The 72,089-nt window shown below is 46.0% G+C and overlaps 1 long non-coding RNA gene and 1 other non-coding gene across 2 annotated transcripts; both read left to right on the forward strand.

Annotated features, from left to right (window-relative positions):
* Positions 1–3,815: 3,815 nt before the first annotated feature.
* On the forward strand, positions 3,816–27,100 carry LOC138438027 (uncharacterized). Its single transcript, XR_011256251.1, has 2 exons — positions 3,816–4,245; positions 27,040–27,100. It is a non-coding gene; the product is annotated as an uncharacterized lncRNA (long non-coding RNA).
* A 2,069-nt stretch (positions 27,101–29,169) lies between these two features.
* Positions 29,170–29,241, forward strand: TRNAC-ACA (transfer RNA cysteine (anticodon ACA)). The gene has a single exon. It is a non-coding gene; the product is annotated as a tRNA-Cys (tRNA).
* Positions 29,242–72,089: the final 42,848 nt, after the last annotated feature.

Here is a 72,089-nt window from a genome sequence, read left to right on the forward strand (position 1 = left end):
TGGTATGATGGAAGATGATGGGGGAGAGGGGTTTTCAAGATGGAATATCAGAGCTCCCCTGCTGGCTCAGAGTGGCGGAGAGTCTGCCTGCCAATGCAGAAGATAAGGGTTCGATCCCTGATTCAGGAAGATCCCATGCGGCATGAAGCAACTAAGCCCATGCTCCACAGCTCTTGAGCCAGCACTCTAGAGCCCACACAGTGCACCTAGAACCCGGTTCCACAAGAAGAGGAGCCACCAAAACAAGACGCCTGTGCCCTGCAATGAAGAGTAGTCCCCACTCACTGCAACCAGAGAAAAGCCTGCTCAGCAATGAAGATCCAGCCAAAACCAAATAAATTCATTAAATTAAAAAGATGGAACATTAGCTTTGAATGCTACCGAGAGGATGAAGGATGCAACCACAGGGCCAGAGGTGGGGCAGGGGGTAGGTAATGAGGTCCTTGGAGACCTTGATTTTGCAAGAGCAAAATCCCCTAGGAGTCTTGTCAAACTTTGAATTCTGATTCTTCAGGTTCAAAGTAGTACCTGAGATTCCACATTTCTAACAAGCTCCCAGGGGATGCTGATGCTGCTGGTCCATGGACCACACTTTGAGTAGCAAGACCCTAGGGCAGTAGTTTTCACATTTGGCTGCATAGTAGCAACACCTGGGGAGCTTGACCAGCATGGAGCACCCCTGGGACTAATAAAATCATAATCTCCAGGGATAAGGTCAAGGCACTGGGATGTTTTAAAGTTCCACAGGTGATTCGAATGTGTAGCTGGGGTCAAGGACGGTTACCAAGAAGTTCAGAGCAAAAGCCAATGGTTGTAGATAGCTCTTCCTGTTGAATTCTTACCTGTACATTATTATTATATTTATATTATGTATATTTATTATTAGCATTATCATTATTTAATACTATCATTCTTAGTTACTATTTATTGCAATGTATTGTTTCTCATCATTATTGTTGTTATTTTTAAAATAGGAAATGCTAATGTTTATTGAAGGATTGCCCTGTACCACACTGTGCTATATGGTTTGCCCATGTTACCACAAATGAAGAGGTTCAGAGGTTAAGAATCTTTCCCATGATGACGCAGCTAATACATGGTGGAGACAATTTGCAATCTCAGATCTCTCTGAATCCAAGTTTTTATCCATTATTCCATAAATCTATGTTTCTCAAATGTTCTTCATGATAAAGATGATCTGAGACACATTAAAATACATATTCCTAGGACCTTCTGCCAGAGAATTTGATTTGGTAGCTCTGAATTGGGACTCAGGTCTCTCTATTTTGATCCCAAGGAGATTTTTATTGCAAGGCAAACTTGAGAAACACTGCTATAATCACTAGTGATAGCATCGTGGCATATTATTTTATTGTTGATAATTATTCATTCCTTTCCTGTAGGAAGATTATAAACCCTGCCCTTGCCCTGCCTCCTGGTAAGTGGGTAGTGTTCTCAGCACAAGGGCCACGCTCAAAGGAGTGAATTTCTCTGACCATTGGAAAGTGACGTGACACCCAAATGTGTAGCACAAGCCTTGAACACAGCTACATAGTTCAGCTTGCTCTCTTGCCCTTTGCCCTCTGCCATGAGAATGACATATCCCAGGGAGGGGCTGATCCTCCTGCCTGGGTTGCAGAACAAGAAGACACAAGGGGCAGGGCTAACCTTCAATCCTTCTTTTGAGAGATAAAGATTTGTTGTTGAAAGCCTTTGAGATTGGAGAGGGGGTTGTTTGTTACTCAGCACAGCTGACTAATACAATATTTATTTATAATGTTACATAATAGTGACATTTATTGAGTACATTTTTCTGTGTGAAGCACTATATATATATGATCTCTATTCCAGTCAAAAATAAACTGCAAGCTTAGGAATTATTATCTCCTTTTCAAATATGAGGAAACTGAAGCTCAAAGAGGTAAGGTGACTGCCTAAAGTCAGAATGCCAGTAGCTTCGCCACTGTCTGATTCCAAACTCTTCTCCCCACAACTGAACTTTCTTGCCCCTTCCCATCCTCTCTCTTTCACACCTCTCCCCTCAGCTTTCTGCCAGCATTGGTTCCAAGTGCAACCTGTTGGTAGAAGCAGACATATGCAATACCTAATTCACTTTAATTAAAATATATTTTAGTGGATTTTTTTTCTTGGGACATAACTCATTTTGATGGGAACCCATTGGATTTTAATGGGAAACCTATTAGAGGAACATATTGTGATCCTTAATGAAGCTGGGCTGTGTGGAGAAGCACCTACAGGTAATTAGAAGCCCTCCAGGCCTTTGGGGAATAAGGTGAAATGAACTTCGGTTTGTTTAAGACAATTAGTGCAGACAATGATCTGGGAACGAATTAAATGGTCCTTGATTAGGAGCAGCTGTGCAGGTGGCGTCTTCAGGAAAATGGGACATGCAAGTGGGGCTTTTAAGAAAGAGTGATTATTAGTGCTTATCTGTTTATATTGGCAGCCAGCACTTCCGCCAGGCTGTCGGTTTGATCAAGTGGCTCCCTCTCCCACCTGCCTTTCCAGCTGCCCTCCCTCACTGATATACGCTCCTGCAGGATCTGCCAGGTGCCTGCCTCCAGTGGCAGAGGAGTGTGTCCACACTGGCAGCGCTGGGAGCCTCTACACTCCCACCGGGAGATGCTTCCATACCGATGGGCACTTTTGCCCAGATTGGATTGGGAACCTCTGTGTTCTCAATAATCACTATTTCTATGCTAGTTAGAATGAGTACTGCTACGCTTACATGCAGCCTTCTCAGGTAGCGTTAATGGTAAAGAGCCGGCCTGCCAATGCAGGAGACAGGAGAGACATGGGTTGGATCCCTGGGTTGGGAAGATTCCCTGAGGGAGGGCAGGGCCACCCACCCCAGTATTCTTGCCTGGAGAATCCCATGGACAGAGGAGCCTGGCAGGCTACAGTCCATAGGGTTGCAAAGAGTTGGACACGACTAAAGTGACTCAGCAACATGCATGCTTAATTTTATATCTGAAGCTCTAAGAACCACTGGACTCTTAAACGGAGGATTTGACACTGATGAACCTGTCTGCAGGAATAGAGACTCAGACAAAGAGAGTGGACTTGTGGACACAGAGTGGAAGAGGAGAGGGTGGGATGAAGTGAGAGAACAGCATTGACATATATGCGCTGCTGCTGCTGCTGCTAAGTCACTTCAGTCGTGTCTGACTCTGTGTGACCCCATAGACGGCAGCCCACCAGGCTCCCCCGTCCCTGGGATTCTCCAGACAAGAACACTGGAGTGGGTTGCCACTGCCTTCTCCAATACATGAACGTGAAAAGGGAAAGTGAAGTCGCTTAGTCGTAGCCAACTCTTAGTGACCTCATGGACTGCAGCCCACCAGGCTCCTCCGTCCATGGGATTTTCCAGGCATGAGTACTGCAGTGGGGTGCCATCACCTTCTCCGCATATATGCGCGATCATGTGTAAAACCGACAGCTAGCGGGAAGCTGCTGCATAGCACAGGAAGCTCAGTTTGTTGCTCTGTGATGACCTAGAGGACTGGGATGGCAGGGAGGCTTGAGAGAAAAGGGATATTGTGTACAGATAGCTGATTCACACTGTTGTACAGCAGCAACTAACCCAACATTGTAAAGGAACTGTGTGCGTGTGCGCCAAGTTGCTTCAGTCATGTCCAACTCTTTGCAATCCGATGGACTGTAGCCCACCAGGCTCCTCTGTCCATGAGATTCTCCAGGTGAGAATACTGGAGTGGGTTGCCATGCCCTCTTCCAGGGGATCTTCCCAGCCCAGGGATCCAACCCATGTCTCTTATGTCTCCTGGCACTGGCAGGCCAGTTCTTTACCACTAGCGCCACCTGTGAAGTCCAAGGCAACTACACTCCAATTTTGCAAATGATAGTAAAAAATAAAGAAAAGGCATCATCCCTGGGTCTAGAATGGGCTCATCCCTGCTGGAACACTGGACTAAGTCACATTGGGAGGAATAATAAATAGTGCACTGACTGTGCCAGGAACTTCCACATTGTAGAAATGAGCATGTTTCTCGTTTGCCTTGAATGAGAGCTTCTGCACATGCAGGAAAGAATGAGAAGGCTGCCTGGAAGAAGAGACATCTAAATTGAGTCCTGGCAGGAGTCAGCAAGAAGGCGCTTCTGTATTGGCGAGGATAGCGTGCACAGCTGTGGATGTTTCTACCCTGATCAGAACAGAAGCATCTGAAGTGGTTGAACTGGGAATGATTCTCATGAGAGAAAGAACGGGTGAGTCTGTACTAGAGGGGAAGGGTGCGTCTCACAAGCAGAGAGGTGTGCTTCTACACTGATATGAATAGGAATCCTTAGGTTTGGTAGAATCGATGGACATGTCTGTACTAGCAAAGATGGGCACTTCTAGACTGGCAGGGGTACACTCCTAGAAAAGAAAAAACTTTTGCACTGAGGGGGAAGGGAATGTCTTCATTGGTGAGAATGAATGCTTCTTCATTGGTAAGAACGAAATGTTAGGAAATGCTGACATTTCCTAACTCTTGACCAGTAAAAGCTGAGTGATTCCACTGACTTCCTCAGTTCCAGACCATTTCCTGAGCTTACAGTGTCTCAGTTCACAGCACAGAGCTACTCTGCCCAGGGATGGAGGAGGTGACCACACTGTGGATGGCACAGGACAGGAGAGAAAGCAGGACCGCGAGGTGTCTGCCTGCCCAGGTGTGAACTAAGCCCAGGAAGAGCCCCCATCCTGGGAGACACTCAGAGTACATTCCAAGCAAACTTACTGATATTCAGTGTGAGTAAGATGGGAGAGAGTGGCAGCCAGGACCCCCCACCAACACTGAGCGGCCCCAAGCCCCTTCCCCAGTCCCCTCACAGCTCTAACTTCTGGCAGGGCCTGTGGTGAGATCCCCCATGCAACCCTGACACGGGGCTGTAGCTAAAACATTGGTCTGGCAGTTTTCCCTCTTTAAGTTGAAGTGTGATGTTGGCAGGCAGTGAGCTGTGGTGGCAGGCTGCCAGAGGGAGCATGTGTTGGAAATCCTTGTTCCACGTTGCAGCAATCTGGGGCTCCCCCACCCACAAACTGCTCCAGAGCCAGCCAGCCGTGGGGGCCAGAGCCTCCCACTGATGCAGACCAGCCACCGACATTAGGGGATGGTGAGGCAGAAAGGCTTAGAGAAGCCAAGGAGAAAGATGTAAATAGAATCAGAACTGGAGTCAGAGAAAAGCAAAGAGACAGGACCATTGCCAGAGACAGAGACACAAAGAGAGACAGAGAGACCCCAGGACCAAGAGTTCCAAGGAAGACGGAGAAGCTGGAACTTAAGAAAAGAAGCATGAGAGACTGGATTAAAGTGACAGCCTGGGCCCAGTCCTAGCTCCTCAAATCTGTAGTCATAACAGAAAAAAATATATGTGTTAATGTAAATGTATTCTATTGTGACAGTTGTATAAATCAAGAAAGAAAGTCCTCAGTGGACCAGAAACTTTGTGGAATTCCTGAAAGATGGAAAGTAGGTAGGCTTGGATGGACAGAGGAGCCCATATCCCAAAATACATAAGGAGAGCGTCACTGTGCAAGGACTCAGGGTGGCTCCAGGAATGCTCCCAGCTCGGGGTCAACAGGATCAGGGGGCACCTAGAGAGCACGGGGGCCCTGGGGCAATCATGAGACTGGGCAGTCGAGAAGCTGCATTTAGAGCAGCCAGGCTGACCCATCTCTGCCCAGCTGCCCTCCACCACTCCCCTTGTGCTGAGGAGCTGATGTCAAGGGAATCTACCCACAAACCAGCATAGGGAGTGAACATGTTTGGGTCTGAGAGTGAAGAATGTGCTCTGAGGAATCCAGTGATACCCAACTTCTATCACACACCATTGGCAGAACTCCTTCACAAGGATGATCAGAGGCAAGACCTTGTGGTTGAAATCATCCTTCAGAAACAGGCAAAAAAGGGATTCTGAAAGCAAAGGTGAGCAGAAAACCAAGAACACCCAAGCATTTGAGGAAAATCAACACTGTGCAAGAGAGACATAAAACTTGACAAAGAGAAGACATAAGACTAAAGCGAATATAACGTAAGAGAGACAGCACACAAAAAAGAAGTCTTTAAAGTAGTGTGATTACCATCCCTAGGGAGATTGGAGAAGATAACATATCCATAAATTGAGAACAGGCTGTTACTAAAATGAGTCACTAAGAGATCTTGAAATTTTAAAATAATTGTTCAAATTTAAAACTCAGTAGGTTGGCTGAATAGTAGAATGAATATAGCCAAAGAGAAACTGGAATAAATGTAAAGATATGCAGCTCCCATGCCACTTCTAGGTATATGCTCAGAGAAACTCTTCTGTTTGTGTGTAAGGAAACATGTATAAGAGTGTTCATTGCAAAACTGTTTGTAATAACAAAAAATTGGAAACAGCCTATAATCCAACAGATTGGATAAACACATTGTGGTTTGGTCACATTATAGAATCCTATACAACAGACAAAATGAATCATCTAGAGCTACACGTATCCAAAGGGATAAATTTCAAAAATATAATGCTGAGTGAAACAAAAAAGGCTATGCAGAATGATAAATTGGTATAATGCCTACTATATATAGTTAAAGCATGAAAATAATAGATATACTTTTGATGCACTCACTATAACATGGATGATTATACTCCAATAAAATTTACATGAAAAACATATATAAAAAGTACATATTCAAAATATATAAAGAACTCTTGTGATGTGATAAACAACACAGAACAAATGGGCAAAAGATCTGAACAGAAATTCCATGAAAGCATATATATGAACAGAAATAGTTACACGAAAAAACGCTCAGCTTCACTAGTCATTAGAGAAATACAAATTAAAATAATTATGAGGTACCATTACATACTAAAGTTAAAAAGACTGGCAATACCAAGTGTTGGCAAGGATATAGAGCAACTGGAATTCTCATAGATTTCTGGCAGGAGTGCAAAATGGCAGAGTCATTTCGGAGAACAGTACGTTAGAGTTAAAGTTAAACACACACAACGCATAACACAGCAATTCAACTTCCAGTTATTTACTCGAAAGAAATTAAAGCATATGTCCACACAAAGATCTATACATAAATGTTCATAGTTTTATTACACAGAAGAGACTCAGACTTGAAGTAATCTAAATGTTTATCAACTGGGGAACAGATAAATGAATTATTGTATAGCCACACTTGGAAATACTATCCAGCTATAAAAAGTACTAAAACATGAAGTAATGCATGCAAAAACATGACTGAGCCTCAAAAATATTATAAGTAAAAGAGACCAAACTTAAAAGACCATACACTATACAATGACATTTATTTGAAATTATTGAAAAGGCAAAGCTATGATGACAAAAAGCAATTGTCTAGGGCCAGGGTCAGAGCAGAGGATCAACTGCAAAGGGGCACAATGATACCCTTCTGAGTGATGGAGTTATTTTATATATTGATTGCGATGTGGTTACACAATTTTACGCAAATGCTAAAATTTATGAAATAGCACCCTTAAATGAATTATGTAGTATAGAAACACTTCTGTACAAGGTAGTTTTGAGGTTATAAAGACCAAATTTGATATAATTGTTATCCCTGAAGTAAGAAGGAAAGGAATGGAATTGGTAAGAGAATAAAAAGAGCTTCAATTATATTGGTAATGTTTTATTTCTTAAAAATAAAAATATGAAGAAAATAAGGAAAATGGTAATAGTTGACAAAACTGGGTGATGTGTGCCAGTATGTTTTTGTATTATTAATTATTTATACTTTGGTATATCATTGAAATATTTCAAAATTTATTTTGAAAGAACAAATTAGTGGATTTCCTGGTGGTTTAGTGGTTAAGATTCACATTTTTACTGCTAAGATCCAGGTTCAATCCTTTGTTGGGGAACTGAGATCCTGGAAAATGTGTGGTGTGGCCAAAAAAAGAATAGAGAAAGAAAGAACAAATTAGTGAGTTAAAAATAAGCTAAAGGATTTTCTCAACTGTTGGGTAAAATGACTGAGATGACGAGAATGGAAAAAAAAAAACAGTTAAATAACAAAGAGATTAGATATGGAAGTTTCAACATTCATCTAGTGTTTAGTAGGTGTTCCAAAAGCAGAAAGATGGAGCAAAGAAGATAATTAATCAGTGAGAACATTTCCGTTGAAGAAAGGCAAGAGTCTTCAGTTTTAAAGGATCAATCAAGTGCTAAACATATAAATGGAAGGAGCGAGAGTCACCCCTTGGACACATTGTGGTAAAATATCAGGGAGAAAGGTCTTAAAAGATAAAGTTAGAGAGAGAGAGAGAGAGAGAGAACTTCTTATTCTCAGAGGAGTAAGAATCAGGTTGGCAAACAATTTCTCTTTGAAAGACAATGGAATTCTCCAGATTTCTGGAGAAAATTGTTTTGATCCCAAGATCCTATACCCAACCCAACTAACCTTCAAGAGAGAGCAAAATGAAAACTTTGGGATAGACTCTCTGAAAAAATTATTATACACAGACTCTCTGAAGGAAATACTCAAGAATTACTGTCATCAAAGAAAAAAATTAATACAAGACTAAAAAAGACATGGGATACAGGAAACACTTATGAAAAAACTAGTAAAATTTTGTGGCTAAGTCTAACAGCAGCTGCAGCAATGACAACCATCACCCAGGAACTAGACCCCAGATGATCTCAATGTGGGATGTATTCAGGGGTGAGAAAGGGGAGTGAAAGTGTCCTTAACTTGTTCAAAGAGAGAATATAGATGCTGAGAAATTCTAGGCATATAAAGAAAAATGTAAGTCTAAATATGTCTTAAACATTTAAAGGAAGGATAATTTTCTCTCTGATTAAGATGTAATAGGCTGTGGCAGGCCAGATTACATTAAATAGGAATAAAAGAGATAAATTGTAAAATCATATCACTAAAAATGTCACAGAGATGTAGTAATGAGGTCTCAGTTCAGTTCAGTTCAGTAGCTCAGTCGTGTCCGACTCTTTGCGATCCCATGAATCGCAGCACGCCAGGCCTCCCTGTCCATCACCAACTCCCGGAGTTCACTCAGACTCACGTCCATCAGTCCGTGATGCCATCCAGCCATCTCATCCTCTGTCATCCCCTTCTTCTCCTGCCCCCAATCCCTCCCAGCATCAGAGTCTTTTCCAATGAGTCAACTCTTCACATGAGATGGCCAGAGTCCTGGAGTTTCAGCTTTAGCATCATTTCTTCCAAAGAAATCCCAGGGTTGATCTCCTTTAGGATGGACTGGTTGGATCTCCTTGCAGTCCAAGGGACTCTCAAGAGTCTTCTCCAACACCACAGTTCAAAAGCATCAATTCTTCAGCGCTCAGCCTTCTTCACAGTCCAACTCTTACATCCATACATGACCACTGGAAAAACCATAGCCTTGACTAGACGGACCTTAGTCGGCAAAGTGATGTCTCTGCTTTTTAATATGCTGTCTAAGTTGGTCATAACTTTTCTTCCAAGGAGTAAGCATCTTTTAATTTCATGGCCGCAATCACCATCTGCAGTGATTTTGGAGCCCAAAAAACTAAAGTGTGACACTGTTTCCACTGTTTCCCCACCTATTTCCTATGAAGTGATGGGACCAGATGCCATGATCTTCGTTTGCTGAATGTTGAGCTTTAAGCCAACTTTTTCACTCTCCTCTTTCACTTTCATCAAGAGGCTCTTTAGTTCCTCTTCACTTTCTGCCATAATGGTGGTGTCATCTGCATATCTGAGGTTATTGATATTTCTCCCGGCAATCTTGATTCCAGCTTGTGTTTCTCCCAGTCCAGTGTTTCTCATGATGTAGTCTGCATATAAGTTAAATAAGCAGGGTGACAATATACAGCCTTGACGCGCTCCTTTTCCTATTTGGAACCAGTCTGTTGTTCCATGTCCAGTTCTAACTGCTGCTTCCTGATCTGCATACAGATTTCTCAAGAGGCAGGTCAGATGGTCTGGTATTCCCATCTCTCTCAGAATTTTCCACAGTTTATTGTGATCCACACAGTCAAAGGCTTTGGCATAGTCAATAAAGCAGAAATAGATGTTTGTCTGGAACTCTCTTGCTTTTTCCATGATCCAGCAGATGTTGGCAATTTGATCTCTGGTTCCTCTGCCTTTTTGAAAACCAACTTGAACATCAGGAAGTTCACAGTTCACGTATTGCTGAAGCCTGGCTTGGAGAATTTTGAGCATTACTTTCCTAGCGTGTGAGATGAATGCAATTGTACAGTAGTTTGAGCATTCTTTGGCATTGCCTTTCTTTGGAATTGGAATGAAAACTGACCTTTTCCAGTCCTGTGGCCACTGCTGAGTTTTCCAAATTTGCTGGCATATTGAGTGCAGCACTTTCACAGCATCATCTTTTAGGATTTGAAATAGCTCCACTGGAATTCCATCACCTCCACTAGCTTTGTTCATAGCGATGCTTTCCAAGACCCACTTGACTTCACATTCCAGGATGTCTGGCTCTAGGTGAGTGATCACACCGTCATGATTATCTGGGTCATGAAGATCTTTTTTGTACAGTTCTTCTGTGTATTCTTGCCACCTCTTCTTAATATCTTCTGCTTCTGTTAGGTCCAGACTATTTCTGTCCTTTATCGAGCCCATCTTTGCATGAAATGTTCCCTTGGTATCTCTAATTTTCTTGAAGAGATCTCTAGTCTTTCCCACTCTGTTGTTTTCCTCTATTTCTTTGCATTGATCGCTGAAGAAGGCTTTCTTATCTCTTCTTGCTATTCTCCGGAACTCTGCATTCAGATGCTTATATCTTTCCTTTTCTCCTTTGCTTTTCATCTCTCTTCTTTTCACAGCTTTTTGTAAGGCCTCCCCAGACAGCCATTTTGCTTTTTTTGCATTTCTTTTCCATGGGGATGGTCTTGATCCCTGTCTCCTGTACAGTGTCACGAACCTCAGTCCATAGTTCACAAGACCAGGAGCTGACTGTGGCTCAGATCATGAACTCCTTATTACCAAATTCAGACTCAAATTGAAGAAAGTAGGGAAAACTGCTAGACCATTCAGGTATGACCTAAATCAAATCCCTTATGATTATACAGTGGAAGTGAGAAATAGATTTAAGGGCCTAGATCTGATAGAGTAATGAGGTCTGGATGAAATAAAATGCAGAGGAGGAAGAGCCTTTCCCAGATGAGCTGGTAATCAGCCTCGAGAGCATTTTCCAATTCTAGGCTGAGTGTGAGGATCTTGTTTGGCTTAAGCTGAGGATCTATATCAAGAAGACAGCAAAGCTTTTGGTGACCTTGTAGAGCCAGTGGGATGGTTGGAATCTATAGGAGTACACAATGCAATGTGCCCACAGAACATTTTTTGCATTCTGGGTCTGTGTGGGAGACTGAGTAGTTGGTCCAAAAACTTCGAAAAAGTGAAGTAAAATCTGCTTTAACAGTACTTTATCAAGCTAGAGGGAGGAGATTGCCACAAACATTGGTGCTCTCATCATCAAGAGGCTCAAAACCCCAAAGAGAAAAACTGAATTTCTCGTAATTACTTAGAGCTGAGGAGTCAAAGACTTTCCAGTCTCTCAATCAAAAGCTGCAGGGTGGAGGGAAGGGAGAGCATGTCCAAAGAACAAGAACAAATCAGAAACAGGCTGAGACTTACTAAAAGTGCAAGTCAGCCCTGACCCAGCTCAGTCCCTCATTGTATTGAAGTGATCAGTTCCTTCATTAAATTTGTGTAACAAAGAGTCAGAAAAAACCTTCATCTGGAGCTTCTGTAATTCTTTTGTATACAATGTGTGGCATATTTTTTAAAAAATTACTAAACATGTATAAGGACAGGTAAGTGTGACCAATAACCAATTTAAAAACAGAAGCAAACAAGCAGATGAATGAAATACTAGAATTACCAGACAAGGACTTAATAGCTATGAGTAATATGTTAAATTGAATCACAGAAAAGATGGACAAGATGAATGAAAAGATGGAGAATTTCAAGATATTTGAAATTTATAAAAATGCAATCAAGCATCCTAAAACAAAATCATGAAAACTAAAATTAAAATCCATTAAATTGGTTTAACAGCAGTTTAGACACAGCTTAAGAGGTAATTAGTGAAGTAGAAAATATGTCAGAAGAAAATGTTCAGATAGGTCAGCAGCATAGAAAGAGGTAAAGACTGCAATATATAGAACGTAGGCAAAGACATGTGAGATACAAGGAAAATAGGGAGTCGTCCTCTCTTTATTAAAAATGTGTAATTGTAGTTCAAGAAGGAGAGAAGAGAGGAAGTGGGGTAGTTCTGATATTTGGAGAGAAAATATCTGAGAATTTTTCAAAGTTAGAAGGGCAGTAACCCCAAAATACAAGGAGTTCTGCATACTGAAAGCAGACAGAACCAAAGAAAACCACATGAGACAGCTTTATAGGCAAAGTGCTGAAAATAAAAGACATCATCTTAAAAGGGAAAAGAGACACATTACCACATTACCTTCAAAGAATTACAATAAAACTTACAGCTGACTTTTCAATGGAAACCATAGAAGCCAGAAGACAATGGAATGAAATCCTTAAAGTGTAGAAAGAAAAAATGTGGCAAAATAGAATGCTATACATAACAAAAATAGCCTTCAAAACTGAAAGTGAGATAATGACATTTTCTATAAATATAGGTTAAAAATTCATTGCCAGCACATTTGTGCTATAAGAAATACTAAATAAAAAAAAATTTCAAACCACAGAAAGCTTTTTCAGATTAGGAAAATGAGCTGGGTACCTGGAACTAAAGGAAAGAATGGAAAATGAAGAAAAATGGATAAATATAAGGATAAAAGCTGTTCATAACAGCAATAATGCAAATGTGTTATGGAGCTTACAAAATATGTTAAAATAAAATATATGGCATCAATATTACCAAGGTCTAGAAGTGATATACACATGTTAGGTAGCTTCAGTCTCATCTGACTGTTTGTGACCCTATGGACTATAGCCCACCAGGCTCCTCGGTCCATGGGATTCTCCAGGCAAGAGTACTGGAGTGGGCTGCTGGGTTCTCCTCCAGGGGATCTTCCCGACCCAGGGATTGAACCCACGTCTCTTCCATGTCCTGCATTGGCAGATGGATTCTTTACCACCAGCATCACCTGGGAAGACCCTAGAAGTGATAAACAGGGTTAAAATCCTATAAAATGCTTGCATCTTTTAGAAAATGGTAAAAGGACTGATTTAAGACTTGCAGCTGTGGGACAATATCAAATGGCCTAATACACATGTAACTGGAATATTTCATGCAAGGACGGGCACAATAAAAGACAGAAACAATAAGGACCTAACAGAAGCAGAAGAAATTAAGAAGAGGTGGCAAAAATGCGCAGAAGAACTATACAAAAAAATCTTAATGACCCATATAATCACGGTGTTGTGGTCACTCACCTAGAACCAAACATCATAGAGTCTGAAGTCAAGCGAGCCTTAGGAAGCATTACTAGAAACAAAGCTTATAGGAGTGATGGAATTCCAGCTGAGCTATTTCAAATCCTAAAAGATGATGCTGTTAAAGAGCTGCACTCAATATGTCAGCAAATTTGGAAAACTTAGCAATGACCACAGGACTGGAAAATGTCACTTTTCATTCCAATCCCAAAGAAGAGCAATGCCATAGAATGTTCAAACTACCGTACAATTGTGCTAATTTTACATGTTAGTAAGGTTATGCTCAAAATCCTTCAAGCTAGGCTTCAGCAGTATGTGAACCAAGAACTTCCAGATGTACAAGCTAGATTTAGAAGAGGCAGAGGAACCAGAGATCAAACTGCCAACATTTGCTGGATCATGGAGAAAGCAAGGGACTTCCAGGAAAACATCTGCTTCTGCTTCATTGACTGTGCTAAAGAATTTGACTGTGTGTATCACAACAAACTGTGGGAAATTCTTCAAGGGATGGGAATACCAGATCACCTTACCCGTCTCTTGAGAAACCTGTATGCAGGACAAGAAGCAACAGTTAGAAGCAGACATGGAACATGGACTGGCTCAAAATTGGGAAAAGAGTACAACAAGGCTGTATATTGTAACCCTGCTTAGTAAACTTATATTCAGAGTACATCATGCAAAATGCTGGGCTGGATGAATCAAAAGCTGGAATCAAGATGGCATGGAGAAATATCAACAACCTCAGATATGCAGATGACACCACTCTAATGGCAGAAAGTGAAGAGAAACTAAAGAGATTCTTGATGAGGGTGAGAGAGGAGAGTGGAAAAACAGGTTTAAAACTCAACATTCAAAAAAAACTAAGAGCAGGGCATTGAGTCCCATCACTTCATGACAAATAGAAGGAGGAAAAGTGGAAGCAGTGATAGATTTTATTTTCTTGAGTTCCAAAATCACTGTTGATGGTGACTGCAGCCACGAAGTTAAAAGATGCTTGCTTCTTGGTGGGAAAGCTATGATAAATCTAGACTATTGAAAAGCAAAGACGTCATTGGCAGACAAAGGTCCATATAGTCAAAGCCTTGGTTTTTCCAGTAGTCATGTATGGATGTGAGAGTTGGACCATAAAGAATGCTTAGTACCAAAAAATTGATGCTTTTTAATTGTGGTGCTGGAGAAGACTTTTGAGAGCCCCTTGGACTGCCAGGAGATCAAATCAGTCAATCCTGAAGGAAATCAACCCTGAATATTCATTAGAAGGACTGATGCTGAGGCTCTAATACTTTGGCCACCTGATGCAAAGAACCAACTCACTGGAAAAGATCCTGATGCTGGGAAAGATCGAAGGCAAAAGGAGACTAGAGCAGCAGAGGATGAGATGGTTAGATAGCATCACTGACTCAGTGGACATGAATCTGAGTGAAGTCTGGGAGATAGTGAAGGACAGAGAAGCCTGATGTGCTGTGGCCCATGGGGTCGCAAAGAGTTGGACATAATTTAGTGACTGAATAACAATAAAAACATGTAACTGGAATTCCAAAAGTTGAAAAGAGGAAAAATGAGGTCAGAAGAACTACTACTGAGAATTTCCCCAAAGTAATGAAAGACAACAAATCACAGATCCAATAAGCTCAGAGCACACGAAGGAGGATACTTAAAAAAAAAAAAAAAAGAGTTGCAACATACTGAAACTGCTAAAAATTAAAGGTAAAGAAAAAAATCTTAAATCTTATAGTTGCCAGAGATAAAAGACACAAGAAGAATCAAGATGGGAATTAATAGCAGACTTATTATAGAAACCACATAAACAAAAGCCCTTAAAGTGACATTATTAAGATTTAAAAGAAAAAAAAAATCACGTCAACTAAGAATAATCTACCTAATGAGAATATCTTTCAAAAATTTAGAAGAAAAATTTTTAGATAAATAAAAACTGAGAAAATTCATAATCAGCCAATCCACACTAAAAACATTAGAAGATTGTTTTAAGTAGAAGGAATAAAATACCAGACAACTTGGACCTACACTAATATATTTTAAAAAAAAAAGAATATAACGTAAATCAAATATAAAATTTAATGTATTTTGTGTTCATAGCATACAAAAAGTAAAATGTATGACTAAATACCACAATGGATGGGAAAGAAAAAATAGAAATATGCTGTTGTACGATTCTTATGCTATGCATGAAGCAGTATAAATTCAAGAGGAAAAAAAGAATCATAAAGTATTGAATACTAATTAAAAATACGCATGCTAAAGTGCTTAAGGAAGAGGTGTACTGATGCCTGAAACTTACCTTTAAAGGCATAAAATATAAGATGTATTGATGATTTAGTATTAATATGGAAAAACAAAGAGAAACAATCACTGTTTGAAGGGAATAGGTGCAGAAAATCCAAAAAGAAAATAATGAAAAGCTCTTATAAACTAGTAGGAGAATTTAGTAAAGAGTTTGGATATAAGAACAACATACAAAATTCAGTAGCTTTCTCAACCTTTGCTGCTGTGCTCAGTTGCTCAGTTGTGTCCGACTCTTTGCCATCCCATGGACTGTAGCCCGCCCAGCTCCTCTGTCCATGGGGATTCTCCAGGCAAGAATACTGGAGTGGGTTACCATGCCCCCTCCAGGGAATCCTCCCAACCCAGGGATCGAACCCAGATCTCCCACATTGCGGGCAGATTCTTTACCATCTGAGCCACCAGGGAGGCCCAAGAATATGGGAGTGGGTAGCCTATCCCTTCTCCAGTGGATCTTCCTGACCCAGGAGTTGAACCAAGGTCTCTTTCACTGCAGGTAGATTTTTTACCTGTTGAGCTACCAGGGAAGCCCTCTAAATCACTAGTACTAACCAGTTATAACATTTTACATGGAAAATGCCACTCACAATATTATCAAAAAGTGTAAAGTATTCAGGAATAAACTTAACAAGAAATGAATATAGCCTCAATAAAGAAAAATACATAACATTTTTGATATATGTAAAGAAAGACTTAAAAAAAGTTGTACAGTGTTCCTGAAGAAGATTTTAAATCACAAAAATTCTGTTCTCCTTAAATTAATTTATAAATTCAATGCAATCATAATTAAAATTCTAATGGAAAATTTCAAACTGATTCTAAAGTTCATTGAAGGAGACAATATACATAAGGATAGCCAAGAAACCTTAAAAAAGACATCTTAAAGAGATTTTTGCTTCACTATAAGCTATCCAAATGCAAAGTTATAGTTATTAAAACTTTATGGTGTAGATAAGGAAGATATGAGTGGACCAACAAAATGTATGAGATTTAAAATATAAATACGAAAGCTTTAGAAAAAAGTAAAAGAATATTTTTATAATCTCATGGCAAGAAAGTCTTCATCAAAAACAAACAAACAAAAAACAGCACGCAGTACCTACAAGGAAAATATAGACAGATAAAGCAAAACATACAGTAAGTTTCTATATGTACCTTAAGAGCTCCAAAATCACTACAGATGGTGATTGCCGCCATGAAATTAAAAGACGCTTACTCCTTGGCAGAAAAGTTATGACCAAGCTAGATAGCATATTCAAAAGCAGAGACATTACTTTGCCAACAAAGGTCCGTCTAGTCAAGGCTATGGTTTTACAGTAGTCATGTATGGATGTGAGAGTTGGACTGTGAAGAAAGCTGAGCACCGAAGAATTGATGCTTTTGAACTGTGGTATTGGAGAATACTCTTGAGAGTCCCTTGGACTGCAAGGAGATACCACCAGTCCATTCTAAATGAGATCAGCCCTGGGTGTTCTTTGGAAGGACTGATGCTAAAGCTGAAACTCCAGTACTTTGGCCACCTCATGTGAAGAGTTGACTCATTGGAAAAGACTCTGATGCTGGGAGGGATTGGGGGCAGGAGGAGAAGGGGATGACAGAGGATGAGATGGCTGGATGGCATCACTGACTCAATGGACGTGAGTTTGGGTGAACTCCGGGAGTTGGTGATGGACAGGGAGGCCTGGCGTGCTGCGATTCATGGGATGGCAAAGAGTCGGACACGACTGAGCGACTGAACTGACTGACTGACCTTAAGAGCTAGACTAGATTTGGCAAACAAATAACAAACAGTCCATATCTTACTAATTTTCTATCTGTGGCAGACATCATTAATCAATCTTCAAACAATTTCCTATTGAACGCAAACAAGGTTTTAGATTTCTCTCCAGTAGAGCACTTTGGGTAACCACTATCAGCCCATTATACTTAGCATAATAAGTGAAACCCTTTGTCACCCCAGGGACATACAATTATTTCCAATGGGTGTGACCTATAGGGGTATTCATGAGCTTCCCAAGATAAAAAGCTTTTGTCAGTATGAGATCATCTGGCTCCCTCAGAGCTCTCCTTGGTGCTGAAACTTGGTCTGCATTTTCCTACAGTGCATCCTGCCACTTCCCACATGCATGAGGACCAAATTTCCTGAAGCTACCAGAGATGCATCTTGTAAATAAACAGGACCCAGACTATGCTAAGAGATGCAAAAAGGACAATTTGAGAGTAAACAATTCTGAAAGAGAAGTGTTAGAATTTGTTATTACATAGGATCTAACAAGATAGACAACTGTGGGAGTCAGATCAAAGAAGCTGTGGTCAAATCATGAGTAAATGTGTATAAAGAGGATGAGAATCCAATGTTATCAAGCTAAAACACAACTGGATAGAGTGCAGAAGGGGCAGGTCTCAGAGAAAGGAAATCAGACCCAAATTCAAGCAATGGGAAAAGGGAGTGAGATATAATTATATGGACATTGATTAAGTTCAAGTGAACAGTCTCTTGCTGGCTAATTGATACTTATTTCTTCATGAAAACTTGCTTTATCATGTTGCTCAAAGAACCCTCTAATCACATGGCTGGACTTTCTGGCATGTCATCCTTCATCCTGAGTCATCTCACTAGCATCAACTTTCTAAGAGCCCACCACAAGTCGCCTTATAAGCATAAACTATCCTATGTGGCCTGAGGAGCCATCATGAATAACAAAGACACTTCTATCACTCAGGAAATACCAAGGATTTGGTGGTTACCTCCCAGGAACCAGAAACAAAGGCCAGCATAATTCTTTATTACAAACAGCCCATGCCTTCATAAATTGTCCCTATGTTTCTCTCTCTCCAGCTTAGCCAATTTGAGGATGCTGTCTCTTCCCTGCTAGAACACTGACTAGTACAACAGTTCAGTTCAGTTCAGTTCAGTCTCTCAGTCATGTCCGACTCTTTGTGACCCCAGGGACTGCAGCACGCCATTCCTCCCTGTCCATCACCAACTCCCGAAGCTTACGCAAAGTCACGTCCATTGAGTCAGTGATGCCATCCAACTATCTCATCCTCTGTCGTCCCCTTCTCCTCCCGCCTTCAATCTTTTCCCACATCAGGGTCTTTTCCAATGAGTCAGTTCTTCATGTCAGGTGGCCAAAGTATTGGAGTTTCAGCTTCAGCATCAGTCCTTCCAATGAATATTCAGGACTGATTTCCTTTAGGATGGACTCCTTGGATCTCCTTGCAGTCCAAGGGACTCTCAAGAGTTTTCTCCAACACCATAGTTCAAAAGCATCAATTCTTTGGCGCTCAGCTTTCTTCACAGTCCAACTCTCACATCCATACATGACTACTGGAAAAACCATAGCCTTGACTAGACAGACCTTTGTTGGCAAAGGTCTGGTAATGTTTCTGCTTTTTAATATGCTGTCTAGGTTGGTCATAACTTTTCTTCCAAGGAGTAAGCATCTTTTAATTTCATGGCTACAGTCCCCATCTGCAGTGGTTTTGGAGCCCCCAAAATAAAGTCTGCCGCTGTTTCCACTGTTTTCCCATCTATTTGCCATGAAGTGATGGGACCAGATGCCATGATCTTCGTTTTCTGAATGTTGAGCTTTAAGCCAACTTTTTCACTCTCCTCTTTCACTTTCATCAAGAGGCTTTTTAGTTCCTCTTCACTTTCTGCCATTAAGGGTGGTGTCATCTGCATATCTGAGGTTATTGATATTTCTCCCAGCAATCTTGATTCCAGCTTGTGCTTCTTCCAGCCCAGCATTTCTCATGATGTAGTCTGCATAGAAGTTAAATAAGCAGGGTGACAATATACAGCTTTGACGTACTCCTTCTCCTATTTGGAACCAGTCTGTTGTTCCATGTCCAGTTCTAACTGTTGCTTCTTGACCTGCATACAGATTTCTCAAGAGGCAGGTCAGGTGGTCTGGTATTCCCATCTCTTTCAGAATTTTCCATGGTTTATTGTGATCCACACAGTCAAAGGCCTTGGCATAGTCAATAAAGCAGAAATAGATGTTTTTCTGGAACTCTCGTGCTTTTTCTGAAACCATAATCACAGAAAACTTGTCAATCTAATCACACTAGGACCACAGCCTTGTCTAACTCAATGAAACTAAGCCATGCTCTGTGGGGCCACCCAAGACAGGCGGGCATGGTGGAAACGTCTGACACAATGTGGTCCACTGGAGAAGGGAATGGCAAACCACTTCAGTATTCTTGCCTTGAGGACCCCATGAACAGTATGAAAAGGCAAAATGATAGGACACTGAAAGAGGAACTCCCCAGGTGGGTAGGTGCCCAATATGCTACTGGAGATCAGTGGAGAAATAACTCTAGAAAGAATGAAGGAATGGAGCCAAAGCAAAAACAATACCCAGTTGTGGATGTGACTGGTGATAGAAGCATGGTCCAATGCTATAAAGAGCAATATTGCATAGGAACCTGGAATGTCAGGTCCATGAATCAAGGCAAGTTGGAAGTGATCAAACAGGAGATGGCAAGAGTGAGCGTCAACATTCTAGGAATCAGCAAACTAAAATGGACTAGAATGGGTGAATTTAACTCAGATGACCATTATATCTACTACTGCGGGCAGGAATCCCTTAGAAGAAATGGAATAGCCATCATGGTCAACAAAAGAGTCCGAAATGCAGTACTTGGATGCAGTCTCAAAAACAACAGAATGATCTCTGTTTGTTTCCAAGGCAAACCATTCAATATCACAGTAATCCAAGTCTATGCCCGAACCAGTAATGCTGAAGAAGCTGAAGGTGAATGGTTCTATGAAGACCTACAAGACCTTTAGAACTAACACCCAAAAAAGATGTCCTTTTCATTATAGGGGACTGGAATGCTAAAGTAGGAAATCAAGAAACACCTGGAGTAACAGGCAAATTTGACCTTGGAATGAAGCAGGGCAAAGGCTAATAGAGTTTTGCCAAGAGAACGCACTGGTCATAGCAAACACCCTCTTCCAACAACACAAGAGAAGACTCTACACATAGACATCACCAGATGGTCAACACAAAAATCAGATTGATTATATTCTTTGCAGCCAAAGATGGAGAAGCTCTATACAGTCAACAAAAACAAGACCAGGAGCTGATTGTGGCTCAGATCATGAACTCTTTGTTGCCAAATTCAGACTTAAATTGAAGAAAGTAGGGAAAACCACTAGACCATTCAGGTATGACCTGAATCAAATCCCTTATGATTATCCAGTGGAAGTGAGAAATAGATTTAAGGGACTAGATCTGATAGACAGAGTGTCTGATGAACTATGGACGGAGGTTCATGACATTGTACAGGAGACAGGGATCAAGACCATCCCCATGGAAAAGAAACACAAAAAAGCAAAATGGCTGTCTGGGGAGGCCTTACAAAAAGCTGTGAAAAGAAGAGAGGTGAAAAGCAAAGGAGAAAAGGAAAGATATAAGCATCTGAATGCAGACTTCCAAAGAATAGCAAGAAGAGATAAGAAAGCCTTCTTCAGCGATCAATGCAAAGAAATAGAGGAAAACAACAGAATGGGAAGGACAAGAGATCTCTTCAAGAAAATTAGAGATACCAAGGGAACATTTCATGCAAAGATGGGCTCGATAAAGGACAGAAATGGTCTGGACCTAACAGAAGCAGAAGATATTAAGAAGAGGTGGCAAGAATACACAGAAGAACTGTACAAAAAAGATCTTCATGACCCAGATAATCATGATGGTGTGATCACTCACCTAGAGCCAGACATCCTGGAATGTGAAGTCAAGTGGGCCTTAGAAAGCATCGCTATGAACAAAGCTAGTGGAGGTGATGGAATTCCAGTGGAGCTATTTCAAATCCTAAAAGATGATGCTGTGAAAGTGCTGCACTCAATATGCCAGCAAATTTGGAAAACTCAGCAGTGGCCACAGGACTGGAAAAGGTCAGTTTTCATTCCAATCCCTAAGAAGGGGAATGCGAAAGAATGCTCTAACTACCATACAATTGCACTCATCTCATACACTGGTAAAGTAATGCTCAAAATTCTCCAAGCCAGGCTTCAGCAATACGTGAACCATGAACTTCCAGATGTTCAAGTTGGTTTTAGAAAAGGCAGAGGAACCAGAGATCAAATGCCAACATCCACTGGATCATCGAAAAAGCAAGAGAGTTCAAGAAAAACATCTATTTCTGCTTTATTGACTATGCCAAAGCCTTTGACTGTGGATCACAATAAATTGTGGAAAATTCTGAAAGAGATGGGAATACCAGACCACCTGACCTGCCTCCTGAGGAACCTATATGCAGGTCAGGAAGCAACAGTTAGAACTGGACATGGAACAACAGACTGGTTCCAAATAGGAAAAGGAGTACATCAAGGCTGCATATTGTCACCCTGCTTATTTAACTTCTATGCAGAATACATCATGAGAAATGCTGGGCTGGAAGAAGCACAAGCTGGCATCAAGATTGCCGGGAGAAATATCAATAACCTCAGATATGCAGATGACACCACCCTTAATGGCAGAAAGTGAAGAGGAACTAAAAAGCCTCTTGATGAAAGTGAAAGAGGAGAGTGAAAAAGTCGGCTTAAAGCTCAACATTCAGAAAACGAAGATCATGGCATCTGGTCCCATCACTTCATGGCAAATAGATGGGGAAACAGTGGAAACAGTGTCAGACTTTAGTTTTGGGGGCTCCAAAATCACTGCAGATAGGGACTGTAGCCATGAAATTAAAAGACGCTTACTCCTTGGAAGAAAAGTTATGACCAATCTAGATAGCATATTCAAAAGCAGAGACATTTCTTTGCCAACAAAGGTCTGTCTAGTCAAGGCTATGGTTTTTCCAGTAGTCATGTATGGATGTGAGAGTTGGATTGTGAAGAATGCTGAGTGCCAAAGAATTGATGCTTTTGAAGTGTGGTATTGGAGAAGACTCTTGAGAGTCCCTTGGACTGCAAGGAGATACAACCAGTCCATTCTGAAGGAGATCAGCCCTGGGATTTCTTTGGAGGGAACGATGCTAAAGCTGAAACTCCAGTACCTTGGCCACCTCATGCGAAGAGTTGACTCATTGGAAAAGACTCTGATGCTGGGAGGGATTGGGGGCAGGAGGAGAAGGGGATGACCGAGGATGAGATGGCTGGATGGCATCACTGACTCAATGGACGTGAGTTTGGGTGAACTCCGGGAGTTGGTGATGGACAGGGAGGCCTGGCGTGCTGCGATTCATGGGATCGCAAAGAGTTGGACACAACTGAGCAACTGAACTGAACTGAACTTGCTTTTTCTATGATCCAACGGATGTTGGCAATTTGATCTCTGATTCCTCTGCCTTTTCTAAAACCAGCTTGAACATCTGGAAGTTCACAGTTCATGGTTCATGTATTGTTGAAGCCTGGCTTGAGAATTTTGAGCATTACTCTACTAGCATGTGAGAGGAGTGCAATTGTGCAGTAGTTTGAGCATTCTTTGGCATTCCCTTTCTTAGGGATTGGAATGAAAACTGACCTTTTCACGTCCTATGGCCACTTCTGAGTTTTCCAAATTTGCTGGTATATTGAGTGCAGCACTTTCACAGCATCATCTTTTAGGATTTGAAATAGCTCAACTGGAATTCCATCACCTCCACTAGCTTTGTTCAGAGTGATGCTTCCTAAGGCTCACTTGATTTCACATTCCACAAGTGAAACTAAAATTTAAAACGTCACTTCTAGCACTTCTGTTGACAAGAATTTATTCACATGGTCATACCTAGCCCCAAAGGAGCCTGGAAATATAGTTTCTAGCTGGTTGTGTTGCAGAAAAGAAGACTCTTTCCAGGGCCCAAAAGGGGAGCTTATCTAGCACTTAGAAATTAATTGTCCAAGGAGACACACATGCTTAATAAGCAAGAGACGTTATTAGGAAGGGGCACCAGGGCAGAGAGCAGGAGGGTGAGAGAACCCAGGAGGACTGCTCTGCCATGTGGCTTGCAGTCTTGAGTTTTATGGTGATGGGATTCGTTTCCAGGTTTTCACTGGCCAATCACTCTGAATCAGGGTCCTTCCTAGTGGTACAGCCATTGCTCAGCCAAGGTGGATGCCAGAGAGAATAATTCTGGGAAGTGGTAGGACACGTATCTTTTCCGAACTCTTCCAGTTGGTGGTGGCTTATCAGTTCCATGTTCCTTACTAGGACCTCCTGCTGTAAAATAATTCATGTAGATGAGTGCCTGGCCAGGGTGGGCAGTTTCAGTTCATGCATTTTGCCTAACAAGTGTCCATGTGCCGACCTATGACTCTGCTGTAGTAGAAGAGAGGTTGTGTTTGGGGGAATAAATGGCAGCCTGTCACACTGTCTAGGCATTTTAAATATCTTAAAATCATTGCCAGCTTGATAGACAAAAGAGGGCATCTTGCCATTTTAATTTGCATTTATTTTGCTCACTAGAAAAGATGGTCATGTTTTCACTTTTTACTGGCCATTTGTCTTTTTTTGATGTGATTTATTTTTATTTTAGTGTGTCTTTGGTCTTCTTGTCCACTGACTTTTTAGAGTCTTATTGATCAAATGAGCTCTTTAAGTTTAAAAATAATAATTCTTTTTTGTCAAAGGTACTTAAAAAACAATGAACCTAATTTAAAACTGAAAAGAAAGTAATTATAAAAATCACAAAATAGACAAGCTTCACTGAACCTCATGGTGGTCATGTCTGGTCCCTTACTCCTGGTGACTCACGAGCACTTTGCCTTTGTCTCTCTCCTCTAGTTCAGGTCTCCACATGGCAATTTTATGTGCCATTACTTGGAAACAGGCAAATGAAACATACTACTATGCTCTCGGAGAAATGATAAGGGTTTTTTGCCATGAGGTTCAAATCTCCTATTCAGGCGGGCAGAAGGTGGGCACTTAATTTGCAGCCTGTTTCTCAAGCACAGGAGATATCATTACTGTAGAGATCAGTGAGTGTCAGCCCCCTTGGTGTGGATTCTCAAGCTGCCTACTTCTGGAGAATTCTGGTTAGCCCAGTCACCAGGCTATGATTCACAAAATACTACTCCAATGTCTTAACCAGAGTTCCCCTCAAAACAGAGCCTGAGACAAGGAGTTGGGGACTGGAAGTTTAATCGTGAGGTCATACCACGAGACTGAAGCAAGAAAAGGAGGAATGATACAGGGGAGGAGAGAACTCCAGAAAAAGGTGCACATTGGAATGGGCAAGTGATGGTCAGTCTGCCGTGGAATTCCTAAGAAAGGGTGTAGAATACACTTGAAAATTGTCTCTCTGAAGGACAGTAAACAGGGGCATTTGTTCACTGGCTCCCAAAACATATCCACTGATTGAAAATTGACAACAAGGGCTTTCCTGGTGGTCTAGCGGTTAAGAATTCGCCTGCCAATGCAAGGGACACAGGTTCAATCCCTGATCCGGGAAGATCCCATATGCTGCAGAGCAACTAAACCCACGTGCTGCAACTACAGAGCCTATGGTCTAGAGCCCGTGAGCCACACCTACTGAGCCCACATGCTGCACTACTGAAGCTCACACACCTAGAGCTTGTGTTCTGCTACAAGAGAAGCCACTGCAATAAGAAGCCTGGGCACCTCAACGAACAGTAGCGCCCGCTCACTGCAACTAGAGAAAGTCCATGTGCAGCAACAAGGTCCCAGTGCAGCCAAGAATAAATAAATAAATCTTAAAACAAAAAGAAAGGAAATTGACAGCAAGACTGTCAGCTCCCCTAGATGACTTTCCAGCTGTCTTGGAAAAACCCTAAGTGGCCACCGCAGCTGCAGGTGATATTAGAGGTGGCCCCAGCGGATATGGTGTGGGCCACAAATAGCATAAGCTAGGGTGCATTTTTTTCAATATGTAAATACTTCAACCACATACAAAGAAAAATAAATACAAGCTGTATTTTGGGTGGGATCATTCCCAACGCTACTGGAACCTCAGAAATATGGGTTGTGGGGAAGGACTAGAGACTCAACCAAGTGGGAAGGGGTCTCCTAGTGGGAGAGTGAACCAAACTCAGATGGGGGGATGGGGTGGGGTGGGACCCAGAGTGTCATGGGGCTCTGGAAGAAGCTTGATGGGCTGCAGCCCTGCCTGCAGGTGGGCTGAGGCTGCTGGTCAAGCTGACCCAAAGGTGAGACCACATTGTTCCCGACTGAGGGGAGGAGAGGGTGACAGGCCCCAGCAGAACAAGGTAGCCACAAGTACACCAAGGGGCATAGATGAGAGTGTTTATCTTAGTGGTGTTATAGCGATTCAAAAAAATAAGCCGGGCAATCCAAAGGCATTGGTTACAAATCATGGCAGGACCATTAAAAATGAGAGTTTGCAAGAAGTACAGCAGATAGGCCTCCCCAGTGGCACAGTGGTAAAGAATTATCCTGCAGTGCAGGAGACACAGAGATGTGGGTTCTGTCCCCGGGTCAGGAAGATTCCCTGGAGAAGTAAATGGCAAGCCATTCCAGTAATCTTGCCTGGAAAACCCCATGGACAGAGGAGCCTAGGGGGCTATCGTCCTTGGGTTTGCAAAAGAGCTGGACACGACTGGCGGACTAAACAGCAGCAGCAGCAGACAGAGGACACAATGAATTGCACTGGACAGAATTCAGACTGTGGAAATCCTACAGGCCAAATGCGCAGCTGTCCTCAAGATACAGATTTTAAGGAAAAGAACAGAATGAAGGGGGAATCTGTAGATTAAAAGAACTTAAAAGACATATTGAATTTTTTAAAATGTCCAACTAAACTATAGTCTCTAAGTGTATTCCCTAGAGTGATGAAACTACAAAGAAATGCAAACATACATAAAAACCAGGATAGCGGTTCTTTTAGAGAGAAGGAAGCAATTGTGACTGGGCCAAACATCAGAAGGCATTTGGGCAGCTGGCTGAATTCTCTTTCTTGAATCAGGTAGTGGTCACAAGAGTGTCTGTTTATCATAATTCATTAAGGTATACATTGTGTTTTGAGACTTCTATCTGTCTATTTTATAATAAAAAGTTAAAAAAAGAAGCCGTATTTCCCTAAAATAGGGAATGGTATCATAGGAGAATGTTAAATAACATAGAAATGCTCACACATAACATGTAAAGAGAGACTGAAAATCATCAAGAATATTATGACACCATTTTGTAGATAGATGGGTGATGGATGCATCTGGATAAATGATAGATGGATAGATAGGTAGGTTGGTAGATAAGACAGATAGATGATAGATAGATAATAGATAAATAGATGGCTGGCTGGATGGATAGATACAGTAAAAGAAATGATTATGGGAAAAAAGAGAAATGACGATGGGAGGAAATAAAGCAAATAATTTTATTAATTAATGTTTGGACATGGACTTCTTCTGATTCTTTCTTTCTTTCACCTTCCTATACAGGTCCAGTGAATCTGTTTCCAAGGGATCTTTTAAATAAATACTGCAAGTGTGTGTGCTGTCACTTCATGTGTGTCTGACTCTTCGCAACTCTGTGGATTGTAGTCCGCTGGGACTCTCCAGGCAAGGATATTGGAGTGAGTTGCCATGCCCTCCTCCAATACCACTTTTATTTAAAGACAATTTAAAGAAGCGAAGAAGCCACATACAGGTCCCCAGGCCAGCCCCATGCCACCTGTTCCCGGCCAGCCCTGTTGTCCTGCCCTTCTCTCTACTGACCTGTGGCTCCTGCAGGCACATCCCGCCCCCAGCATTTCACGGTGGCTCAGGTTCCTCAGACCCTCAGTCTGGGCTCACCCTCTGGCATTGGCTTCTTTACTCCTCTTGTCTACACTGTCAGGAGTGTCAAGGTATTGAGAAGTGGCATACCTGGAGAAGGAATGGAAACTCTGGGCCTATGCATCGCTTCCATGTGGCTGGTATGGAGTTACAGCCTTTATGATAAACCAGCAAGTCTTCTCCCCTGAGTTCTGGGAGCTGTTCTAGCAAATTATTGAACTTGAAGTAGGGGTCCTGGGGCCCCAATTTACAGTCAGTTGGTCAGATGCAACTGGCATCTGAGGTGGGGGCTATCTTGTCAGACCTTCAACTTGTGGGATCCGACGCTAATTCTAGGTAGGTAGTGTCAGAATTGCTTTGGATTATTGGACACCAGCAGGTGTCTGGAGAACTGGCTGTTGGAGTCAGAAAATACTACAGAAATTCCATGCCCATTTAGAAGATGAACAAACTGAGGCCCTAACAGATGAAAATAACTTGCCTGCTGTTCGAGATGTGGAAGGACTGAACAGGAATTCATACCTTGGGCTGTCTGAACTCAAAAGCGGTCCTTCATCCCTAATTTGGAGAAGGCGATGGCAACCCACTCCAGTACTCTTGCCTGGAAAATCCCATGGACGGAGAAGCCTAGTAGGCTACAGTCCATGGGGTCACAAAGAGTTGGAAACGACTAAAGTGACTTAGCAGCAGCATCCCTAATTTACACAGTACCCCATGGGGACTGCTGTTTGGTACATTTTGACTTATTTTTTTCCTTTAATATTTTTTAAATGGCATTTATAATAGAGGGCTCAGAAGAAAGAATATGTATGGCCAGTATTTTTCACAAATATATCCATTCTTTCTAAGATACTGAAAAGGCCTTGGCATCCTAAATAGTCCCCAAATGACATATTAGGAGAAAATCCTACATTTTTAAAGAAGCTTTTACTTTCCAGGTAGTGGTATCATGTTGACTCTCACGAGAAAATCGCACAAGAAAAAGATCCCTCGGTACACCTGCCCTGCAGAGGCTCCAGTCTGCTCAGCATGGACTGCTGCCAGGAGTCCAGCAGGGGCCTGGGAGTGTCTCCGAGGCTGGATGGGAGCCCCAGATCTGGTGAGGAGATGGCCTCTGGCTGGCCTTGGCGAACCCTGGTCCATCCCTAGACTCTGCCAAGGTCATGAGGCTTCCCTGGGAGAGTCAGCTGAGCACAGGTCTTTGTCTGAGTGAGGGTCAGGGCTGAGAGGCAGCTCACAGGTCTTCTCCAGACTACAGAGGCAGCTGGGGACTGGCTGATGCTCACAGAAGCTGGGGACACAGTATCCCTCAGTAACCCCATCCCCTGAACCTGCTCAGCCTCCAGTCCCCCAGAGAAGGGAAGAGCCCTACCAAGCCCCCACAGCCCCCCGGAACAGCCAGTGAATTTCCCAAGGTCACACAGCTTGCAAACCAAACCTATCTGATGCCACAGTCCTCAGTCTCCAAGCCTGGGGTGAAGTCCATGAGGTCTGGGTCCAGGCTGCCTCGGTTCAAGTCTTCACTGGAGGATTCTCCCTTCTTGTCCTCCCACCATATCCTACCCATCCCACCCCTGACATCTCTCAAGTCCTCCCGCTTCTCCCCAGCCCAGAGCTGCTTTCCCCGCATTTTCAGGCTGAATGGTTCACGGCTGTGGCTCTGTGATGGACAGCACACGCCAGTGGGCAATCACTGCCTGCCAGGCAGTGTGCACGGATCAACTCACTTGATTCTTACCTCCCCATGAGGTGGATGCTCTTATTAATCCCATTGTACAGGTAAGGAGACTGACTTCCCTGGTGGCTCAGATGGTAAAGCATCTGCCTACAATGCAGAAGACCTGGGTTCAATCCCTGGGTTGGGAAGATCTCCTGGAGAGGGAAATGGCAACCCACTCCAGTATTCTTGCCTGGAAAATCCCATGGACGGAGGAGCCTGGTGGTCCAAGGGATCACAAAGAGTCGGACACAACTGAGCGACTTCACTTCACAGATGAGGAGACTGAGGCCCAGAGCCCTGTGTCAGTCGCCAACACGATGTCAGAGTCACACATTCCATTGAAGACTTGAACCCAGACCCCACGCACTTCACCCCAGACTCAGAGACTGAGGGCTGTGGCATCAGATGGGTCCCGTTTGCAAGCTGTGTGACCTTAGGAAATTCACTTCATCTCTCAAGACCGCTTCTTCATCTGTAAAATCAGAATGCCGATCTTGCCTTGGGTTGTGGAAAAGATAAGATGAAATAACACACATAAAGCTCCATGTGTTTGCTATTATTTCATACTGACTGCCTTTCTGCCTCCCCTCTCCTCTCCTGGGTCCCACCTGGCAGGCTGAGTAATCTCTCTCAAATGCCATTTCGATCCCGTTACTCCCTGATTAAAACCTTCCACATCTCTAAAGCTCCTCATTGCTTCAAGATACAATCCTCTCCCTTCACTCCAAAATTCAAGTGCTCCCTGACATGGTCTCTGAAGTTCCTTCCCCCAGTCATCTCCTCCCCCTGCCCCTCGTGCTCTGGATTCTCCCTCTCACGGCCCATGCTTCATCCTCCTGGTTTTTCCCTTACATACCAGGCTTCTCACAGCCTCCCAATGCACAGGCTATTCCTGCCTCCCTGGAACACAGTCCCTCCATGTCCTCTTGGCTCTCTCTGGCTCAGACCTCAAGACTCAAGTTGAAGGTCACCACCTCTGTGGCCCCCTTTCTCTGCATGGGTGAACCGGCCAGCACTTTCCCCTACACTCTGCCTTGTAATGCCTTTATTGTTACTCTTATCATGCCCTATGGAAATATGGTGTCTGTCTCTTCTAGAATACAAGCTCCTTGGGGCAGAGAGTATATACAGATGAACCAGCCCTGGCTGGAGGTTGGGAGTCCCAAGCTGCCCTAACCCCAGGACCCTGAGGTCCTCTCCAGCCTTTCCACCTGTTTGCCAGGTTGGGGCAGAGAAGCCCCTGCCCGGGGAGGATGCTCTGGCACCAAGGATCAGAAGTGCCCTTCGTTGGAAGAAGCCTTTGGAGGGATCTGCCTAGCTCACCATCATCTCCTTCTCCCCAGACTGCTGTCCCACCCAGAGGCAGACCAGTTTCCTTAGACAAAGCTGATTAGTGAAAGCAGATCAGTCATGTCAAACGCTGCAAACCCATGGACTATACAGTCCCTGGAGTTCTCCAGGCCACAATAGTGGAGTGAGTAGCCTTTCCCCTTCTCCAGGGGACCTTCCCAACCCAGGGATTGAACCTGGATCTCCTGCATTACAGACAGATTCTTTACCAGCTGAGCCACCAGGGAAGCCCAAGAATACTGGAGTGGGAAGCCTAAACCATCTCCAGCGGATCTTCCCAACCCAGGAATTGAACCAGGGTCTCCTTCATTGCAGGTGGATTCTTTACCATCTGAGCTACCAGGGCAGCTGATTAGACTATAGACCATTTGGCAGTCCCAAATGGTCCAGTCTCAGCCCAGAATCACGTTTGAAGTCACAAGATACAGCCATCCAACAGGATATTAAGAATTTCAGCCTGTACATGGATTTCAAGAACATTAAAGGGATCCAGGTCAGAACTCACAGCACCAGCTTCTCCCCAGCCCCTCTGTGCTCCCCAATCTCACACCTGCACCTGCTGTACAGCCTTTCACATGTCCAGTCTCCACGATCCCCTCTCTGTTTTCCTTTCCTTCTTCTCCCTTCCTCCCAGTTCCTTATCATTTGCATCATCTCAGCCTCTCGTCTCTCCTTCCATCTCTCTGTTCCTGCCTTCTATATCCATTCTTCTGACTCTTTAGGACTCAAGATCTGGGAACAGGCTGGCAAACAGTGGATGGAGGGTGGGGGCAGGGGGTGGGAATGCACTTCACATTAGCACATTGATACATACTGTCCCCAGCATGCGCACTTCCTCCTGTTAGGGCCTGACACTTCCTTCTATTACTCTGTGATTCCTGCTACAGTTCTCACATGTGATTTGCATAGTATTACTGTATTTCTCCTCAGGACTCACCACAAGCCGTATTACCCATCTTTTCCCACCCTTTGTCAGCCTTTTACAGTTTACAGATCGCTTTTACATTCACTGTCTCCCTTGAACTTCATGATAACCCTATGGGGATGCTGCTAGTATTGTTCCCGTTTTACAGAGGGAAAACTAAAATTCACAGATGCCAAGTCACCTGCCCAAGGTGCCACCAGCAGGATTTGAACTCAGATCTTCCTGAGTCCAGGGCAGAGCTCGTTAACACTGCTCTCCACTGTCTTTAAACTAAATCCTCTGACAGCTGATGCTAAGGCCATTTTAATTTTGATACACATGTGCACAATCACATCCACCCCCATGGAAACACATCCAGGTTTACACACATATACTCCCACATGCAGAATGACCTGCAGACACCCATCAGTGGATATATACACAGAACCCCACCAGGAGGACATGCACTCAGGTACAAGTACTCACACGCAGACGTACAGTCTCCAAAACACAGGCGCATGGTGGAGCTAGTGGTGAAGAACCTGCCTGCCAGTGCAGAAGGCATGAGACACGGGTTCATTCCCTGGGTCAGGAAGATCCCCTGGAGAAGGAAATGGCAACCCACTCCAATATTCTTGCCTGGAGAATCCCATTGACAGAGGAACCTGGTGGGCTACAGTCCACAGGGTTGCAAAAAATAGGACATGACTGAAGTGACTTTGCACACACACGCTTGCACTGCTAGAAAGCTTCATTAACATGGACAAGAGTGGGGCCAACCCCACAGCTCCTCCTGTGGTCCTGCACAGCCCTTGGTCACCCGCAGGCCCCCCAGTGCCACGGCCTTCTCTGCCTGAGTTCCTCTCCCCCCAACTCCTCCTGCACATTCTTAGCGCCCTTTCCTGAACTCAGCTCTGCCACCAGGCTCTGCTGGGACCTTGTTATTTTTACAGCTGCAGGGAGCGAACTCTTTGAGAGAAGGGAAGTCTTTGCTAAGAGGGCAGATGCTTAAGGCTCTGAGTCACTGCAGGCCCAGCCCCGGGGGGCAAAATCCCCTCCCTCTGCCCACCCCTGGCTTAGCTAGACGGTGTCTGTGGTCAGCCTGGGCCAGCTCCAGTGTCTGCCAGAGGGACTGTCCCTGGCGAGCTGGCTCAGTGCCACTACCAACTCTCCCCTCGGGATGGGGGGCACCCTGGATTGGCTCTGGGCCTGGAAAGGTCCCTAGACTAGCAGTCAGGGGAAGGGGACTCTGTGTTAGTGAGGATGGAACAGATCCCTGGGAGTCTCCCCAATTCACTTCCCCTTGCAGGGCAGAGAGCTTCGGGCTATGCCCATTGGTGTGCATCAAGGAAACTTCAGGATGGTTCTAGGACCAAGGGGCCCGCCCAGGACCCTGGAGGGGGGACAAGCTACTTCTAGGTGGGGGTCTTTACAAGAGGGAAGGAGAGAGTGAGGGAGGAGAGGGAGAGATTTGGGGTTTGGGGACAGGAGGAGGAAAGTAGAGCACGTTTTATCACGGAGGGAGTCTCCTGCTAGACGCAGAGACCAGGGAAGACCATCACCTGAAGATACTTGCATCTGGCACCCGCCTCCATGACTCCTCATCCATCCACCTGCTGAGACAGTGGGACTCTTTGGATTCCTATTGCTGACTTCCATTCCCCTCTGGGCAGTCAGTTCAGCCAAAGGGATATCCTTCCTGCCGGCCCGACATCTGGCTGGAAAGACCCTTCTAGGGTCCTTCCCTTGCTTCCCCACCTCTGAGACCCACACCCAGCCTCCTGAGCCCGAGGGCCTCTGCCAAGAGTTGTCTACAAAGTTGGGACACCCCTGAGTCCCTGGCTGTCAAGGGGCAGCTCCCGGAACAGCCCAGGGGCACCTTTTCTGGCACAGGGTCTGGAGAGGTCTCTGAGGGCTCCCCCAACATACCCACCCTCTTTCCGCTGAAAAGAAGGAATGTTGTTGATTTCAGTGTAAAGACCTCATTGTTTTGCTTTCCAGACCAGAAAGCCCCACACGTGGAGTTAATTCCCCTTTCTGACATAGGGCTAGTGCCAGCCAGAATTGGGAATTTTGCTGAATACCCACTGGGCACCACTGTTTCCATCACAGGGTTAATTAGTCCCCATGAGCATCAGCCAAAGAAGGCTGCTTGGGCTGGGAGTCCAGAGCTCCAGATGCTGAATGTACATCTGCCAGGGACTATCTGGGTGAGCTTCGTTAGACAAGCCCCTTTTCTTCTCTGGGCTTCATTTTTCCCATCTGCAAAACGCGCAGGTAAACCTGGAACCCAGAGTCTTTTCCAACTGACTGGAACTTTCCATGACATTCTGTGATGCTGACATTCTGTAACAGCCTACCACGGTCTAGGAGATCCAGGATGACGTTCTAAGTCATTCCATGACATTTACAGCCATCTACAGCATTCTGTGATGACATTGGAAGGTGGTCCTTGACATCCAATGACATTTACAACCATCTACAGCATTCTGTGACATCTTCTGACATTTACAACAGTTTATGACATTTACAAGAATTCACGATATCCTGTGACATTCTTTGACATTCCAGAGCATTTTACGACATTCCTTGACATTCAACAGCACTCTGCAGCATTCTCACCACGATATTCTGTGGCATTATGTGACATCTTAAATTTATATCATATAGGTTTGTCTCTCTTCCAAGGGGCCTCCCTGACATAGCCAGAGAGGCCACATCTCCCCTCAAGACCCTCCTCCAATTCTCCTCCTGCCCAAGATGCAGGACCCCTCTGTGGTCAGAAGTTCATGGACTGGAGCCTCTAGAGCCAACAACCATTCCAGGATCCTTCTCTGTGCTTTGGGGGACAGGGAATAATCTCTCCCACAATAGTCATCTCCTCAGGGTGTTTTACTCTTAAAAAAATCTTCCCCCCTTCTTCCCACCCCTGCCACCAGAATATTCCAATTAATGGCCCCTTCCTGTAGGATAAGAGAGTCCCTTTGGCATAGTATTAAGCTTAAACATATAACACCAAGTATTTTGAAAACTTTGACCTCTGGGAATGGCAATTTTATACAGTTCAACCTAATGGAACAGAAAGAATGTGGATTTGGGAATCAGGCAGCTCCAGGGACAAATATGAGTGCTGCTATTTCTTAGCTGTGAAACTTCAGGCAACCTCACCAGACCTCACTTTCCTCATTCATAAATGAAGATAACTCCTTATTCAAAGGGTTGGTAGAGGATTCAACCAAATAATTCAGGTACAGATCCAGGCAAAGATCTAGAACAGAATAAGAAGTCCTTGAAAATGTGCTTTCCCCTTTTATCCTTCCCCTAGAACAACAGTGGGACTTCCCAGGTGGCTCAGTGGTAAAGAATCCACCTGCCAATGCAGGACACGAGGGTTTGATCCCTAGGTTGAGAAGATTCCCTGGAGAAGGAAATGGCAACCCACTCCAGTATTCTTGCCTGGAAAATTCCATGGACAGAGGAGCCTGGCAGGCTATAGTCCACAGAGTCACAAGAGAGTTGGACACGACTTAGCAATTAAAGAACAACAGAACAACAGTGAAACAGCTCATGCATGAGATAGCACAAGTTGAAAAAGAGAACCCAGGTTTGGGTCTTGGTCCAGTTACCTCCTCACTGTGTATTCCTGAGGTCTATTCTGTGGACCTTAGTTTTCCCGTCTGTAAAATGGAGCGGGAGACACTCAGATCAACTTGAGGACCTTCTGGCTCTGACGGTCTGGGCTTCTCTGGCTGGAAGGGAGGGTACAGAACAGGGAATCCTGAGGTCTGGTGGGGTAAGCCTGGGGCAGCAATGGGTCACCATAATCTGTGAGGGCAGGACATTGCAATGCGGGAGAAGCAGGTCAGACCTGAACAGTGCTTCTTTCTAACCATTGCAAGATGACAGTCTTGGTTGTAATGCTGTTCATCCACAGCGTTTTAGGAGCATGGCCCCGAGATCTCTGGCTGAGTAGGTGGACAGATACCCCATTCGGTGAGGGGTACCATCTCCAGCCCTCCAGGCTAAGTGGTGGTGGAAAGGACTCAAGGCTGGTGTGGAAACGTTAAGAGACTGCGCCCCCTGGTGGCCAGGCGCTGTCATTGCAATATAGGGCTCCCAGCCCGGGAGGTGACACCCGCTGATGGGGACTTGGTCTTAGAGGGCAAATTTCTTTGCAAGAGGAAGGACCCTGGGGGCAAGTCTTGGAAAGAGGGTGACCCAAGCTGGGTCAAGCCCGTAGGGCGGAAGACTATTAAGGACCCTTTAGTAACCTCTTCAACAAAGTTTCCTGATCACCTACTGTGTGTTAGGCAGCGTCTTGGGCTCTCCAGCCGTGTTGTAGATGAGGCCCTTGCTCTGCGAGGAGCTCACAACTCAGCCTGCTGAGAACCTATTTATGTGTCCTGGACTCCTCACAACACTCCCGGGAGGTGAGAATGATCGTTCCCATTTTACAGGTGAGGAACTTGAGGCCCAAAGCCACACAGCTCTAAGGGTTCAGAGCTGGGATGCTTTCTTAACTGGATGACCCCCAAACTGCCCATCACATGACGTCTGTGTAGCAGCAAGAGCACAGGCGCTGTCAGGCACAAGAGCCCCTCGTCCCAGGCAGTCTCCTCAGGGAAACGGGGCCTGTGAGGTGCCCCGTGGGTTCAACCAGGGAAGGAGCGCCCCCATGCCCACGCGCTGTGCCCCATGGGACCTCCTCGCACAAGCAGGGGAGTGCTCGCCCACAAGCAGGCACCCGGGAGCCCGGGCATTGTTCCCATTGTCTCGGGCCTCCCTTTGTCTCAGGAACATCCGGGGCTGGCTCCTCCCCTGGCGGAGATGGGGGCCAGCTGCCTGGAGAGCCCCGTACTGCTGCTGCCGCTCATTAGAGCCCTCACAAACGCCTCTCTCACGGGACTCCCCACCCCAGGGTCTGAGGGAGTTTGACACGAATCTAAAAATAGCTGCTGTTTTGTTCCTTTGTGGGAGGGGAGGGGCTGGCAGAGGGGCTCCAGCTCCCCTTAATGACCTGCCCACAAAGAACAAAGCCTTTTCTCTGCATTCGCTCTCGCTTCCGCAGAGGCCTCCTCAGCTCACTGAGATGGAGCCTGAATGGTGGTCCTGCTGATGGAGGCAGCGCCTGGGTCCAGGCCTCCAAGCCGGGAGGATCCAGGCCCCAGGCTGGCCGGTGGCCGCGCCCAGGGTGTAGTGTGTCCTGTGGGCGGGGCTCCGCCGGGGGAGGGGCCCGCCCGTGTCCTGTGACATTGTGTGTGATGTCATACCACATGGCGCCGTGGACGGAGTGTGGTAGTCGCTCGGTCCTGTCCGACCGTTGGCGACCTCGTGGACTGTAGCCCGCCAGGTTCCTCTGTCCATGGAATACTCCAGCAAGAATGCTGGAGTGGGTTGCCATTCCCTTCTCCAGCGCATCTTCTCCACCCAGAGATTGAACCCAGGTCTCCCGCATTGCAGGCAGATTCTTAACCGTCTGAGCTATCAGGGAAGCCCCAAATGGATGGAGTCTGGGACCGCAAATGGCTGTTTGTGGCTGATTTGTGGGCAGGTGACTCTGGGCTTATGCGTCACTGAGCCTGGCTGTGCACAGATGACACCATAAATGAGTGAACCTCGCTACACACAATTGGTATGTGTTGGTTTGACATGGGGCGATGGGGCAGACTCTGCAGGTGACACTGGAGGTGGGGCTAACTGTGCAGTGACATCATTAAGTGGCACTGGGGGAAAAACGGCCATCAGAGGTAAGCAGAGCACACTCCTGCTGTGTCCAGGGGAGGGAGGGAAGAGTGGGACTTGGGGAGTGGTCAGGAGGATCCTGGCTTCATCCTAATGTTTGGGCCAGTTGCTCAAAGGGAGAACATATTTATATATTGCTGTCAAATTTTAAAAAGATTTCAAGCCCTAGTGGTCCAGTGGCTAAGACTCCACACTCCCATAGCAGGGGGCCTGGGTTCAATCCCTGGTCAGGGAATTAGATCCCACAGGCTAAAGATCCCACATGGTGTAACCAAGACCCGGCACAGCCAACTAAATAAATAAAAATTTTAAAAAAGATTTATCCAGATGCGACAAAAAGCTATTTGTTGTTAATCTAGGCCATGTGATTATGAGTGATTATTGTACTACTCTTTGGGTTTTTCTGAATTTTTAACCTCTCAGAAAAATCATCAAAAGCAGTGCATGCTCATGATGGAGTTTGTTATACATGAAAGTTAACAGCAACTTCACTTCTATACGTACACTGTCCTACATGCTGCACGTGGATACCACAACCCTAGGAAGGGAGCACTCTCAGCACCCTCCCATTATACAGATGGGCAAAGTGAGGCTCAGAAGCCCTCAGGCAAGTCCGCAGTTCTCACCTCATCTTCCTTCCACACAATGTGGGATTTCGGGAAAACTCAAAATCTCCCTCTGCTGGATAACCCTGCCACTAAAAGAATGGAACCTGTGTCCCGTGTATTAGTCACCTGTGCTGCATTAAAATACCATCCCCAGATGCAATGACTTAAAATAACAGTCATCATCATTTAGTATCTCTCATGATTTCTCTGAGGGGTGGCTTTGGCTGAATGATTCCTGAGATTCCAGTAAGATGCTGGAGGGCTGCAGAATGTTGACTGGGACTGAGGATCCACTTTCAGGTTGGCTTGCTCACATTTCTAACAAGCCAGTGAGGGCTATGCTGTCTGGGTGGGCAGCTGGAGCTTCCTCACCACATGGTGCCTGGGATCAAGGGTGAGCTTCCCAGGAGAGCCAGGCAGAAGCTGTATCAGCTCCTGTGACCTGGTCTTGAAGTCCAAGCATCACATGACATCACTTCCACAGAATTCTATTGGCCATGGGGGTCAGGTCTGATTCAGTGTAGGGGTGAATTGTCAGGGACTATGAGGGGGCTGCCATTTTTATCCTACTTACAAGCTAAGAAGTTAGGCTTCTTAGATGCCCTCACTTCTTGGATGCCGACAGAAGACATGTGGCTCCAGGGTCAGACACGGAGGACAGTTTACTACTCACAATGACAGCAATAGCCAGAGAATCAGCTTTTTTTTTTTCACCCAGTGCCCAGTTCCCACAGATCAGCATAAAGAGAGTTAGAAGTCATCTGCTTGCTCAGTGGGCTTTATTAGAGGAGAGAGCCCTGAGCTGAGGGAAACCACAGCTTCTATAATGGGCAGGAGCATGCCTGCCCTTTGCCACAGAGGGAGACATACTTTCTCTGTCTTCCGAGGAAGTTTGCCCCACACACATCCTTGACGAGAGCCCAGAACAAACGACAGTCATGCCTTGCTCACAAGCCCTACCAAAATGCAAGAGCTCTGTCTTAGTCAGCTTGGGCCGCCAGAACACAGTTCCATGGACTGAGAGGCTTAAACAACAGAAATCTGGTTTTCACAGTTGCAGAGACCAGAGAGTCCACGGTCAAGATGCCGGCCAATTTGTCTCCTTGTGAGAGATCTCTTCTTGGTTTGTAGATTGCCGCTTCTTACTGTGTCCTCACATGGCAGAGAGAGAGAGACTGAGAAACTCTCTTAGGAGAGAGCTCTATAAAGCCACCAGTCCTGTGGGATTAGGATCCCACCCTTATGACTTTATTTAACCTTAATCACCTCCACAAGGGCTGGCTCAGAGGTAAAGAATCTTCCTACACGAGTTCAATCTCTGGTCTGGGAAGATCCCCTGGAGAAGGGAATGGCTACCGGCTCCAGTATTCCTGCCTGGGAAATCCCATGGACAGAGTCTACAGTCCACAGGGTCGCAAAGAGTAGGGCATGACTTAGCTACTAAAAAACAATGACACCTCCAAAGTCCTGTCTCCAAATACAGTAACATTGAGGCTTAGGGTGCTAACATATGGATTTTGAAGACACACAATTCAGTCCGTGGCAAACTCCAGCAGAACTGGTCCCAATAAGGACTAGCCAAGAAGGTGACCACAAGGGTCATCTCGGAAGCCGGGCACCACAGCCCAGGTTTTGTGGTGGTGTCCTCAGACGATCTCTTCCTAAGGTGAAACTGGGGAGTGGAGGCCATGGCCTCTTTGTCATTAATGATAACATCCCTTCACTATGGGCTTCCCTGATGGCGCAGATGGTGAAGAATCTGCCTGTAATACGGGAGCCCTGGGTGCGATCCCTGGGTGCGATCCCTGGGTAGGGAAGATACTCTGGGGAAGGGAATGGCTACCCACTTCAGTATTCTAACCTGGAGAATTCCATGGGCAGAGGAGCCTAGCGGGTACCCACAGGGATGCAAAGAGTTGGACATGACTGAGCAACTAACGCTTTCACTTTCCCTTCACTAAACGCCCTTAACCAGCTGCCATCCCTAAGCCAAGGCTCAAAGGGTAGGAACTGGGGCCCTCCTGTCTCCCCCTCTCACTGCCTTCCCCACCCTTCTCTCCCCACTCCATCTTTGGAGTAGGCTTTCCCCAAAGTCACATCTTTCCTCCCAAGGCTAACCACATGGCCAAATTTTTAATTGAAAATAGGAACTCTACGAAGTTGACTGTTGTCTAGCTACAAAATCCTATTTTTGAATGTCTGAAGCTGAATTTGCCATTCCCTTTTTCCTTCTTCTAGATGGTCCCAATTCCCCCCAGATTAATGGACGTTCCCTGACCAACTATTGCAAAGATCAAAAATTTGTTTAAAGCACATTAACAATTTTCACACTATTAAGTCTTTTTACACACCAAATTGTTCAGAAGCACACGGAGAACTGTCTAACATGCATTGTTGTAAATTTTGCTTTTCATAATAAAAAACATATTCGAGGGACTTTCCTGGTACTCCAGTGGTTGCCAGTGCAAGGGATGCGGGTTTGATCTGGGGTCAGGGAACTAAGATGCCACATGCCTTGGGGCAAGTAAGCCCATGTGCCACAACTACTGAGCCTGCGCTCCAGAGCCTACGCTCAGCAGCTAGAGAGAAGCCCACGTGCCATAACAAAGAGCCTGCAAGCTACAACGAAAGATTCCACGTGCCACACAGCCCAACAAATAAATATTTTGAAAACACATGTAGGAATAAACTACTTAAAAAAAAAAAATTCAAGGACTTCCCTGGTGGTACAGTGGCTAAGAATCTGCCTGCCTACGCTGGGCACACGGGTATGATCCTTGGTCTGGAAAGATTCCACATGCTGCAGGGCAGCTAAAGCCCACGAGCTGAAACCACTGATGCCCATACACTTAGAGCCGTGCTCTGCAACAAGAGAAGCCGCTGCAATCAGAGGCCCGTGCACCACAACCAAGAGTTGTCCCCAACTCGCCATAATAACAACAAAGCTGGCGCATAACAACGAAGACCCAGCACAACCAAAAACCCACAAAATAAAATTATAAATAAATAAATATTCGAGATCCTGTCAGTAATGTAGATCTACTTCATTCTTTTTTGATAGTGCTATAGTATTCCAGAGTTATAGACATACCACAATGTATTCAATCCTGATTCTCCTGAAGGTCATTTAAGTTGTCTCTAATATTTTTGTCTTATTGGCAATGCAGGGAGTAACCTTATTTTTGCATGCATATGCTAGTAATTTTGTAGGATAAATTTTTACAGGGGAATTGCTGGCACATAGAATACATGCTCCCATCATTTCATGACGGAATAGGGCAAATGTGGAAACAGTGACAGATTTTATTTTCTCAGGCTCCAAAATCACTGTGGATGGTGACTGCAGCCATGAAATTAAGAAACGCTTGCTCCTTGGGAGAAAAACTCTGACAAACCTAGACAGAGACATTACTTTGCCAACAAAGATTTGTACAGTCAAAGCTATGTTTTTTCCAGTAGTCATGTATGGATATGAGAGTTGGACCATAAAGACGGCTGAGCACCAGACAGTTGATACCTTTGAATTGTGGTACTGGAGAAGACTATTGAAAATCCCTTGGGCAGCAAGATCAAACCAGTCAATGTCAATCCTAAAGGAAATCAGTCCAGAATATTCACTGGAAGGGCTGATGCTGAAGCTGAAGCTCCAGTACTTTGGCCACCTGATGTGAAGAACTGACTCATTGGAAAAGACCCTGATGCTGGGAAAGATTGAAGGCAAAAGAAGAAGGGGGAAGCCGAGGATGAGATGGTTAGATAGCATCACTGACTCAGTGGACATAAATCAGAGCAAACTCTGGGAGATAGTAAAGTATAGGGAAGCCTGACATGCTGCAGTCCATGGAGTCACCGAGAATCAGATGTGACTTAACAAAAGAACAACAACAGAATACACATATTTATTTTTGATAAATATTACTAAATTTCTCCCTAAATTAATTAGAATTAATGGTGTGATCATTCACCTAGAACCAGACATCCTGGAATGTGAAATCAAGTGGGCCTTAGAAAGCATCACTACGAACAAAGCTAGTGGAGGTGATGGAATTCCAGTTGAGCTATTTCAAATCCTAAAAGATGATGCTGTGAAAGTGCTGCACTCAATATGCCAGCAAATTTGGAAAACTCAGCAGTGGCCACAGGACTGGAAAAGGTCAGTTTTTATTCCAATCCCAAAGAAAGGCAATGCCAAAGAATGCTCAAACTACCGCACAATTGCACTCATCTCACATGCTAGTAAAGTAATGCTCAAAATTCTCCAAGCCAGGCTTCAACAATATGTGAACCATGAACTTCCAGATGTTCAAGCTGGTTTTAGAAAAGGTAGAGGAACCAGACTTCAAATTGCCAACACCTGTTGGATCATTGAAAAAGCAAGAGAGTTCCAGAAAAACATCTATTTCTGCTTTATTGACTATGCCAAAGCCTTTGACTGTGCAGATCACAATAAACTGTGCAAAATTCTGAAAGAGATGGGAATACCAGACCAACTGACCTGCCTCTTGAGAAATCTGTATGCAGGTCAGGAAGCAACAGTTAGAACTGGACATGGAACAACAGACTGGTTCCAAATAGGAGAAGGAGTATGTCAAGGCTGTATATTGTCACCCTGCTTATTTAACTTATAAGCAGAGTACATAATGAAAAATGCTGGGCTGTATGAAGCACAAGCTGGAATCAAGATTGCCGGGAGAAATATCAATAACCTCAGATATGCAGATGACACCACCCTTATGGCAGAAAGCGAAGAATTAAAGAGCCTCTTGATGAAAGTGAAAGAGAGTGAAAAAGCTGGCTTAAAGCTCAACATTCAGAAAACTAAGATCATGGCATCCGGTCCCATCAGTTCAGTTCAGTTCAGTTCAGTTCAGTCGCTCATGGGGAAACAGTGGAAACAGTGTCAGACTTTATTTTTGGGGGCTCCAAAATCACTGCAGATGGTGACTGTAGCCATGAAATTAAAAGACGCTTACTCCTCAGGAGAAAGTTATGACCAACCTAGACAGCATATTAAAAAGCAGAGACATCACTTTGCCCACAAAGGTCCATCTAGTCAAGGCTATGGTCTTTCCAGTAGTCATGTATGGATGTGAGAGTTGGACTATAAAGAAGGCTGCGCACCAAAGAATTGATACTTTTGAACTGTGGTGTTGGAGAAGACTCTTGAGACTCCTTTGGACTGCAAGGAGATCCAACCAGTCCATCCTAAAGGAAATCAGTCCTGAATATTCACTGGAAGGACTGATGCTGAAGCTGAAACTCCAATACTTTTGGCCACATGATGTAAAGAACTGACTCATTGGAGAAGACCCTGATGCTGGGAAAGATTGAAGGCTGGAGGAGGAGACAACAGAGGATGAGATGGTTGGAGGTCATCACTGACTCAATGGACATGAGTTTGAGTAAACTCCGGGAGTTGGTGATGGACAGGGAGGCCTGGTGTGCTGCAGTCTATGGGGTCATAAAGAGTTGGACACGACTGAGCAACTGAACTGAACTGAACTGTAAAATTAATTTATATTTCCTCTAATAGCATGGGGCTTCCCAGGTGGCACAGTGGTAAAGGATCTGCCTTCCAACTCAGGAGACACGGGAGACATGGGTTTGATCCCTGGGTGGGGAAGACCCTCTGGAGAAGGAAACAACAACCCACTCCAGGATTCTTGCCTGGAAAACTCCATGGACAGAGGAGCCTGGTGGGCTGCAGTCCATGGAGTCAGACACGACTGAGCACACAGACACTAACAGCATGAGTGTGCTCATTTCCCCATACCCACTTCATCACTGAATATCACCAGTGTTTCAGTTTAGTGAGTCTGTTGGGCAAAAAGCGGTTTCCTCACATGTTTTAATTTTCATTGTTACTAATGAGCTCAAGTTTTCTTCATCCACTTACTGACCATTTGTGATATTTCTTTCTGAAATACTTGGCCACGCATCTAGCCCACTTTACTATTGTTATTTTCTTATTTGTTTGTGGGAACTCTCTATATATTGCAGATGTTACTCTTTGTCTACAGTATAAATTACAGATACTTATTCCCAGTTTGTTTGTCTTTTAAATTTCTTTGATTCTTTTTACTGCATAAAATATTTTATTTTTGTAGTGTTCTTTATAACTCCTGGGTTTCCTGTCTTTCTTGCATAAGCCTTTTATGGAGTAAAGATATTAACCCTTTCAGCAAGAATGGGTTCTGCTCTCTGAACATTGTCTGATGTTGCACCTCGTTTGAGATCCTAAAACTGCCATTAAAGGAAGTTACCTCCCCCTAGCCTGGAACAGGGAAGGGGGCATCCCAGAAGGTAGTTATAGAAGCAGTGAGGGTCCCCAGTGATCTTTGTTGAACAAAACAAGCTGAACTCCCGGGATCAGGTCCCTTTGGAAGGGCATGGCTTCTTAAGAGGCCCCAAGAGGGAGCCTGGGAGGAGCCACTCTGTGATCCTCAGCTGCCACTGAGGAGGCGACTGCGGCTGCCGCCATCAGGCCTCCTTCCCATTGTGACTCTGTCAGCCCACAGTCATAGCCTCTCACAATCATCCTACTCCAAAACACCAAACACAGCTGACACACACACCCACGGACATATAGAAACACAATAAAAAAATGCACATGTGCATACCCACATAGGCATCTGTGTCATTTGCCCCGATTCACAAATGGTCACGTGGGGGCACAGAAGGATGCCCACGTGTACAAAGCCCGTGCATATTTGTACACGTGCACAGTACACACTGGGGCTTCCCTGGTGGCTCAGAAGGTAAAGAGTCTGCCTGCAGTGTGGGAGACCTGGGTTTGAATCCTGGGTCAGGACGATCCCCTGGAGAAGGAAGTGGCAACCCACCCCAGTATTCTTGCCTGGAGAATCCCATGGACGGAGGAGCCTGGTGGGCTACAGTCCACGGGGTCGCAAAGAGTCAAGCTGCTCTGCAGCCTCATTCATACCTACTATTTTCAGTCTTTCCTTCTTTCTCCTCCATTTCACTTGCTTCCCTCGCTCCCTCTCTCCCCTTTCCTGCCTTCCTTCCTTTTTTTTACCTCCCTTCTCTTTTTAAGCCATTTAATAGCTGCGTAGTGATAACATTTTTGCGTTGAATTTCTGTTTCTGGTGTGCTGCAGTCCATGGAGTCACAAAGAGTCAGACATGACTGAGCAACTGAACAACAGCAACAGCAAGACACACTGATGTGCCTGCAGGTGTATCCAGGCACAGCCCTACCAAGAGAGGTACTGTCCACACGTGATCACTTGCTCAACGTCTGCACCTGCTGTCTCAGTCAGGAGCCTAGCAAGAAACACTCAAACCGGGTGAGAAAAATTTAACAAAGGGCCTATTTATAAGAGTGAGGAAAGGATGAAGGGCAAATGAAAAGCCACAGTGACCGCCTGGGAGCTAGCTGTAGCAGGGAACCAGGTCACCAGCCCAGGGCCTGAAGGGTCAGGAAAGGGAGGGACTGTGGGAGTTGGCAAGAGCTGAAGCTTGTCAGGGGACCAACAGGGGACCAACAGACCCAACAGAAACTGTGGTGGTCAGACGGGACCACAGCCACTGTTGATCCACAGGCTGATGGGGAAGGAGCCAACCTGTCCAGACCCCTGCCCTTCTATCTGCTGGCTGGGCCTGATGTTGGCCAAAAGTGAAAAATGAAAGTGAAAGTCGCTCTGTCGTGTACAGTTCTTTGCGACCCCATGGACTATACAGTCCATGGAATTCTCCAGGCCAGAAAACTGGAGTGGGTACCCTTTCCCCTTCTCCAGGGGATCTTTCCAACCCAGGTCTCCTGCATTGCAGGCGGTTTCTTCACCAGCTGAGCCACAGTTGGCCGAACTCAACTATTAATAGGAGCCAGCCGGAGTCTGGTTGATATGTGCCTGGCTCGGGCTCCTTAGGGGACACAGAGCAGAGTGGAGAGAGGATCTGAAGGGTCAGGCAGCGAATATCACATAGAGCTCTAGATACACACACAGAGAGATGCAAAAGCATAGATATTCACGTGTACACTTCTGCACCTCCACACAGTGTAGGACTATGTGCACACAAGCTCCAACACCCACAGACTCACACACGCCTGCGGAGAAGGCTAAAAGCCACCCCTTCCTTCCGCCTTGCCTGGTCCTGAGGTGAGCCCCGCTCCTTCCCCCTCCCCCTCCCCCTGCACCAAGCTCAGAGCCAGCTCTTTGCTGAGTTCTTTGTTACTCTTGGCAAAGACCAAATCCCAGTGGGACAATGGGCTGGCCAGGCCCGCACAAATCACCCGCTCTCTGGGGGCCTTTCAGAGGCCTGGCCTGCCTGAGTGACAGCTGAATTGGGTCCAGATTGGGCTGAGGAGGCACTCCTGGAGGCAGGCCCTGCAGCCGCAGTACTGGGAGGTCTCCAAGCCCCTGTCTGACTGCCACCCTCCTCAAGCACCCTCCCATTGATGCCCCTGCAGGGGCACCTGGCCCAAGGGAGGGAAGTTGCGGGCCCCCCAACCCCCTTAAAGCCTTACTCCCCACCGACATCTAGCTCACCCCCAAATCCAAATCACACTATGCCCCACTGCTCCAACACCCTAGGTCTCCTTATCTTTGGCCTGGGAGCTGCCAGAGGAACTTTTTTGAAATGTAAATCAAATCATTTTCCTCTTCTGTTTAAGATCCTTCAATGGTTCTCCTCACCCCACTCCAGATAAAGTCTCAATTCAGCCCTATCCTGCACCAGCTGGTCGCTGACCCCATTCTTAGCCCCAGGGCTTACCAGCCGCCCCTGACCCTCTGAGGCTTTCAGTTCTCTAGGTGTGCCAAGCCCTCTCCTTCCCTGGGCCTTTGCACCTGCTATTCTCTCTGCTGAAAAGCCTTCACCTCAGTACTTCATCTACTGACCCCTTCTAAACTAGAGCTTCTCAAACTAACACTGGGATAGAATCAAGCCAGAGTTTTTCCCCACTTTCATCATGGAGAGATGTTTTGGTAAAAACACAATGAAATAAGCTACTAGAAAAAAAAAAAAAAAACAACAAAGAGAGGTATAACTATCTTGAAAAATAGTAGTTTCGCATAAAGTTAAATATTCATTTATGCAATCTCACTCCTGGGTACGTGCCCAAAAGAAGTGAAAACATACATCCATGTAAAACCTATTTGAGAATGTTCACAGCATTTTTATTTCTAATCATCCTAAACTGGAAATAACTTGATGGTGAATGGATAAACTGTGGTACATCTATGCACTGGAACACTACTCAGCAATAGAAAGGGAAGAACTGTCAATACCCACAGTATGGGGAATTTCAGATGCATTATGCTAAGTGAAAGAAGCCAGACTTGAAAGGAACTTTTGAATGATGGAAATGTTCCATATATTGATTGTGGCACTGTTTGTCAAAATTCGTAGAACTACACATTCAAAAGGGTGAATTTTACTGTGTAAATTTTACCCCAATAAATCCGACTTTAAAAAATGTAAATACAAATTCCATTTTTCATTGTGGTAAAATCTACATAATGTAAAATCTATCATCTGAACCCCATCATGTAGCATTAAGTATCTTCATATGTACAGCCATGTTGCACAACCGTCATCACCCTCTATCTCTAGAATGCTTTTAAATTTATTTTTAATTGAAGGATAATTGCTTTACAATATTGTGTTGGTTTCTGCTGTACTCTAGAACATTTCCCATCTTGCAAAACTGAAACTCTGTACCCGTTAAACAACAACTCTCCCTTCCCCCTCCCTCCATTTCCCAGTGAGCACCATTCTACTACTTTCTATAAAGTGAAAGTTGTTCAGTCATGTTCGACTGTTTGTGACCCTATGGACTATACAGTCCATGGAATTCTCCAGGCCAGAATACTGGAGTGGGTAGCTTTTCCCTTCTCCAGGGGATCTTCCCAACCCAGAGATTGAACCCAGCTCTCCCGCATTGCAGGCAGATTCTTTACCAGCTGAGCCACCAGAGAAGCCCAAGAATACTGGAGTGGGTAGCCTATCTCTTCTCCAGGGGATCTTCTCGACCCAGGAATCAAACGGGTCTCCTGCATTGCAGGTGGATGCTTTACCAACTGAGCTATCAGGGAAGCCCAATTTTAATTATTCTAGGTACCTCACATAAGCAGAATCAGGCCGTGTTGTCCTTTTGTGCCTGGTTTATTTCACTTAGCATAACATCCTCAAGGTTCATTCATGTTGTAGCCTGTGTCTGAATTTTCTTCCTTATAAGGCTGAATGATATTTCATGCCCACAAAATGATCACATTTTGTTTACCCATTCATCCACTAATGGACATTTCGGTGGTTTCCACATTTTGGCTATTGTGAATAGTCAAAATGTTAACAACAACAACAACTGGGGTATGACTATAAACTCTGTTTTAAAATGTATTAGATTCAGGCAGCAATCCAAAAGTCTACAAGCAATAAATGCTGGAGAGGGTGTGGAGAAAAGGGAACGCTCTTACACTGTTGGTGGGAATGCAGACTAGTACAGCCACTATGGAGAACAGTGTGGAGAGTCCTTAAAAAGTTGCAAATAGAACTGCCTTATGACCCAGCAATCCCACTGCTGGGCACACACACCGAGGAAACCAGAATTGAAAGAGACATGTGTACCCCAATGTTCATCGCAGCACTGTTTATAATAGCCAGGACATGGAAACAACCTAGATGTCCATCAGCAGATGAATAGAAAGCTGTGGTACATATATACAATGGAGTATTACTCAGCCATTAAAAAGAATACATTTGAATCAGTTCTAAGGAGGTGGATGAAACTGGAGCCTGTTATACAGAGTGAAGTAAGCCAGAAAGAAAAACACCAATACAGTATACTAACGCATATATATGGAATTTAGAAAGATGGTAATGATAACCCTCTATGTGAGACAGCAAAAGAGACACAGATGTATAGAATGGACTTTTAGACTCTGTGGGAGAGGGAGAGGGTGGGATGATTTGGAAGAATGGCATTGAAACATGTATACTATCAGGTAAGAAATGAATCGCCAGTCTATGTTCGATACAGGATACAGGATGCTTGGGGCTGGTGCACGGGGATGATCCAGAGAGATGATATGGGGTGGGAGGTGGGAGGGGGGTTCAGGATTGGGAACTCATGTACACCCGTGGCTGATTCATGTCAATGTATGGCAAAACCAATACAGTATTGTAAAGCAAAATAAAGTAAAAATAAAAATTACCAAAAAAATAATAAAAATAAATAAATAAATAAAATGTATTAGATTCAACAGACCTGAACACTTACTCTTAATTTCATTATCCATCCCCCTAGTCTGCCTTTCAAGTAGCAAAGCCGCCTGGTCCCTGGACTGGCTGGACCCTACCTTCCATGAGCCCCCAGTCATCCCCCACAATTCCTTGGATGCGTCATACCTGCTGGGATGGTCTGTTGGGGATCGGAACTTCCTGAGGAAAGACTAGGTCTGAGTCTCCTCAATCTGCAGTGACCAGGGTTGGGGTTGGGTCCAAGCAAAAGGCTCAGAGAAACTGCTGCCAAGTGCAATCCTCCTATTTCTCGGGGCCAATGTGGGAGCAGGGCTTGAACCCACATCCGTCTGACTTCAGATCCGTGCTCTTTGTTGTAAGGTACATGCAGTGACAATGGCCCTGAATTGGAGGCAGGGTTCAAGGCCCACCCTTCTCTAGCTGTCATGCTCAGGACTCTTTCTGCTTGCAAGAACTTCTGCTCCCTGCCAAAGTCAAGACGGAATCACTCAGTTAGGAAGTACTAGTTGTCAATGGCACCCCACTCCAGTACTCTTGCCTGGAAAATCCCACGGATGGAGGAGCCTGGTGGGCTGCAGTCCACAGGGTTGCTAAGAGGCGGACACGACTAAGCGACTTCACTTTCACTTTTCACTTTCATGCATTGGACAAGGAAATGGCAACCCACTCTAGTGTTCTTGCCTGGAGAATCCCAGGGACAGGGGAGCCTGGTGGGCTGCAGTCTATGGGGTCGCACAGAGTCGGACACGACTGAAGTGACTTGGCAGTTGTTGCCTGCTAGTTGTATTGGCTCCTGAGCTGTGGACAGGGCTACACAGGTGAGCCATGGACAGTCATGGACATTAATATGTATGTACAGGGCTTCCCTGGTGGCTCAGTGGTGAAAAATCTCCTTGCTGGTGCAGGAGACCCCTGGAGGGGGTTTGACCCCTGCAGGTTTGACCCCTGGGTTGGGAAGATCCCCTGCAGAAGGAAATGGCAACCCACTCCAGTATTCTTGCCTGGAGAATCCCATGGACAGAGGAGCCTGGCAGGCTAGAGGCCATGGGGTCACAAAAGAGTCAGACACGATACAGCGGCTAAACAACAACACAACAATATGCATGTACATGTGTGTGCATACGTGTTACCGGGGCATGGGGGCTTGATATGTGTGTGAGTTCCAGAGAACTCAGATTTTTATTTTTTGAAATAACAATCATCTCTTTTCAAAGACTAAGGGTCAGGGAAGGAGGTTTTAAGATGTGTTAGGAGCATAAATCTCAGGACTTCCAAGGTGGCTCAGTGTCTGCATTGAGGCAGACAGACAAGACGCAGGCTCAATCCTTGGGTTGGGAAGATCCCCTCGTAAAGAAAATGACAACCCACTCCAGTATTCTTGCTGGGAAAATCCCATGGACAGAGGAGCCAAGGGGGCTCCAATCCTTAGGGTCACAAAGAGTCGGACACAACTGAATCGACTGAGAACACGTGCTCAAGAACATAAATCTCATTCCTAGTGGCTGCCCTGGCACCTGAGCTTCCAGGGAATCATAGAGAGTTTATTTAAAAGGTGAAATATAGGCACATACCCACACATACATATGTGTTTACACATAAACACAGGATAATGTATGCCTAAACCCAGACTGACCCATAAACACATGCATAAATTCATAGACACATAAGAGATATACACATAAATTCAGATAACCACATATAATACAAAGGTTAATTGCCAATATTTATTAAGTGTTTCCAGTTAACAAAGCAGTGTGCTAAGTAATTAACATAAACTGCTTTACAGAATCCCTTTGCAAAAATCAGGATGCGCATGGTAATTTTCACCCCCATTTTACAGATGAGGAAAACAAGGCTCAGAGAAGCGAAGTGACTTGCTTGAGGTCACAGAGCCCAGAAGTGGCTGAACTGGGAATTGAATCCCAGTGGGTAAAAGTCCGAAGCCACATGCACAATCACTAGGCTATTTGCCAACACACAGCTGCATATGTCACATACCCACGAGTTCACACACAGACTACAGGTGTTGACACACTGGTGCACACATATGCAAATGGACCCCCACATACGGCACGCTTGTGTACAAAGATACATACAGACACATAAACACATAGTCGGTTCCCAGCAGACTTACAGTCACACATTTTAATGTTGGCCATATCCAAGGTCACACACCAAGTGTACTGACTTGAGTTTGTGCAGAGCTAAGTCCAGACTTAGACCTGGGTCCTGGCATAGACTTCCTCCCTGCCTGCCCTGGCCCCTCTTGCAGGTAAGAGCCTGGGGGTTGGGCGTGCTGCACCAAGCCCTGCCAGCTGGTGGCCCGGATCCTCTGAGGACCGGCTGCTACCTCCCACTCCAACCTGCCCAGTAAGCAGAGCCACCCTCGGGGCCAGCTTCACAAAGCGCCACACCTGGGCCCCTCCCAGGAGAGGCTGAGCTCAGGAAACCTTGCAGGTGGCCTCCACAGTGGTGCACCGCAGCCCCAGCCCACACCTGCTGCTTGCTGCTCCCTCTCCAGCAATAGGTGTTGATTATGGAGGCAGTGACCCTCGCCTCTCCTGCCTCATTTTCCATTCAGCCCCCAAGTCACCCCACAGCCCAGTGCACATGCACCCTGGGAGCACAGAGCAGTGATACTTGCCCAGGCAGGGAGTCAAGGAAAGCTCCCTCAGGGAAGTGGTGTCTAAGCTGAAGTCTTTACCTGAAGGTGCAGCAGGAACTAGCTGGTGAATCAGAGTGGAGGAGAGCTTCAGCCAGAGGGCGGCCTTGGCAATGTCCCAGAAGTGAGAGAAAATAACACCTTTGGGGACTTACAATTGATTCATCATGACTGAACGGGAACAAAAAGGAATGCAGAGTGATCAAAAGCCTGGGTTAGGGGGTGCTTTGGGGGTGAGCTCAGAATTGCAAAGGCCTTGGACAGCTTCCAGAGTGGCCACTAATTTAAGCCTCCCTTCTGTGGCTGCCAGACCACTGATGCTCTCAGACCCAGATTACTGGCTCACTGTCCTGGGATCACCTGGTGGCCCAGGGCTTGCCCAGGCAACCCACTGACCATGTCTCACCCTCGCAAGCCAGACTAGTGACACTTCTGGATGGATATTACTATTCCCTCTTTACAAGTGAGGAAAACTTCTCTTGCAGAGGCATCTTTTTAGGATGAGAATGATCTGTCTAGAGGTGACCATGAGGAGGATTCCTCTGGGTGTGGCCTGGGAGAACTGTGCTTGGATCTGGGAGGAAGGGGAGAGAATTTGTGGGGCTGGGAGGCCTGGGAACAGATGCTCAAAGACTGAAGCTGGATTGCCTTTGGTGGGAGTGGCTCTCTGGTCTTTGGAGTAACCTCTAAGGTACTCCTTTAGCATGAGCCACTCCTAGCTTCAGCCCCCTTCTTGACAGTCCAGAGACCACCACCCCCATGCCCATGTAGACAGCCCCAAATAAATCTTTCTTCCTAGAAAGTACCATTAATTTGTATGGTTCCCATGTAATCTCCCTATAAGGTGGGTTGATGGCTGCAACAGTGGTGACTCCACCCCTAATAAAACAGACCCTTAAGCCCTCTCGGTCCCAGCCTCCATCTCAGGCCTTCTCCTGAGCTCTAGGTCCTTGGCCTTCAGAGAGTCCTTGGCCACTCCCTGGCCATGGGAGGGTGAGTGCAGAACTAGGAGTTACACAGGCCAGAGTTTTCATCCTGATTCTGCCCCCAGAGTCAGCTCTGTGACCTCAGACAAGTCCCCCACCCCTGGACCTCAGCTTCATCACCTGTTAAATGGGATGATTGTAACTATCTCACGGTAGTCTATTACAAGATTGTGGTGGTGGTTTAGTCACCAAGTTGTGTCCAACTCTTGTGACCCCATGACTAGCCCACCAGGCTCCCCTGTCCATGGAATTCTCCAGGCAAGAATACTGGAGTGGGTTGCCATTTACTTCTCCAGGGGATCTTTCCGACCCAGGGATCAAATCCCCATCTTCTGCATTGCAGGCAGATTCTTTACTGACTGAGCCACAAGGGATACAAGATTGTGGTGAAGATTTTATGATAAAATGTATGGAAATGGCCAAGTACCATGCCCAGGTCTTCGTATAGACTTAAAAAAAATGGATGGTGGTGTTTTGGGGGGCTCCACATTTTCTGTGTCAAAGAATCTAAATTCTGTAGCTCAGAATTCAAAGTCCTTCTAAAGAGCTCAGCCCAGCCCTTCAGCCTTATTTTCCCATGGAAAGCGGTAGGGCTCAGAATTGGGGCTCAGGGAGCAGGAGGTGCTGGGTGTCAGTTGGGCAGCACCCCCTGGGGGAGAGGGGATGAGACTGCTGATGCAGTGTTATAACCTCTGCTAATGTGAAAGGGTTCTGAAATGGGAAACCTGAGCCTGTGGTGAAGATCTCTGTGCCTTCATCTCAGGTGGCCTGCATGACACCTCGTCCCCTTTATCAGCCAGGGCTGCCACTGTCTTCCGCTGATCAAAGTTTTGGGCATGGTTGAAAGACGGGTGCATGGCTGAGAGTGCATAAGATACTTCATTTCCCAGGGGTTCTGCTCCCAGTACCAAAAGACTCACAAATCAGGCCCTCACTAGCCTGGGCCCAAGATCACTTGTTTTTGATGATTGCCCTAGAGAGATTTGAGGTAGAGTCCCCACTCTGATCAGAATGGGGGGTGGGGGTCTTAAGGGTGGGAGATAGCAGGGAAGAGGGACTAAATCAATAGCCAGATATTTGTAGGTTCGAATCCCAGCTCTATTATTTACTGTGAGTATGTGGACAAGATGCTCTCTTTCATTGATCTTCAATATTTGCATCTGTAAAATAGGAGAAATGACATCTACATTAAAGGCCCATTGGACATGTTACATGAGATGCCATTTGTACAGCATTGGAATGGTGCCTGGCACATAGCCGACTTGATAAATGTCCTCTTCTCCCAGCTGTTAGCACTAGTACCCAGGACAGCTCCCCATCCATGCCTGCTTGGCTGCTGTCCACGGTGCTGATAAAAGATTGCCGTCTCTTCCATTCTCTCCCCCTTGCTCCTCATTCGTTGACCTCTAACATTCTCACAGGTCTTCGAGATCAAAGGGAGTGTTTTCATGACTTTCTCTCCAACCATTATCACTGTGTTCAAAATACAGTTGTGGAATGAAAGCTATCTTTCCCACGGTGAGCAGATGTGGGTGTTCTTCCTCCTGTACATTCCACTGAATGTCTGTTGGGTTGGGTCCAAGAGCTCCAGCTTAATAAGTAAAATAAAAACAAGAACAAAGCACAATAATGTTTGTTGACCACGGCTTGTTAACCAAGACTTCTCATTACTCCAATCTCTTAAACCACTGTCCAGAAATTCAAACATTTTCAACACCACTTAATAATTCTTGCCTCCTCTTCTTCCTTTCCAATTCCAGTAATCTGTAGGAAAAAGTGCCAAGACTCCAGAATCTCTGTTAGTGCCCATTTCTCCATTCAGGGATGTGGTCAAAGCCACGATGATTCTTAGCATATCTTCCAGCAAGACGAGTCGGGTACAGGCAAAGAAAGAAGAGAGCATAGGATTTGGAGTAAGCCAGACCTGGGTTTGAATCCCAGTTCTGTTACTCACTAGCTCCCTGCCTTGGTAACTTCTCTGAGCCTGTTTTCTCACCTGTAAAGTGAAGTTAGTAACTGCACCTCTTTTGTATGGTTATTGAGTGAATCAGATGATATGTTTTTTCTAAAGTGTTTAGCAGTTTCTCCATAAATGCTCCATAAATTGCTGACTACAATTACTTCAGGTATCTGACTCTAGACTCTCAGTGGCGAGACACAAATCGCCATGTGTCCTTTCCATTGAAGTCAGCTTCAGATTCCTTAATGTTGGAGGTTGTCCCAGGGGCTTGGCTTTCCTCCTACTCCCACGGGCTGTTGTATCTCCCAGAGCACCAGTTCCTCTCTCCTTCTTCCCCTATTCAGTGTAAACCCTTGAACACACACACACACTCTGTCTTGTCAGTTTTTATTTGGTTCAGGTCCATCTGTTCTGAATTTCATACAGAGTTTGGGCAAGCCTGGGTTTGACTCTTGGCTCAGCACATTCTAACTATGGTACTTTAAACGAGTCACTTAGCCTCTTTAGCCTCAGTTTCCTCATCTGTAAAATGGCGATGATAATATCCCCTTCCTCATGAGATTCTCACAAGAAGCAGGGGAGAAATGCATTAAAATTCTTAGCACAGATGCATATGCAAGTGCCCAATATCTTTTCACCATTTTTGTTGTCTTCTTAGTTTCCTGATTTTTGTTTCTGTCATTCTTTTCTAGGGATGCTCTGCTTTCTCCCTGACAAGTTGGAGAGTAAAGAGTCCTACCTCATGCTTTTTGGAAGCAGAGTGAGCCCATCTTGTGTACTCTCATCTCTGGAAGAAAGACACGCATGGAGTCCCCTGAGACCCTTTATCTCTTACCCAGGATTGGGATCCTAAGTGGCTTGCTCAACCTTTGTGATTGTCTTTGTTGTGTTGTGTGTGTGTACACATAAGATTGGGTGTATGCATATCTGTGAGTGTAGGAATAGTTGTGTTATGTGATTGCGTGTGACTTTTATGTAAGTGCATATGTAATTAGGTATGCAAGAACACATGCAAATGAGAAATGGCTGTGTGTGTAAGGTCATGTGCGTGTGTGTGATGGGGGTGTAGCTGTTGGATGTATTGCCAGCTCTTCCGCCATCTGCAGGCTTGAGGGGTCCTGGGCAATTCACAAGGTTGCTGGTTGCCAGCACCTGCCACCCTGAGCACCATCCCCAGCCTGTCATTTGGGGAATAGCCACGCTTCAGTGACTCACCATCCTGCTTACTCAGAATTTTTCACAATCTGACCTAAGTGGGGTATCATGAAAATATTTGCCAAGTACACCAAGGGTACTTGGAGGATGGTTAGCTTTCATAAGAAAAAGTTTCCAGTGCTTTAAAAATTACTCAGTTTGCACCCTCTTATTTATAGTGAATGCTTAATTACCCATGATGCTTATCTGTTCATTAAAGCAATGCTCCCAAGGGACCATGTCTTGACAATAAAGGGTTAGTCATTAATTCGCATTAATTTGAAAGTAATAAAAATTTTGCAGGGTACCATAATTCAGACTTATCTCTAATTCACAAACGCCCTCTCCCCTCAATTATTCCAAATCAGGAAAGTTCTATTATTTAACAGAAATACATACAATACTCAAGGGAAATAATTTCTATGTCACCATTTAGAATTCAATAACATAACATCTTCATCTGAACAAAGCTGAATTTTTTCAAAGCATTCAGCCTCCTATTGTTTTCTCTGATGCTCATAACAGGTCAGACGTGATGATGCCCATTTTTCAGAGGGAAACAGGTGCTCACAGTGGTTAAGTGAACTGCAATCCAAGCTCACAAAGTCAACTAGTGAAAGCAGTCAGAATTAAATGCAAGGAGTCTCAGTGGCCTCAGTTTCTCAAAACACAGTGAGTTGACTCCAGAAAAAGTCAGAAGGAACTCTTACTCTTGATTTGTTCAGTCACCAAGTCATGTCTGACTCTTTGTGATCCCGTGAACTGCAGCTTGCCAGGCTTCCAGGTCCTTCACTATCTCCCAGAGTTTGCTATAGTTCTTGGCAGTTTGTTATTTCGTCTGCTCCAAGGCATTGTTTCAGGAGATAGTAAGCAGCAAGAGATTTTAACAACAAGAAGAAATGCCTCAAAACCTGTCCGTTCTGTGCCTCCTGCCATTTGTTTCTGCCTGTGCTCAGTCATCTCCAAAACACCTACTGTGTGTGGGCCTTGTGCTAAGACCAAAAGCAGGCTCCCAAGTGAGTCTTTCAGATGGCCTCGAGGACTTCATAGTCGAATGAAGAGAGGAAGATACATAAAAAGCAGTTATTCCAACCTAGCATGCCCTGTGCAGGTGGGGCAGGCAGTTCAAGGGAGTGCAGAAAAAGAAAGAAGATGCCCCCTTCGGGGTGTGGAGTCAGAGAAGGGGAGGGCTAGGGGATCGAGTTAGCCCGGCCAGATGTTAGGGGCTGAATTGTGTCCCCAGGAATTCATATTTAAGTCCTACCCCAGCACCTCACAGTGTGACTGTATTTGGAGACAGGGCCTTTGAAGAGGTAATGAAGGTCGAGTGAGGTCGTATGGAAGGACCCTAGTCCAATATGACTGGTGTCCTTATAAGAAGAGGAAATCAGGACTCAGACATGTACAGAGGGACGACAGCGTGAAGACGTAGGGGAGGACAGCTGTTCACAGCCAAGGAGAGGGGCCTGGAGCAGATCCTCCCCTGAACCCTCGCATACTCAGACTTCTCGCTGCTGGAACCAAGAGAAAACACATCTCGATTGACTAAGACATCCAGTCTGGTGCACCGTGTTATGGCAGCAAATGAGCACAGGACAGAATCTGGGGTGGACGGGAGCTGCAAGTGCTTAGCTGGCCGTGGGGCACCCCTGCTGGGGTCAGCAGGGCAGACTAGAGAAGGATGTCAGGATCAGGAGATGCGGAGGCTGTGTATGCCAGGCTCAAGATTTTAGACTTTTCCTAAAGGCCATGTGGCACCATGAAAAATTAAGCTAGAAGCAGGTCTCTAACTACGGTGTCCAAAAGTGGGGAAAACCAGCAAGACCATGACAGAACAAGCGAATCTTGGAGTGAGGAGTAGCTCCTGGAGGCTTTTAGCTCATAGAAATAACTCCGAAGAAGGCTGGCTGGCAGAGAGGAAAGCCTACAGGCTCTGAAGTCACACAGACCTGGATCTGAATTTTGGTTCCACTATTGTGTCCGTGCGCTCATTAACCTGCTTGGCTCACAAATATTTTTACTGAGCACCTGCTCTGTGTTCTAAGCGCTGGGAATACATCAGTGACCAAAACAGGAAGCCCTTGCTTTCAGAGAGCTTATATTCTGCCATTCACAATAAGCAAATTCATCAATAAATATGTAACAGATCAAGTGATGATGAGAGCTGCGGGAAGAATAAAGCAGGGGAATGGACACAGAGGGGAAGACGGACACTTTTTTCAACCAGGTGGTCAGGGAAACAACAGTGAAGCAGAAACCTGGAGGAAGTGAGGGATTGCATCACGTAGAAACCTGGGGCAAGAGTATTCTGGGTGGGAGGAATGGCAGGGACAAAAGTCACTACAGGTGTGGCAGACAGACTCGTAGCTGCTGCCAACCCTTCCAGAACACAGAGGCCAAACAGCCAAAGACCACAGTACTTGCGCTGCGGGGACCTGATCAGAGCATCCTCAGGAGTGATGGGGATGCAGGCCAAACCAGGTAGGCTGAGGAGTGAATGGAAGAGGAAGGGGTGGAGATGGCAGCTCCAGACGCTCTTGCAAGACTCTTTGCTCCAAAGGAGATCAGCCAGATGGGGCAGTGCCTGGAGGAGGATGTAGGGTCATGGGAAGCTTTTCTCCCAGGAGACATCACAGCGTGCTTGTGTGATGATGGATGGATTGAATGCAGCAGGAAATGGCTGGCTCAGGAGGGAGGGGCAGTATTTGCAAGGGTCCAATCCTTGCTGGGTGAGAGGGAAGGGTTCTGGGGCATTCCCCTGCAGGCATCAGCCTCACGAAGAGGCAGGGGCAGTGGGGAGCATTTTGCGAGAGCAGGGAGAGTGGAGAAGGAACAAATACACTGGTGCAAGCAGGTTGGAGGGCCTGGGGGCAGGTGGATTCGGCCTGGTAGCGCCTCCGGAATTGGCTCAGAAGAACTGATGGTTAAATTTACAGGAACCTTTGGTGAATCGGTTAGTAAACCATTGGCAGCTTGAAATAGGCTACAGTGGGAAGATTTAAATCATGGAAACTGGCAGGTGCTACAGATCAATGTCTTCTTTTCTAAACCTTTCTTGGCTGCATTGGGCCTTCGTTGCTGTGTGCGGGCTTTCTCTAGTTGCAGCCAGCAGGAGCTACTCTCTAGTTGCTGAGCATGGGCTTCTCATTGCAGTGGCTTCTCTTGTCGGGGCACACAGGCTTAGTTTCTCTGTGGAATATGGAATCATCCTGGACCTGGGATCGAATCCTTGTCACCTACATTGGCAGGCAGATTCTTAACCCCTGGACCACCAGGGAAGTCCAATGCCTTCTTAACCAGAGAACCATTATTTAATACTTTCCAACATCTCCAATCCCAAGAGACAGTTCTCTTCAGATTGCCTCACATCCTCAGGGAGGCAGGAAGGCAAAGTGATGAACTGAGCATGGGGGAGGGGGGAGAGGGGGAGAGCATTAGAGAAATGGGGAGAAAGGCAAAGATATGTGACCGTCATCTTGGAGTCATGAAATGGTCCTCTTGACCAGAAACTCTCTTGCTTGCACAGCAGTGCTGGGCTTGCTTGCTCTCCTGGGCAATTTGCTTGGCCACTTTGAGACTCACTTTGCACATCTGCTAAACTGGAGTCCTGATTCCAAGGTTATCGGGAGGATGAAGTGAGATCAGGCACGTAAAGAATGTAGACAGAGAAGGGGGCAGCACCTGCATGGGCTGTGTTCTGGATCTTGGGTTTGCAGAGGAAGGAAAAGCTGAAGACAAGTCTTGCTTTTGGGTGCTCAAGGAGATTGCCTGGTGCCCCTTCCCTCCACTGACCTCCTCCATGGACTGGGATGGATGGAGTCCAGCTGCAGGCTCAGAACATACTGCCCCAACTCCCCCCAATCTACATATTTATCACAATATTGCAACTGCATAATTTAAAGTGGGTGTTAAAAAATATTCCAATGTGTTATGTGATTTTTGCATTCCTGGGTGAAGAAAAATTGCTGCAAGAAGGTGGTTAATTATTTCAAAAGACGAATTCCATGAAATAAAATAAAAATAGACTCCCTGTCCAGAGGGAAAGTGAGAAAAAAGGGGGAGACATGAGGAATGGTCCCCTCTAAATAGAATGTGGATGTTTCAAGTAGTGAGTGAGGACATGGGATGGAGGCAGACGCCGGGCACCTGTCACATGGCCAGGAGAGAAGAGGACAGCAGGTAGAGAGGGTGCCAGCAGGGAGGCCAGTGAGGGAGCTGGGATTGCTCGGGACACGGTGGCACCTTGGACAAGGGAGGAGGTTGGTAATTGAGTGACGTGATTGAGTCTGAAATTGTCCAGTAAGCATTGCATTGACAAGCGTTGGTTAAACTTGAGGCATGGAGATGAAGAGGCAAGGTGGGATTTTTATTTAAGGGACAACTGGACAGGGGTACCTTTTGCTGAAGTTCTTGATGAAGTTCAATAAAGAACCACTTTCTTCCCCATCTGATTTCTGATCAATTTAAGAAATAAGGCCAAGGCTGACGAAGGCCAGATGCCTCCTTGGTTCCTGATGAAAGCCAGGTGAGGGAGTATATTTATGGGTGAGAGTCAAACAGATCTGCAAGCCAAACCCCAGAAGGTCCATGTGCCCCTGGGAAGTGCTGACATGGGGAGCTGGCCCAGGAACCTCCAAGGGCAGAGAAGAGCAGCAGAGAAGTCCTACTCTCTGTTGGCAGCTTGCTCACAGAGGATTAAAGGGCAGACCAAGCCAGTTGATTCTCCCCCCAAGCTAGCAGTCAGAAAAGCCACTCTGCCTCCTCTGGGGTAGAAGAGGGAAGGGCGGGAGGGAGCCAGGAGGTAGACTCCCTAAAGCATGAGGAAGGCAGCATTTGGCATCACCCCCAAAACACCTTGCACAGAAATGGGGCAGCCAGGGTGACAAGCAGGCTTTGGGGAGGGCGACAGACTCAGTGTTGGCTGCGGGAGCCCCGGGTGGGTGGAGAAGTTTGCTTTGCCATAGGATCCTGGAGTGCCTGAATTGAAGCTTCCCTTGCACTTGCTTCTAAATGGTTTCTTGAGCAAAAGAGAAAGAAGCAGGACTTCTCTGGTGGTCCAATAGTTAGGACCAGGCACTTACACTGCAGGGGGCCCAGGTTTGATCCCTGGTCCAGGAACTAAGACCCTGCAGACCACACAATGGGACCAAAAGGAGGAGGTATGGGGAGGAAAGAGGGGGAGGGAGGGAGGAGGAGGAGAGGCTTTAGGAACATTTTGTGGCAGGAACTTTGCATAAAGCCTCTTTGCTCATCTTCTCTTTCCCGCACTGCACTGAGGTCGGTTGTGTGGTATGTTGCTAACTCACCACTTCCCCGCTTCTGATTCTTCTCTACCCTCTGCTTCCAGTCCAGAGGAGCCTCCCGGAAGTCTGCTGAATGAACCAATCACTGATGGAGAGGAGGAGGAGAGTCCTTCTCTCCGCGGCAGTGTGAATTATCCTCCAGAATCAGATGAGTCTGTCACTGAACACAGAGCTGCTTGCCCCACCGCAGATAGGGGTGTGGGCTCATGCCTCCATTTCTTCTCCAACTCGGGCATGGCCTCAGCCAGGGGAGTTAGATCAGCATTGTTGTGTGGCAGGTGGCGAGTCCTGTGTCCTGGTGCGGTGAAATGGCAGAAACTGTTTTCATGAAGGTGGCAGGAGCTGTGACCAGGCTGGCCTGGGAGGGTGCAGGCGTCCTTCTTGGGGAGCTCTGCTCCTTTGTTAAGGCAGCATCCTATGGGCCAGTTTGGTCAAGGAAGGCCTCTGAGCAGGGCCCTGGGGGAAGGAGGTCAGACAGAGAAGTGCCTCAAAAGGAACTCAGAATGGCTCAGGGGTGCTGAGAAGGAGGGGCTAGAAGAGTCTAGAGAGGGGCCCCCCTGTGATGGAGAAGATGGCATAGAACAGTGGGAGGGCCAGCAGGGACCGCAAGCAACTTTCATGAGAAACTGCTTCCTGTGCACTCAACAGCCTTGTGTGGGTCATTCTTCGGGGAATGAGGAAGAAGGTTGGCAGTGCCAGGGCATGTTGCTGTGCCCAGCAGCCTGGGGAGCGGTGGCCTATGAGGGAGCTGGGCATGAAGACACGGAGCCACTGGAGAAACAGGCTGCAGAATGGGCTTGAGACAAGCCGTATCGCCAAACAGAGTGAAGGAAAGTGACAAGGTGACTGTGACAGGGCAGAGGCAGGAGGGGGACTAGGTCCTGCTCTTCATGGAGTGGGGGTGGTCGTTTTGATTAAAGTTAAAGCTGACCCCAGGGCCCTAAAGGCCTCAGAGGCCAACAGATGGCACTAATCATGAGTCACGTGCCTGACTGTTTAGGGTCATGGCTATGATAACATCATTTCCCCTCGCTGGCCTCCTGTCATGACTTCTTGAGTGCAAGAGGAAGGTGGGCATTTCAACCAGTGCCTGCAAGTGCCAGGGTGGGAGTGAGCGGCTCACGCAAATGTCACACATCATGTTTGTGACAGTGGAGAAAAGGTTGTGTCTCACTGGCGTGGACGATAGACAAGGAGCCGGGTTGGTGGTGAACATGGGCAGGTTTGCTCATCTCGGGGGCCTCCTCCAGTCCCTGCAGATGGGCAGTTGTGAGAACCCATGAGTTCACCAGCCCCACCGCAGGCCCACAAAGAAGCCATCCCAGTCCTGCCACTTGGAGGAGCCCGGGAGGAGTTCTGAGGCTGAGATCATGCTCAACCATGCTTGAGGTCAGTGTGAGTGGCTGTTTAAGGGGGAGGTGGTATAGCTGCATCCAAGGGAGAAGGCATGTAGGTGGTGAACACACCGGTGTGCATGAGGGTCCGCATTTGCATGTGTGATCACGTGTGTGTGTGACTGTCAGCTGAGAAGGCAGGTAAGTATTTGGATGTCTTCCTCAAATGTGTGTGAGTATCAGTAAGTAAGTGTGAGCATGTGGGATGTAATTGGAGGGGGGCAGGCTTGTGTGTGTGTGTGTGTGCTTGTGTGCTGGTCAGTGCAGTGGTGACCGTGCATTACTCACGAGTCCTCTGTGCCTTAGTCTCCTGGTGGGTGAAATGGGATGGTGAGTGCCCCCCTCCCAGTTTGTTTCAAGGCTCTAACGTGCTTAGAGGTGTAGCAGAGGGCCCGGCGCATGGTGGGGGCTCTACCAGCCCTCGCCACTGTTGCTGCAAGTGTGGCTTGCATTCGCAGATGAGCATTTGCCTATGTGAGTGGGTGTGTGGATGCCAAGGGGCGGGGGTGCCCAGGTCTCAGGTGGTGATTCCTGGCACAGGGAAACAGGAGACAGACGGATAGGAGCCCTGGGACCTGGGTGAGGCACCAGCGAGACCCAGGCTCAGCCCATATCCCCAAAGCACTGAGCCCTTATCCACTGCCTCCTGGAGGACTGAGAGTCTGGCCAGACAAGGGTTCTAGGGGCCTTCTTGCCCTCCTGCTTCTGTACCTACCCAAAGATCTGACAGGAGGTGGGGGCTGGGCACAGACCAGCCCAGGGACCTGTCCCTCCCCTTGCAACCTGATAGCTGTGGCCCAATTAAAAGCAACAGTTCACAGGTGTTCCTGGTAATGACTCAGGCACAGGAAGCTTCACTCCCTTTAGGGCTCTTCTAAAAAATTTTAGAGCTCTTTAAATTTTATTCACCCCCGACATCAAACCCAGGGAGGAAGTAATGAAAGAGTCCGGGGGGAAGAGGCACAGCATACACATGTGTGCACACACACACTTGCTCACTCATAGACACATGCATATACTAGCACACACACAGCCCTTGCCACTCCCACACACAGACCCAAACATTCACACACCTAGATGCACACTCAAATGCCACAAACACACAGTCCAACACATGCCATCCGAATCCACACCCACTCTCTCAAACGCCCGGAGTGGCCCGCACCTTGCACCACTCAGATACACGCAGCCCTACTGGTGTTCTCTCACTGTATAACAAATGCCCGCACAAAGTGGCCTAAAGCTGCGCATATTCATTATCTTACAGTTTCTGTGGGTCAGCAGTCTGACCTGCCTTAGCTGGGTCCTCTGCTCCAAACCTCTGAAGGCAGCAGAGAAGGTGGCCACTGGGCTGCATTGTCATCTGGAGGCTCAAGTGGGGGGAAGTCCTTCTCTGAACTCATTCAGGTTGTTGGCAGAATGTGTTCCTTTGCAGCCCATGACAGAGGGCCCCAGCTGTTTGCTGGACATTGGCTGAAGGCTGCTTGCAGCTCCTTGTCTCAAGGGACTTACTTACTTCAACCCACCAACATGGAGGATTTCTCTAGCTCATGCTAGCGAGATGGAGCTGTCTGCACGTGTGTGTGTGTGTGTGTGTATTGTGTGTGTGAGTTGGTGCATGTACCTAATCACAGGAGTGACAGCCCATCACCTTTGCCATGTTCTATTTGTTAGGAGAAAGTCAGAAGTCCCACCTCACCTGCTCACATACACTTATTCACCCTGGATGTACGCACAGGGATCACATACCACATAAGACCATCCATCAACCCCCTTACCGGCCCCTGTAGCCTGGTCAGACAGATGAACATCTGACACAAAAGCCACCCTGGTAGCCAAACACCCCCAGAAACTAGAAGCAAACCCACTGCCCAGCACCCGCTCCCCGTGTCGCTGCCTCCTGCGGCCTTTTCTGGCTTCTGGGCTTCTGGTCCCACCTCTTCTCCACCTTCTGTTTACACTCTCAGCATCCACACAGACCTGGTCTCTGAACTCCACCTCTGGGCAGATATTCATGACTCCTCCCCCTAGCCTTAGTCTTGCCACAACCTGGCGTGACTGGCAACTCCTTTACAAGAAAAATCAAAGACACTTTTTAAAGTCCCAGCACTTGCATCAGCCCTTCCAGCTTCACATAAGCACAGATCCATTTTGGGGGGCGTCTTTGACAAGTCTTTTCAATTGTCTGAAAATGATGATTTAAATGCAGAGCCGGGACTTCCCTAGTGGCCTAGTGGTTAATACTCCACACTTCCAAAGCAGAGGCATGGGTTTGATCCCTGGCTGGGGAACTAAGATCCCATATGCCATACAGCAAAAAACAAACAAACAAACAAACAAAAACTCCCTCCCCCAAAACACAATGCAAGCGCTATAGCCCATCACTAGGGACCTCTCCAAAGGCTGATGCTTTGGGAGGAAATGGCAGAGATTTTAGACCCCAGGAACCTGGACATCTTAGGGAGAATCACTTCTCACTGAGCCTTAAGCCCCCTTGTTTATAAAATGTGAATAAGAATTTTTCCTAATCAGTATCAGCTAAAACTAAATCTACATCTATTCCATGTCCAGAAACTCCACTTCTAAGTATATCCCACAGCAATGTGCGCATGTTTCCATCAAAGCATGATTCCAGGCTGTCCATAGCTGAGCTATTCATAACAGTCCACACTGGAAACCACACAAATGTCCATCAGAATAGAACAAGTTCCCTCTCTCTCCTTTTCTCCTTCTCTTTCTCGATACACACACACACACACACACATACACACTTTTCTGAACTAATATAAGGATATTCTCTTTCATACCTTTTTCTTTTTAATCCTGATTGAACGTGGACTGTAGAATAGAGGGAGGATAGAGACTAGAATGGATACACACATCGTGCCGGATTCATAAATATAGCAATGGAAAAGAACCGTCTAGAACTGCAGGCACCAGTGTGTGTGAGTCTCATAATACCGAGTGAAAGAAGCCTGACGCAAGAGTGGACATACTTTGCAATTCCATTTACAGGAAGTTCAAAAAGGAGCAGAACCAATCTAGGGCATTAGAAGTCAGGGTAGTGACTACCCTTGGAGGAGACAGTGGCTGGAAAGGAGACACGGGGTGGGAGGTCACATGGGTGTGCTCAATTTGTGACAAGCTGATGAGCGGTACACTTATTATTTGTGCAGTTTTCTGTATGGATGTGTTACAGCCACCAAAAAAACTAAAATAATGATAGGCTGATGCTGGATGCCTGGTACATAAGAGCCACTCTTGTTAGGACCAGCTCTTCCTTCTCCATGAATACCATTCTCCTTCATGAGGGGCAGGAAGAAACCAGAATGTTCGTCTTCCCTTAGCATTGCATGCGCACCAAACCGTGTCTCTATCTCGTATCTCTCTCCCCAGACCACCCTAAAGCACGTTTGATTTTGTGTGAAACATTTTTCACAAGCTCAGACTCCCCCCGGCCCAACCTTCAAACCTGGAAACCCTCGTTCGTACCCTGTCGTGCTCCTCCAGGTCCTTCTTAATTACCCTCCTCCTTCCATCCTGGCTGGGCTGGGTAGCGCGCCCTGGGTGTTCGTGCTGATGTCTCTGGCTGCCCCTCCCCGCCTCGCCCGGCCCTCACAGTAGGATTGTCAGGATTTCCGCTCTGCCGTTTCATTCCGCAGCTTCATAATCAGCCTCAGCCTTCCTGCGAATGCTCTGACATCCACTCTCCAGGGGAAGAGAAGGCCCAGGGAGCAATCTGATCCAGGCGCTGCCAGGATGCTGGCACAGCTGGGGACACCCAGGCATTCTATTTGCGTGAGGACTCACCAGGCCTCCAGGGATACAACCTGGTAATGACTTCAGAACTGACAGGTAGGCCCTGGTAAACCAGGACTCACACTTTTGAATTAAAAACAGAGATTTTAATCTGTGCGTCCCGGAGGCTGTCTGGGTCTTACTCTGCGGAAGAGACTTGCGCTCCTTGGTCTCTGCAGCTGGGTGACAGTTGCAATGAGTGGTAGCTGGGGCAACTGAGATGGAAAAAGAGTCAGGCAGCTTTCACTGTAGCGGGCAGATAGTAAAAACTTGGGGCTTTGCAGGCAAAATAACCTGTAAATCAATGAGTGGGGCTGTGTTCAAATAAAACTGGATTTTCAAGACAAGTGTAGTTTGTTGACTCTTGATAAAGATGTCCAGCCTTTGAGAAATTCCTTGAGCCTCCTAGCTGTGAAAATGCCAGGCCCATATTCCCATATTCCTACATCTGCAAGATTAACAAGATCATAGCAATATCTTTCTCCTGGTACTGAGGATTAATCTCAGCTCTCCTCCTCTCTTCAGCCATCCTGGGAAGGGATTCAGGTGGATTCCAAGTGTGAAATGTTGGCCTTCTCCAGGGTTCTGACTCATCACCCTTCACAGGAATGACTCCCAAATTATAATTGGGGCCCTAAGTCACCAAGACCACAGTCGGGATTCACCCTGACCCCTCCCTGTCGCTCATTCCCCTGTTGATTTCCTACATCCCCACCCCTCTTCTGCCTGCTTTGTAACCCTTAATATATCCTCGTCACTTCTGTCCTGGAAAACTGTGGTGACCTTCACTGGTCCCTGCCTATTCCTTCATCTTCTTCTACACACCTACTGGTATAATCTTTCCTCATTCAGATCGGCCTATGCCTCCAAAACCTCCCATGGCTTCCCACAGCCTATTTACAAAGCCCACATTCCTCAGTTTAAGCTAGTGGACGCCTATGATTTGGCTGCCCAGCCTCTTCTCATTTCTGGGACTTTTGTCCTCTTTTGGAAACTACCTCTTAATCTCCGATTCCTAACACAAGCGCATTTCTCCCGCAGCATTAGGGCACTGGCAACCTTATTGGGAAGCATGACCCCGCTCCAAACTGCAGTTGATTGGTCCAGCCTGGGCATGTGACTCAAGCTCACTCAATCAGAGGCCGTCCCTGGATCAGTCAGACCTGAAAACTGACAAGAGGTCAGGCTCTTTGGATGGCTAGACCATAGGACACCTACATTTAGGAGATCTTATTGGCCATGCACTGCCATGAGGACCCAGGAGAAGGAAGTCAGAGAGGGAGAGGAGCAGAGAGGCAGTGCAGAGAGCAGCACGGCATGAGACAAAGCTCGTTTCCTGGGCTGGATACTAAGGGTTCCAGGCCCTGGTTTTGTCTGCATCAACCCCTGACTCAGGGAGCCAGCCCAGTCCTCCAGCTCACCTGCAGTTGGACTTGAGTCTCCCAGAGGTGCCTTCTGTTCCTAGCAGCCAAAAGTGACATTTCCAATCCTTAACAACTGGACCATGTGGCCCTAACTATCAGTGACAGTAGCCCTGGGACAGGGTCCCCAAGGTCACCTGGTAGTCAGGACATGAACTCTTCAGTTGCCTGAGGATGAAACGATCCAGCAGTTTGAGGGAGAGCCAGGATGGCCTGGCATCAGGGCTGGGTGGCCTGGTATCAGGGGTGGCAGTGGTTGCTGTCCAGGCATTTGGGCCAGCAACTGTTTACCAACCAAGCAGAAGTGTTACAGTATCTGAAGAATTTGGCAGCAGAACCAATGAAGTCAATGCAGCCAGACTAGTCAGCGTGGGGGGCCATAACAAAAGACCATAAATCATCTTCTCACTCCTCCGGAGGCTGGGAAGCCTAAGATCAAGGTGTCATTTGATTTGGGTCCTTGTGAAAGTCCTCCTCCTGGCTTACAGATGGCCTTCTCACTGTGGCCTTGGAGAGCCAAGGGAGAGGAAATAAAAAAGAGAGAGAGAGACATGGGAAGGTGGGGGTTGGGGGGGAGACGGACCATGAGCTCTCTGGTGTCTCTTCCTATAAAGACACTAATCCCTTCATGAGAGACCCACCCTCATGACCTGATGTGTGCATGCTGCTTGCTAAGTCGCTTTAGTGGTGGCCAGCTCTATGCGACCTATGGACTGTGGCCTGCCACATTCCTCTCCAGTAAGAATACTGGAATGGGCTGCCATTTCCTTCTCCAGGGGATCTTCCAGACTCAGGGATCAAACCCCATCTCTTATGTCTCTTGCATTGGCAGGTGGGTTCTTTTGCCTCTAGCGCCACCCAGGAAATCCTCATGACCTCAACTAACCCCAATTGCCTCCCCAAAGCCCTATCTCCAAATACACTGGGGTCAGTATTTCAACATGTACATATTGGGGAGACACAAATATTCAGTCCATAACCCCACACTACCTTCAATATTCACTCAACAAACATTTATTGAGTGGCAGGTGTTGGGAATCATTAGCTGGGCCCTGCCCCCTTACTCCTTATTGTGGTTCCGCTGGTCTGGTCAGCATGTCCCATGGCACTCCCTCCAGAATGCCCCCTCCTTTCTTCCCTGACCTTGTATCAGTCTCCAAAAGTCCTCCTCCTCTCAGAAGCTCTCTCAGAACCCCTCTCTGCCCCTTTCATTCCCATCACACATCACACTCCTCTCCCCAGATCTACTGGACTCCATCTCCTATTCATGTTCTCTGAGTATCTGTCTCCCGCCACCCCTCACCCCAAACACACACAGGTCAAGAACTTTTAGAGGATGGGGACAAAGTCAGTGTTATCTCCACCTCACCCAGCAGCAGCCAACTCTGAGCTCTGAGCATGGTTGGGACTTGATTGCCTTCCTCATTGATTGCTGGTATTGAATTGTATTCTGCAGAGATGCTTTGCTGATGGGGTTTGGTGAGAAGATGAAGCAAGGGGGATGACTAATAATTTTATCAAGCAAACCTGATTACTCTCTCCCCACTGTAAGCTTTTCACTGCTTTCCATACCCTTTCTTTTTGGATAAATGTCAGTTCCTTGAACCTTAAGGGCCAGTAAGCTGCTTTGTAATCTAGGTCCTGCTTACAGATCCAGCTCCGCTTGGAAACTCATCACCCTGAACTCCTCGCCCTTGCTTCCCTCTCTTGCCTCTGACCCTTTGCACATGCTATTCCCTCTGCCAGCATTAGTCTCCCCAGCATCTCTCCTCTTTCTTCTGGCCAAAACTTGGCTTGCTCTAGGAAGTTATTCCTGACACCCTCCCACCACCACTCCCAAAGCCTGATCTGATGGTACCCTGTGCACTCCCGTGGGGCACTGTACTTCTCTTGTTGTAACCTTTATCATGGTCATCGCCTGTTTAATTGTAAGATCTTTGTAGGCAGTAACTACCTCTGCCCAGCCTAACTTGGTACCCATGGGAACCAACAGTGCCTAGAACCTTGCCTTTCAAGTTGACAGCATCAGCATCACCCATGCGCTCCTTGGAGAAGCAGCTCTCACTGGCCCTTTCCCAACCCCTAACCTACTCTACCACCATCTGTACTTTAACAAATCCTGGGGAACTTGTGTGCACATGAAAGTCTGGGAAGCGCTTATCTAGGTCAGTGATCCTCAAACACTAGGGAATTTTAAAAGCTGATGCCTGGGTCTCCCCAGCCCTGAGATTCTGACATACATGTTTGATCTGAGGGGAGGGCTTACATATCTGCAGTGTTTAAAGCTTTTCACATGATCTGATATAGCACGGGGCTTAGTAACCCTGGTCTACTCAGTAAATACCCCTCAAATGAATGAACTAACATCTGTTGAGCATTTCATAGAATCCTCATGACAACTCTGTGGATAGGAGATTATACTGTCCCCATTTCATGGATGATTAAGGTAAGGTCATGCAGAGGGGAAGAACTGCCCCAAGTAGGGGCTGAATCTGAAGCCCACGATCTTCCATTTGCTCCGAGCTGCCTCCCAGGACAAAAATGAGGACAGTCCTCAGGAAGGAGACTCAGCCCCATCCTGCCTTGTTCTCCCCATACAGGCAGCAGCCCCTGTAGGCACATGGGAAAACAAGCCCCTGGGGGCACCAGGAGGCAAAAACACACATAAATAAAACTTGAACCCCAGTGCCTGCCGTGAAGATTAGGCATATATTTATAAAAACCACCAGAGCCACTGTTCCTCGGTTTCGTGTTTCATTTACGGCGAACACAAATAGCTTCAGCACGAATATCTGGGATCAAAACAGAGCTGAGGTTCCGGAGCATCTGTGCTATAGGAGGTGCAGTATGCACTGAGATAATTTTAGCCGAATGTGTTATAAACAAGATCTGCAGAACCGCGCGGCGGGCTGAGTTTTGAAAACTTAGGATTCTAAATGTATAAATTGTTTGGAACATTTAACATCTAGTCATTAAGCAGTCACCCCCTTGCCCTTCGTTTTCAGCAAGAAGCTTGCAGCACGGCAGCCTCCAGCTGACACCGCCTTTCCAAGTATTAAATAGGGACCACTAGGCTGTGATACACACACACACACACACACACACACACACAGGCACATGCACACGCCAGCTGGTCCAGACCATTCCTTGGAAGGCAGAAACAGCACCAAGGCAAAACATCCGTTCACCGCTGTGCAGCAAAGACTGTTTCTTAGGGACTGAGGCCTTTTTTTTTTTCGACCGAATTTTTAAAACAGTCTTACATCTTGGGTTCCAAAAAGCCTCCCTAGAATGTCAGGGGGAAAGCGGGGAGCTGAGGAGGGAAGAAGAAGGGCCCTGGGATGTTTATACATCATGATGTAGTCTACACTGCCTGACTAGGCAAGGATATGGTTCCCTTTTTACAGGAGATAAAGATGAGGCTGGGAGAAGTGGCATGCCCAAATCAAAGACCTGTCAGGAAGCAAAGCTGGGATTTAAACAGAAGGGGAAATTATTTAAATGGCAGCCAGATGGCAGATAGGGAGCCTTGTACCCACCAGAGTTGTTCCTTTTAGAATACCTGGAACCCTTCTTTTTGTCTATTAAACAATCCCTTTTGAATCACAGCACTATGCCTACATAGTAACAAATGGTACAGAAGACACTGTGATAAAAAAAAACAAGTCTTCTACCCTTTTCCATCCCACCCCCAACACCCGTCTCACCTGGGGAAAGCAACTTTCAAAAAAAAAAAATTGTTTGTCTTTCTGACTCTCTAGTGGGTAACTCAATATCTCTAGCTAACTTGCTTTTTTCCCCCTATTTCTTGGTTTATCATCTTTGTACCATGATCAACCCCATGATCTAAAAGATGGGAATTTAGCTCCCTTAGTCTACCTCTTTTCTTCTTTTTCTTCCAGTGTTTGAAACAAGTAATTATTTTAAGTCTTCCAGTTGTTACCTTTGAAACTTTCAATGGTATGTCAATAATTTACTTTAAACCATTTCTTGCTTACTACTCTTAAACCACTTTTTAAATGAGTATTTCTTGACTCCCCAGTTTGAAAGTGAGAACTTTGCACCCCTACTTTGTCCCTCTTTTCTGCCAGCTACACTCTTATTTTCACGTTGTCAAGGTTGCTAGGACTTATATTCTTCACATATAGTACTTATATCCTTCAACCACAGCCCATACCTCTGTATTTCATCCACAGTTTTACTCTAAATACTGAAATTCAAGAAAGAGCATTTATATTATCGTGAGTGTGTAAACATTATTCACTGATGAGTCAAGTAATAGCTTAGGACTCCACTTCTTGTCCCAAAACCCAGTATCAGGACTCCAGGCCACTGGTAGGAGACTTGTCCTAATATCACAAACTGATTCTTTTTCCTAAGCTCTCTCAAACACTCAAAATATTGCCATATTTTAGTTTGCTTTGTATTTGGAACATGACTTTCTTACAAA

This window comes from Ovis canadensis, chromosome 3 (genome assembly GCF_042477335.2).
Source record: "Ovis canadensis isolate MfBH-ARS-UI-01 breed Bighorn chromosome 3, ARS-UI_OviCan_v2, whole genome shotgun sequence".
Lineage (NCBI taxonomy): Eukaryota > Metazoa > Chordata > Mammalia > Artiodactyla > Bovidae > Ovis > Ovis canadensis.